Source organism: Aquarana catesbeiana, linkage group LG11 (assembly GCF_042186555.1).
Source record: "Aquarana catesbeiana isolate 2022-GZ linkage group LG11, ASM4218655v1, whole genome shotgun sequence".
NCBI lineage: Eukaryota > Metazoa > Chordata > Amphibia > Anura > Ranidae > Aquarana > Aquarana catesbeiana.
In genome coordinates this window covers 255,508,654-255,569,601 of record NC_133334.1, presented here as the reverse complement: position 1 = coordinate 255,569,601, position 60,948 = coordinate 255,508,654, and the positions used below count along the sequence as shown (strand labels likewise).

The 60,948-nt window shown below is 44.3% G+C and overlaps 2 protein-coding genes across 2 annotated transcripts in view; one reads left to right on the top strand and one right to left on the bottom strand.

Annotated features, from left to right (window-relative positions):
* Positions 1–4,330: 4,330 nt before the first annotated feature.
* Positions 4,331–14,000, bottom strand: RRAD (RRAD, Ras related glycolysis inhibitor and calcium channel regulator). The gene is made up of 5 exons (XM_073605700.1): positions 13,758–14,000; positions 10,418–10,774; positions 8,773–8,846; positions 6,909–7,113; positions 4,331–5,263 (listed from the first exon to the last, which is right to left on the bottom strand). The coding sequence occupies exons 2-5, from the start codon at positions 10,770–10,772 to the stop codon at positions 4,986–4,988; spliced, it is 912 nt and encodes a 303-aa protein (XP_073461801.1). The 5' UTR covers positions 10,773–10,774; positions 13,758–14,000; the 3' UTR covers positions 4,331–4,985.
* Positions 14,001–38,928: 24,928 nt separating this feature from the next.
* LOC141112691 (uncharacterized) overlaps positions 38,929–60,948 on the top strand; it is a 36,600-nt gene continuing 14,580 nt past the window's right edge. Inside the window, exons 1-6 of the mRNA XM_073605696.1 lie at positions 38,929–39,213; positions 43,305–44,369; positions 48,379–48,557; positions 51,388–51,606; positions 55,158–55,295; positions 59,048–59,292. Coding sequence (XP_073461797.1) covers positions 43,318–44,369; positions 48,379–48,557; positions 51,388–51,606; positions 55,158–55,295; positions 59,048–59,292 — 1,833 coding nt within the window. The 5' untranslated portion in view covers positions 38,929–39,213; positions 43,305–43,317. The remainder of the gene's footprint in view (positions 39,214–43,304; positions 44,370–48,378; positions 48,558–51,387; positions 51,607–55,157; positions 55,296–59,047; positions 59,293–60,948) is intronic.

Below are 60,948 nucleotides of genomic sequence, written 5' to 3'. Positions count from 1 at the left end.
GCAGGGAATCATAATTTTTTAAAGTGTGCAATACTGAGGTTGAAAAAAACCCCAAACTGTGTGGCGAGGATGAAAAAACAGTGCTACCACCCGCTTTTTTCCCCAAAATTCACAAGTCCATAACAAGATGGTCAGGTCAAATCTTGTCCGTGCAAATCATTCGTAGAAGGTGCCATATTTGACAAAGCACAGTCTAGCTAGGAGAAATGCAGAGGTATCAAAAACCTCCACTAGCTAGGATCTTCAAAGGATCTTTTGACGAGGCCCTGTTGTAAATGGTCTAGAGGTCAATTTAAGGAATACATAGCCTGGGATAGGAACCTATATTAACTTGTTGCTGAACTCTCATACTTCTCAAACTCTCAATTTTTACTGTATTGGAGTTATCTTCTTAAAATGTGATTACAGTAATATAGAAGAAACTGTGAAGTTGGACACCAAGCATGACTATAATCCTAGCTCCCAACTGTCCCTGATTTCGAGGGACTGTCCCTTAATTAGAACAAAGTCCCTCTGTCCCTCTTTCCTCCTCATTTGTCCCTCATTTTGGTCTGATCTGTATAGTCATATATAAAATACACTATTTATTATTCAAAAGGTGTTTTCTACTGCTAAACCTTTCATTCAATTTCTAAATTGTTTAATTTGTAAATTTTTAAAAGCCAGTATAAAGGAATAGTAGTGGTAAAACAAAAGCACTTGTGAGTTTAACTAATCAATTTTTTTTTGTAGAATTCTACTTTAAGGGGCATGGCAGAGGGTGTGTCCTATGCCTACATACTTTTGCTAATGGGTGTCCCTCACTCTCATCTCAAAAAGTTGGGAGGTATGCTATAATACAGGGCCCAGAAGACTCATTACAGGGTCCATAAGATACAAACGTCTCACAAAAGTGAGTACACCCCTCACATTTTTGTAAATATGTTATTCTATCTTTTCATGTGACAACACTGAAGAAATGACACTTTGCTACAATGTAAAGTAGTGAGTGTACAGCTTGTATAACAGTGTAAATTTGCTGTCCCCTCAAAATAACTCAACACACAGCCATTAATGTCTGACACATGAAAAGATATAATAAAATATTCACAAAAATGTGAGGGGTGTACATTAGACCTCCTGAGAGAAAGACAAATGATGGACCTTTCACATTTGGTGTCTACCTAATCATAATGTCTTTCTGTTCAATATTATGCTGGTTTTGAATTGTCATATTAATAGATAGATGTACCCAGGATAGTGTGTTCTCTGCTTATAATAAAATACTCCAGAACACCTACAACACACCCTTCATACCTTTCGATTGGGTGGAGTTAGCTCTGCAACTCTCCTGCATGGCTGGATCTAGGGGCTTGCTGAGGTGGGCTGCGACACCCCAGATTCAGTTGTGCCCCCCAGGCTTCCCCCCTATGGACAGTGTACCTCCCCTGCTGAGATCGTCCCCTTCATCCCCGCACTCAGGGCCATGACAAGGGCGGACAGCCTGGCTCAGTGAACTAAAGTGAACAGTAAAGCCCAAACAGAAGTGGCAGCGGTAGAGAGGAGAGAACCGAGAGGAGGTGCAGGCTGTGCTGTGCTCTCCCCCCTACAGTCAAAACAGCGCTCCTCCATACAGCAGGGGACACAGGATAACTCTCAGATCAGACTGTAGAGGCTTTAACTATCCCCATATCGCCTCCAAGGACTGCTCATCTTCCGGCAGCAGGAAATGTTGATAGAGGGTGGATAATCAAACTATGTACAGTGTGATCTGAGAGTGATCCTGTGTTATCTGCTGTATGGAGGAGAGCTGTTCTGCCAGTATGGGGGAGAGCACAGCACAGCCCGCACCTCCTCCTGCTGTCACTACTGCAGTAAAGTTTGGGATAAGAGGTTTGTGGAGGATGGAGGGTGACAGGGTATCTTTTCTAGGAAGGGTAATTTGGGGGAAGGGGGATTTGTGCTAGGAGGAATGGGGGGATTTGTGCTAGAAGTGGGTGGGGATGGGGCTAAGAGCAGGATTGGAGGGTATTTGTGCTGGGGCGGGGGGGGGGGAGGGTTGAGGGGAGAGGATTTGTGCTAAAAGGGGGGATTTGGGTGGGGGGGGCGAGAATTTGTGCTGGGGGGGTTTGGGGGAGACTTGAGGGGAGAGGATTTGTGCTAGAAGGGGGGATTTGGGTGGGGGGCGAGAATTTGTGCTGGGGGGGTTTGGGGGAGACTTGAGGGGAGAGGATTTGTGCTAGAAGGGGGGATTGGGGGGGTTGAGAATTTGTGCTGGGAGGAGAGTTTGGGGGAAGAAGATTTGTGCTAGAAGGGGTGATGGGGGGATTTGTGCTAGGAGAGGGGATTTGGGGGTAGATGATTTGTGCTAGTAGGGGGGGGCTTTGCTAGGGAGGATGTGTGCTGGGCGGGCTGTGCTAGGAGGAAGGAATTATACTAGGAGGGGGGACTGGGGGGATTTATGTTAGGAGGTGGGCTTTGGGGGGAGGATTTGTATTGGAAGGGGTTTTTTTGGGGGGGGGGATTTGTACTAGGATGGGAAAGAGGATGGGTGATTATTTTGGGTGGGACAGATTTTTTGCGAGGAGGGGGGAATTGAGCTGGGAGGCAGGATTGAGCGGCAAAGAGTTGTGAGGGGTGATTTGAACTGGGAGGAAAGGGAATTTTTGCATCTTTGTTTGGGGAGAATTTAGGCTTAAATAGGGAAATAATGCTTAGGGGGCGAGTGTGCTGATAAATGTTGATGTCTCAGTTTGCCATCTCACCCTCGGCATTAGATCATCTTGTCCCGGCACTGCCCATACTGAACACAGGGCACTCAACAGTTCTCCTCCTCTCCACACATCACATAGCTGAGATCAGATTCCCTTACAGATACAGCCTCAATCTGCACAGTGTGTAGCTGGCTGCTATGTTGCAGTTCTGACCTGTGAAATTTCCAGATCGGAATGGCAGCTACAGTAGCCAACTACACGCTGTGCAGATCGAGGCTGTGTCTGTAAGGGAATCCGATCTCAGCTATGTGGTGTGACACTGCCCTGCTGCTCCCTGTGCTCCTCCCTGCTATCCCCCCATATCCTGCCCTGATAACAAACTAGACACTGCCCTACAAACGAATGGCCGCTGTACACTGCCCTACTGACTCCTATAGACTGCCCTACTGACTCCTATAGACTGCCCTACTGACTCCTATAGACTGCCCTATTGACTCCTATAGACTGCCCTACTGACCTCGCATCCTCTGCCCCACAGACAGTTATTACGGCACCCCCACATGGCTAGATCTGGCTCTGCTCTCCAGGGACAAAAAAAGATGGTTGCAAACACAACTGCAAGCTATTGTTTTACCATCAGAACAATTAAAAATGACTCAGAATCACTCAATGAGGACCAGGGACTCCTGCAACATCACAATGGACTACAACCCTCTGGGCTGAACAAAAAAAGAACTACTAATGTGTACCAGGCTTTAAAGGAGAGGTACACCCAAAGCTCGTTTCGTTCTGCACTCCTGCGACCCATTTTCAACAGACAGCGGGTTGAAGTTCACTGTCGGTTGACGTCACAGAGCCAGTCCAGGTCCGGGAAAGATTGCGTCCATATGGTCGGGGTCCATCCACATGCCTGGACCGGTCTCCGGCTCAAGTTCTCAGCGAGGTTGCTGAGAGCCTGAGCTGCCCACTCCTGCCCCCCCACAGCCTAGCGGCTCCATTGAGTGCGGGGGGCAGAGCAGAGAGCTGGCGGCAGCGGTGTTTGAGCGCTTGGTACTCAGTGTTAGAGCTGGGGGACAGATGCAGCATCGGACTGCTAGGTAAGTATGATTCTAAGAAAATACCGATTTCCATACTTCTTTTTTAATGGTTAACTTATGTCTTTATAACAATACATACAATGTAAAAATTCTATAGAATGCTAGAGGGAATTAACAAATAAACATAAATATTGGTTACATTTGTTTGCTAATTCCCTCTAGCGTCCTCTATAATTCTTACATGGCATCTCATGTGACAAAGGTATATGTGTTGGCTGTGCTCCTCATCTTCATCTAGTGGCCATATGGTGGTAGGGTATGCCTGTATTTTACTACTGCCTACAATTAAGGAACATTTGTTCAGAAGAGAAAATATCCTTAAGAATTTTAGACCCCTTAATGTTAGAGCCACAAAATGAACTGACTTCATATTACTGGCCTTAGTTTTGGGGTGTACACATGTGATGGTCAGGTGTCCACATTTTTGGCCATTTATGTTCTTTTAAATGTCAACATATTGTTTCATTTTCATGGTTTTGAGATACGTTGGTGATAATCAATTTGTGCACCTGTAATTAATTGCTCCTCCAACCTGAACCTGCTACAGACTGATGAAGCAGTTTTTGTTTTCTCTCATCCCATGTAATGGCTCATTCCTGGGCTGCACTCTCCACTTTTGACAAATCTCATCTCTCAATGCATCATTCCTCTTTTCAGCGCAATTAAAATATAAGAAACTTTTTTTTTTTTTTTAATTACAGCAAATAGTTTATTACAAAATCTGCCTGTAAACAAATAGTAAAACCGTCTGAAAACAATCAATGGAAGTGCAATACAGTTCATAAATTACAGTTGCCTACATGTCCGTCCCTAGGCGTCGGCGCCCACGTGATTCCTGTAATGGCGAACTGTAAGAAACCAAAAAATAAAAAAAGAGAAAAAGGAAAAAAAAAAGTCTGTACGGACCTGCGTACAAAAATGTTCAAGTTTTAAAACAAACGTAGATAATGGGCGTCTTCCTCCGAGCCCAAAGCAACCGGTCAGACACAAAGCATGTCAGGAGGCACAAAGTTGCTCGTGGGCGTGATCGTCCGACCGCCACAGAACTCGTAATGCAACGTTGTCAAGTCTTTTCTTATTAAGGCATAAGTTAGAAACAAGTATCTGAGTTCTAATTTGGGTTCATCTATCGCCTTCTACGTCTCCTGCTCACAGAAGAACAAGTCCAGTATTGGGTTGGGTTGGGGGGGGGCGCTCAGAGCACGGACAGGTCGTGGCAGGATTTGGACTTCTGTTTGAAAGCCATTTTCTTGTTGTTTTTGGCCACAATCTTCCCGAGGAACCTCTTGGCTTTCTTGCCTATGCTCTCCCGCCTCTTGCTGCTCGCCATTCGTCGGGCGTTGTCCTCCTTGCTGTCCTTGCGCAGTCTGATTTGGCGCACGATGCCCTCGAACAGGTCCTTGACGTTGTGGTGCAGGGCGGCCGAGGTCTCAATGAATTTGCAGTCGAACACGACAGCGCAGGCCCGGCCCTCTGCGGGAGGAGGAGGAAAGACGTTACTCAATGTAATAAAATGTATAGTTTCAAACATGTTCCATATTGATACCTCAAATATTCTGACTTCCTTATCCTAGACAGTAAATCCCATTCAGTTATATAGACAAAGACAGATTTATTTTGTGTTGGATGGGTTGGAGCCCCTGTCATGTTTTTATTGCTTGGGTGCTTTTTTAAATTTATTTTATATATTTATATAGTTTACTATATTATTTTTTATTATTATTATTATTATTATTATTCATTATTATTATTATTACTATTATTATTTATTATTATTATTGTTATTATTATTCATAATTATTATTATTATTTTTTTTTTTTTTAATAATTTTTTAATTTAGGCTTCATGCACACTGGAGGATTTTAACCCTGCTCTTGGGGGCATCCAGCCTTTTTAATTTTTTTTCTTGCTCTAAACGCCCCTGCATGTGTCCATGTACAGAGGAGTTTGGAGGCAGAAAAAAAACCCTCTGTCAATGCATCTAGGAGCAGCTGTGTTTTGGCAGAAAAAACGCTTGACGCGCCTAAATGTGTCTAAATGCGCGTTCATTTCAATAGACAAAATAAATTCTTATTCTAGTCAATGAAATGAGTTAACGCCAAACGCTTGTCTTGCCTAAACAAGTTACATGCATCAAGTGTTTTTTTCTGTCAAAGTGTTTTGCCTGGAGCAAAGCAATCTAGGAGTTTTGGACAAAGCATCCAATGTGCATCAGGCTTTCATTTTTTATTATTATTTTTTAATATTTTAGATTCTTGTATTGTTTTTTATTATTATTTTTTGTAATCGTTATTATTATTACTTTTATTATTAGTAGTAGTAGTAGTAGTAGTATTGCTTTTTATTATTCTGTTTTATTATTATTGTTGCTTTTTTATGTATTTCAGATTCTTGTATGGTTTGGCAGTGGTGTAAATTGAAAGAATCTGAATATTGGCCTGGCAGCTTCTACACACCACAGGAGTCCAAATTATGTCCAAGTGTCCCCCTTAGAAGATTTTTCCTGTTCTGGTGACAACCCAACTACGTCTTTCACTTAAGCCACTTACACACGGGCAGAATGTCGGGAGACATTATATATATATATATATATATATATATATATATATATATATATATATATATATATATATATATATATTTTTTTTTTTTTTTTTTTAATGAAATGTATTTTAAATACCAGTCCTTTATACTGGACATTTTTATTTCTAATGAAGTGTTTCCCACACAAAATATAGTTTTATATATATTTATGTATTGTTTATGTATCATTATTTATATACTTTTTTTTAATATGTTCTATTTATGAATTTGAATCTAATTGTATTATTTTAATATAACATATGACTAGATCTACAATTTCTTAAATGTTTTAATGCAGAACCCTGATCTTTTATCATTTTATTGATGAATGTCATTAAAGCAAAGGCTAGATCTTCATTATATTACATATATTTGATTCAAGCAATATTTTATTATTTTAGCTGTACTGACATAAGTCCTACATTTGATATTTTAGCCCTGGTGAAAGGGGTTCAGAAAGCCCCTGAAATGTATCGGATGTTGACTTTTTGGCAATTTCTACTATAAAGGATATAAGAATGAAATCCCGCTCACCATCCACAGACACTTCCCGCGATCTGACGAGGTCACTTTTATTCCCAACCAGGATAATCGGGATGTCCTCGGACTGGCGAGCTCGTCGCAGTTGGATTCGGAGTTCGGAGGCTTTTTCGAAGCTGGTTTTGTCGGTCACGGAGTACACAATGACATAGGCGTCCCCCATCTTCATACATTGGTTGTGGAGCCAGTGATTGTCATCCTGGAGAAATAAAGACATGACAATAATCAATTACGGATCACATACCGGATGTATCACATATACTGCATGGTATTGATTCTAATATCACATATATGTTAATAATTCTATCATAACAGCCTATATATAAAGATCATTCATTCATCCTTCTTAGGGGTAACATCCCTTATAAGTCATCATAAGGCTTTAGGAGTCTTGGGGAGACCAACCATATAAAAGCTGAACTCCAAATGAATGCAGCTCTGTATTTATTATTATATCATTTATTGCAACTGTTTTATTAAAACAGTGTCAGTACCTGAATCTGATCTGTACAGCAGAGGTCAGACTGGGTAGGAAGAAGCCGCACAAGGAGCCAATGAGCCGTGCTTGAGTGCTTATGCGCTACCAAGGGACGCATTGATTGGAGTAGAGTGACAGGGGGATGAGCTTGTCAGTCTGCTGCCTCTCCTGGAAGTGTTAATGAACTACAGCAGAGAAAAAGCAGATCTCCTCCAGTCAGACAGGGCTGTGCTGTGAGCAGAGGCGTGTGTACAGGGTGTGCCGGATGTGCCTGGGCACACCCTATTCTTCATGCTACTGACACCATCCACTGTCCTACTGACACCATCTATGTTTTAATACATTTTTAAATATTTGTTTACATTTATTGATAAGAATGTGTAATATATCTATATCTATATATAGATAGATATAGATATATATCTATATCTATCTATATATAGATATAGAAATATATACTATATATACACACACGCATGTGTGTTTGAGCTTTGGGGTGCACACTCTAATGCAATAGGCTGCACACACCTATGGCTGTGAGGCAGAGCTGTGTAAATCTTAGGACTGGATGGACAGAGGCGGGGAAGTCATCTCTCACCTATGTATTTTATCTGTGTGTTTTCCTTTATGTCCGGAGTTCCGTTCAAACTTATCATTCAACAAATGTGGAAATCTGGATAGTGCTTTGCTTATAGAGCCTCTTTAATTAAAGTAGAACTCTGGGATAAGCACTATCATCTAAATACATTTGTCATGTGTATTCATCTTGAAACTCAGTGTGCATGCAGGGTGACTGGTCTTGTCTCCGCCCCCCCCCCCCCCCCTGTAGGTTTCTGTAGTGGGTGGATCCTGCCGGGGCCCCTCCCACAGCTCTATTCTCTGCACATGTACAGCACAGTCATAGGCGTGCGCTCGGGGTGTGCCGGTTGTGCCTGGGCACACCCTAATCACCCCCCTGCCAGCCAGCACTCTTTTCTGGTGAAACTTCCCACTCCACCAATGGACACTCACTGGCGGTGACAGAGCTACGCGTGAGACTATTTTGGTAATTAAATTACTATTTTATATTCTATAGATTGACCTATGAGAAGCACAGTGATGATGTCACGGCTACTTTAACAAGGTAATATCTGGGTTTGCAAAGACACACAAAGTGGATTTATTGAGGAATATATTGAAATGAACATTTTTGCACCCAGAGTTCAGCTTAATGGTTGAGATAATGAATCATGCAATGTAAAAAAAAAACAGCTATACAGAATGAATGTCACTTCAGCCTAATAAACTAAAGACTGCAGAAAACTACAATATACATAAAATCCATTAAAAAAAATTCCTTTGGTAACAAATGAAATAAAGTGAATAATGATAATAAAGTACCTGCTCCCAAATATCGAAGACCAGTAGGCTTGCTTCCTCCCCATCCACCGTTATCGATCTGTCATAGGTGTTTCCTAAAAAAAAAATATATATATATATATATATATATAAAATTTTTGACAAAAAAAGATTTTTATCAGAGAAAAGTTGTGACAATGTTACAAAGTTGGTTTTGGCGATTAATACAGACATGAGGGGAGCGCCGGGCGGTCAGCTAGGGAGACCCAATACCTAATGGGTGGAGTCTAAACCCTGATCATGGATGATGAACCAATGACAGAGGGGCTCCGGGATGCAGATTTGCACAGTCATTCTCCAACTGTCATTGTACAATTCGGGATCGAATCTATCTGCTGTGACCGTTCTTATGAAGGGACCTTCTTCTATTTTCACACCTTATGCTATGGGCACCACAGACAGTTCATCTTTCAGGCACCTTTGCCTGTTTACATTACATATGGGGAATAAACGAGGGAACTCAGTTATCAGAGGTGAGTCAGAGCTCAATATAGACCGGAATCAGGTCAGACAACAGATGTATGTTAGTCATGGAGAAGGTAGCCATATCTTCAGCTATGACAGCCGGGTCACCAGCTCCAATGTCATACCCGGCTGGAGCTATTTACCTTTATACTATTACCTGTGTTTCTAAATGAGTTCAGTCCAGGGTGACCTAGGACAGGCTCACCTTAAAAGGCACCTTTCAGGACAGACACAATGGGGTTTACTTTACTAAAAATGGAGAATGCAAAATCTGGTGCAGCCGTGCATGGCAGCCAATCAGCTTCTAACTTCAGCTTGCTCAAATAAGCTTTGAGAACAAAACCTGGAAGCTGATTGGTTTCTATGCAGAGCTGAACCAGATTATCCACTCTCCAGTTTTAGTAAATCAACCCCAATCTGTCACAGCTAATATGCAAAAGCCATTTCATGATAAACCTAATTCCCAGTAGGGTAACACAAAAAATCTGACACGTTTCGAGGGCCAAGCAAACTTCTTCAGGGCTCAGGTGTTGTTAAGTGGTTGGACCCCTAAGATGAACAATCACCAAGGCATAATATCATTATATTATTTTACATAATTATGATGTCTCCTTAGTGATTTGGCACCTTAAGAATACCTGAACCCGGAATGCATTTATTGTGCAAGTGAAACGCGTTGGCTGTTTTGTGTTATTCTGATGAGAACTGATTTTTTAATGAAAGGATTTGAATGCTTGTTTGGCTTTCTCCTTAGACTTATAAACTAATAAAATCAGTTTTAAAGGGCTGGCCCCCATTACTTTTTTACTGTTACTACTTTTTTTATTATTTAGTGGGAGTGTTTTTTGTATATTTGGGGTAATTTAGTTTTTGTGGCATTCTAGTCTTTCAATTTGTGCTTTTTCCTTATGTGATTATTTGTACACTGTTTGGTTGAAAATAGTTTCTGTAACCCTCAGGAGAAAATTAAAGCCCACTGACCAAAAAAGGCCATTACACCCCAGAAAACGACCAAAAAACACCCTGATGTCACCTACAACGCATTTCATCGAAATTAAGAAATTGATCTGAAATCTCTTGAAATTTTGGGGAAATCCGAACTCTCAGTTTTGCTGATCCCTAGTCACCTTTAAGCATGCAGTACTGTGTAGTGTGACCTTACCTGCTTCTTCTACATCCTGAAGATCCTCCACACCCCCGAAAATCCTGGCCAGGCTGGACTTGCCCACTCCATGCTCACCGAGCATGATGACCTTGAAGAGGTGGTCTTCGGAGTCACTTCCCGAGGATATGACAGAGTCTGAGGAATCGGAGGCCCAGCTCTCGCGCTGCTCGTCGGCCGGGTTGTAGGAGGGGTAGCGGACTAGTTTGGCGAGGTCCCCGGCAGGAGATTTTCCTCGGAGCTCCTTGTCGTCAGCTGGCATGCTCCTCCGGTGGAGCTGCTGGTGCATGGCGAGTGGCATGCTGCCCCTTCTCTTCTCCAGGCTTTTGATCCGGTCGCTGCGGTTCAGGGTCATTGCTGAAAGAGGAACATAACCGACATTAATTCCTGGAGACCCACAACTAGGTGAAAGGATTTGGAATTTGGAAGAGTGAACATTGCATCACACGGGAACAAGGGTTGTCTTCCTAATTATTAACATCATCTGCCAGAGACTGAACTAGAGGTGCTGAGGAAAGCTCCATAACAAGCGTAAAAATGAAATCTACTTTTAATGAGAATCTTGTATCACAGAAAGCCAACATGTTTCAGGAGTTCAAATGGTCCCGATTCATCAAGGCTACAAATAATGGAAGCCCCGATTGAGGGGGACCTCTTAAACTCCTGAAACTGGATTTTATGATACAAAATTTCATAATAAATTTAGTGTGGACTAGCCCTTATCTGAGTTAGAAACCAACCTTTGGCCACCACTCCTGGGAAAGCCTCCTAAGGGTAACCATTCCCTCTACACTACTTGAGACCTGACCAAGGATATCCCTTGTAATTTGAGATCCAGCCCCCCCACCTTCATTCTACCTTCTAGATTGGATGGTTTCCCAGATATTTATCTTTTTTTTATATTACAGTGCCGTCTCTTGGTGGGGTTGGAGATTTCGGCATGCTGAGCCGAGAGGAATGGCTTTCTGCAAACAACTGACAAAGAACATCGGCCATGTGTCAGGTCTGTTCTCATCATGAAGCCTCATTGCTGCCTCAAAGTGGAAACGCCTGAGCCGTCTCCGTGGCACTGTCATTGTCCCCTCGTAGATCAAGTTCACCTTCATGAATGAATCATTGAGATCGGAGCCCAGTCCTTTAAATTATTCCCCTGTGAAATACAAACCTCGAGGCACAGACACCACAATGACTATGAGGAGGTGGCCAATCCTCTGGAGGGGTGAATGTCTCAGCAGCTCTTTTTTCCCCTCATCTTCATAACCTAATAAATACATTACTTCATGGAACTTTTCTTACTATGTCTGGCCCTTCCCCCCGCCTCACCCTCCATTATGTCCACCTTCACGTTACAGCCTCTGCGGCATTTAAAGGGAAGCCATGGAAACTTAGCAGTCGGTGTCGAACTACAAGTCTCAGCCATCAGGCACAGGCAAAGAAACATTCATCAATAGAAAGAGCGACAGACCAAACGATAAAAGAACCCAACTCATAGCTTTGGTTTACACCAAACAAAATAAATCAGCCATCAGGCACTAGGGTCGCTTCACGGTCAGCCACCCCTTCCATTGCTGGGGAACTACAAGTCTGAGCAAGCCCCGTCCTGGGAATTCCATCCCCTGGATGGCGGTCAGCTTTCCACAACTCGGATTGGGAAATCGTTTAACCCCTTCCATGCTGCTCCATTCGTTTAAACATTTTAATACCTTCCCTTACTGCTTAAGGATTCTACGTAAGTATCGCACAAGAAGTCCATGAATTTAGACAACTGAACTCATATAAAATATTTCTGTACAGTAGACACATGGAGGGTGTATTTGGGCTGGTCGGGGGGGAGGGGCGGGGGGGGGGGCATCAGCTTTGCGGTTTTGTAGGAGACCCTCTAACATAGATGATGAGTTTATAGTGAAATAATCAATATTATTAAGCATTTAATTTCATTCAATGCCTTTAAATGCCAACACTGGGCTTGAAAAAGTGAAATCATGTGATGGCGTTGAATTGGCAGGCAGCCCATACACTGACGTATTCTCCATGTCCTGGGGTTCCTATAGATCAGTGACTATAGAATCATTTACTGTAGTCTAATAATGATTCAACTAATTACATTGCAACCCGGAATTATATTTTTTTAAGTGCAATGTGTCACCATCAAACAATATTGATGGACTTCAGATGATACATTGTATGAATATACAGTAATTAATGAATTGCAGGTATATGAAATGATAGATTGTATCAGTGCAATCTATCACCACCATGTGCAGACAATACTTGATGGACTTGTTGCGATACATTGTATTCATATACTGAAATGAGCACATTGTACAATCATGGAATGTTATACTATATCACTATCAGACAATCCTGATACTGTACATTCATCGAATGATATATTCAATACTGATACTGTACATTCATCGAATGATATATTCAATACTGATACTGTACATACATCGAATAATATATTCAATACTGATACTGTACATACATCGAATGATATATTGTAGCACCATCAACCGATACTTTATGGACTTTAGATGATACACTGTATGAATACACTGTAATAAAGGATTGTACATACACTGAATACTTTATTGAATGACCATCAGACAATATACTGTATGAATATACCGGAACACATACATTGTATGACCATCAGACAATACATTGTATGAATATACCGGAACACATACATTGTATGACCATCAGACGTTACATTGTACAAATATATACCAGAATACATACATTGTATGACCATCAGATGATACATTGTATGAATATACCGGAATACATATATTGTATGACTGTCAGGTTATACATTGTACGAATATACTGAAATACATACATTGTATGACCATCACACGATACATTGTATGCATATACCAGAATACATACATTGTATGACCGTCAGACAATACATTGTATGCATATACCGGAATATATTATATTGTACGAATATATACCAGAATACATACATTGTATGACCGTCAGACGATACATTGTATGCATATACCGGAATACATACATTGAATGACAATCTCTTAAAGTGCTCCCCAACTAATAAAAGGCAAGCATGCTATACGTTGGTAATCTATGGGGATCCCCTAGAAATGATCCAGACACCCCGAGGTCCTCAGGTTCTGCATGCAATGTACAGCTGAATGCATTCCTGTGCAGCGCTTCAGTCTTTGTTGGTGACATAGTTAAAGGTCTCCTGCAAAACTAATTAAGAGCTGTGCAGAATGAGAATTGTTGCCAAGTTTGGAGCGATGATAGGAGGAAGGGGCCAGGACGGGTGACTGCAAGCTTTAATGACATGGAACACAGAACGCCCACTTACTTGTGGCTGGCAGTGTGTCTGGTATAATCCCAGGGGTGGCAGGGAGAAGTCCTAGGCAGTAATGTCCCTGTGACAGGCTGTGTGCGGATCCTGCTGCAGGCTGGAGTCTTATGTATGCCTGGAGGGGCTGACGTCACAGGGAGCCCAGCATATGGGAGCCCAGGATCCTCCCCACTTCCATATCAGTCCAGGTGTGATGTCACACAGCACTCTGCTTACTCAGACCCCCCCATCCCCCCATCTGGTGCCATAGGAGCTCTGCCATCCACATGTGCCACCCTTCCAGAATATTCTGAATGGACAGGAATGGCTGTCCCCAGACAACACTGCACCACTTAACCCCTTCAAGGGTGTTACTGGATGTGCTGAGCTTTTATCTGTAAACCCACAATTGCAGCAAAATGTATTTTTTACCCTCTCTATTTGTCCCGTTCTTGCTGAGAAAACAAAAGTGATGGGGAATCCAAAATGTTACAGTTGTCACCAGAACAGGAAGTGAGGGGAAATGTTCCAGTGGGGACACCTGCCTATCAGTGTATTTCCCTCACTTTGTAGAGATATCCTCATTTCTTATTGTGCCTCCAGGACAGGAAATGAAGGAAAATCTCCCCTGTGTGAAACAGAACAGTGCAAACTAACCTGTATTTGTAAAATAAACAAACAAATACATTGTGGCTTTCGTTACACTTTAATGCCGCGTACACACGGTCGGATTTTACCTAAACAAATGTTCGATGGGAGCTTGTTGTCAGAAATTCCGACCGTGTGTAGGCTCTCATTTTCCGTCAGAATTTCCGACAAACAAAATTTGAGATCTGGATCTCAAATTTTCCAACAACAAAATCCATTGTCGTAAATTCCGACCTTGTGTACACAATTCCGACGCACAAAAGTTCCACGCATGCTCGGAATCAAGCAGAAGAGCCGCACTGGCTATTGAACTTCATTTTTCTCGGATCGTCGTACTTGTTGCACGCCACCACGTTCTTGACGTTTGGAATTTCCGACAACATTTGTGTTACCGTGTGTATGCAAGACAAATTTGAGCCAACGTCCGTCAGAAAAAAAACCTGAATTTTGTTGTCGGAATGTGCGATCGTGTGTACGCGGCATGAGACTGCATTCACACTTCAGCGTTTTGAATCGCGGGCAGATTTGCCGCAGTTTTGGCCCCTAATATCGCGGTGCAGTTCTGCCGCGATTCTTGCATGATAAATCACTCTGCAATCACAGCAACCCACATCGCGTGAAGCTTGTTTCCCAAATAAAGTTCAGGAGCTACTTTTGGGGGACGTGCTTGAATGGAATCTCAAATGTGCGTCCCGAGATTTATCATTCACACGTCTGCGGCAAATCTGCCCGCAATTCAAAGCGCTGAAGTTTGAATGCAGTCTAAATTTTAACTCCAGAATAATAGAGCCATTCCTCATGTGTATTCTTCTTGAATCTCGGTGCGCTTTGTGTATTTCTTCCAGATCTGTGCAGTAAACCAGTGTGAGACTTCCTGTAATAAAGACCACTCACTGCTGCTCTCTCTTCTTGTGCGGTGTGACTGGTCTTGTCTCCGCCCCCTCATGTAGTGGGTGGGGCCTGTTGAGTCCCTCCCACAGCTCCGCTCCCTGCAGAGGCTATGTACAGCACAGTGATGATGTCACTTCTACTTTTACAAGATAATATCTGGGTTTACAAAGACATTTCGTGCAGATTTATAGTCTTTGTAGCTAAAAATGTAAATATTTATTTTTTATAGCAAACTCTTTGCACCTTTTAAAGAAATATTAAAGTAGAACTGAACACCAATATAGGAATATTACATTTCTGGAAGTAAAATAGGATTTAAAAAAAAAAAAAAATATATATATATATATATCTCTATATATATATATATATATATATATATATATATATATATCGGCTCCGGCCTCGCGTCGCAGGCGCGCGAGCCCCCTATCGCTCTTACAGTGGCCAACGTACACCTACGGCGATTCCCGCAGGGAAGCCAGGAGCCAACCTGCCGCAGTATACTGATGGCGGCTGGTCGGCAATCGGTTAATGTGCGTTACTTCAGCACAAAGGTTTTGATGTTTAGGATTGGATGCCCTTTAAATGTAAAACCTGGAGAACTTTATTCTACAGCCACAGACCAATCTATAAAGACCATATAGTGAGCCACAGGGACATTGCAGGGACATTTCCAGGGACATTTCCAGGGACATTACAGAGACATTTCCGGGACATTTCCGGGACATTGCAGAGACATTGCAGAGACATTTCCGGGACATTTCCGGGACATTGCAGAGACATTGCAGGGACATTTCCAGGGACATTGCAGGGACATTTCCAGGGACATTGCAGGGACATTTCCAGGGACATTGCAGGGACATTTCCAGGGACATTTCCGGGACATTTCCAGGGACATTTCTGGGACATTGCAGAGACATTGCAGGGACATTTCCAGGGACATTTCCGGGACATTGCAGGGACATTTCCAGGGACGTTTCCGGGGACATTTCCGGGACATTGCAGGGACATTGCAGAGACATTGCAGGGACATTTCCAGGGACATTTCCGGGACATTTCCGGGACATTGCAGAGACATTTCCAGGGACATTGCAGGGACATTCCCAGGGACATTGCAGGGACATTTCCAGGGACATTTCCGGGACATTGCAGAGACATTTCCAGGGACATTGCAGGGACATTCCCAGGGACATTGCAGGGACATTTCCAGGGACATTTCCGGGACATTGCAGGGACATTTCCAGGGACATTGCAGGGACATTCCCAGGGACATTGCAGGGACATTTCCAGGGACATTGCAGGGACATTCCCAGGGACATTGCAGGGACATTTCCAGGGACATTTCCGGGACATTTCCGGGACATTGCAGAGACATTGCAGGGACATTTCCAGGGACATTTCCGGGACATTTCCAGGGACATTGCAGGGACATTTCCAGGGACATTGCAGGGACATTCCCAGGGACATTGCAGGGACATTTCCAGGGACATTTCCGGGACATTGCAGAGACATTTCCAGGGACATTGCAGGGACATTCCCAGGGACATTGCAGGGACATTTCCAGGGACATTTCCGGGACATTGCAGGGACATTTCCAGGGACATTGCAGGGACATTCCCAGGGACATTGCAGGGACATTTCCAGGGACATTGCAGGGACATTCCCAGGGACATTGCAGGGACATTTCCAGGGACATTTCCGGGACATTTCCGGGACATTGCAGAGACATTGCAGGGACATTTCCAGGGACATTTCCGGGACATTTCCAGGGACATTTCCGGGACATTGCAGAGACATTGCAGGGACATTTCCAGGGACATTTCCAGGACATTGCAGGGACATTTCCGGGACATTTCCAGGGACATTGCAGGGACATTTCCAGGGACATTTCCGGGACATTTCCAGGGACATTGCAGGGACATTTCCAGGGACATTTCCGGGACATTGCAGGGACATTTCCAGGACATTTCCGGGACATTTCCAGGGACATTTCCGGGACATTTCCAGGGACATTGCAGGGACATTTCCAGGGACATTCCTCTTCGTTGGGGCCTGTCCCTGGAAATCCAGGAGCGTATGCAGGGGACCGGCTGTGACGCTGACCCCGGAGAAGGGTGGAGGGGACACCTGGCCCGGTTACAGGCGGTGACGTGTGATCAGATCTGGTTACATCTGTGCCCAAAGTAGCATCTGGAAGTCATGGAAATAGCCGGTGAGCAGGCTTCCCCTCCTGTCTGGGGGTTCATTTGGCATTCCCGGTGATTTCACCACCGACAGGTGCAGCTATATATATGACACATCTGCCCCCCCCACCCACCCATTCCTGTCCTGGGCTGATCCCCGTCTCCACAACAAACTGAAACAAAGTCATTATCACATGCCGGATACAAGTCACTGACTCAGACAGCATCTGATGTATCCAACTATGGCTCCAACACTGGCCGTGGAGCTGTACGTCAACCTGCTGGCTTATTGGGGGGGGGCCCCTTGCAGCCCAAAGATCACGGAGTTGCTTGTGCAAAATTTGCCTGGAAAAAAAAAAAAATTTTACGTTTATTACCGTAATTAATATTATTTCTTTTATTTTTAGGATGTGGGAGTATTTCATTGTATGTTTTTTACAATTACAATGAAGATCTCTTCTTCATCGTAATATAGTACAGACTATATACAGACAGGGGAACAACCTAAAAATTTAAAAAAAGAAATCCGCAGTAACTTTAATTTTTCCATTCTTGTTGAGTCCAATGTATTTCATCATAGTGATAAAATTTTGCTAAAACGACTTAATTTTTGCACAAATTTCCAGGAAGTGAAAACTCTCAGTCTTGTTACTTCCACAACCATGTAAATCCTGGTGTCTGTACTGTTCTTGGCTTGACACAGATCAGCCCCTGCTGCCTCTTACTTTGTGACTTGTTACAATGTACAGGGGGAGAGGAGAATGAGGAAATGCTTCCTTCTGCCTGCAGCAGACTGATGACATCATCTCAGCCAAAGCAAAGTCACTGACTAGAGCTCAAGTGTTGGTTGTTAAAGTGGTTCTAAAGCTTCAAAGTTTTTTTTTACCTTATTGCATTCTCACCCCCCCCCCCCTTATACTTTCCTGAACCCCGGCATTGCGATCCAGCACTGTAAATGAGAGCTGCAGGTCTCCTGGCTTTGTCCCTCCTACCTGGGCAGATCGATAGCCATTGGCTCCTGTTAATTAACTCCAGGGACAAGGGAGCGGGGGGGGCGGGGCCGAGTCACGCTGTCTGTGTCAATGGAAGTGGCAGCGGGAAGAGGAGCCAGGAGCGCCGGCGGGGGACCCTAGAAGAGGAGGATCGGGGCTGCTCTGTGTAATTCTATTGCACCGAGCAGGTAAGTATTGACATGTTTGTTATTAAAAAATAAATAAATAAATACTAACTTCACAACCACTTTAAGGATGTATATATTGTTTTTCTGAAATATGATCCTGTTGGTGTATATTGTGACATCTCCCAAAAATCCCCTATAATGGAGGCTTCTACAGCTGATGACAGGTGCACTTTACTCTCACTCCTCCATCTTTGTGAATGGAGTTCTGAAGACTGCTGAGGGCTGAGGTCCCTCTTATTATAGACTGAGGTCCCTCTTATTATAGATTGAGGTCCCTCCTATTATAGACTGAGGTCCCCCCTATTATAGATTGAGGTCCCTCCTATTATAGATTGAGGTCCCTCCTATTATAGACTGAGGTCCCTCCTATAGACTGAGGTCCCTCCTATTATAGACAGAGGTCCCTCTTATTATAGATTGAGGTCCCTACTATTATAGACTGAGGTCCCTCCTATTATAGATTGAGGTCCCTCCTATTATAGATTGAGGTCCCTCCTATTATAGATTGAGGTCCCTCCTATTATAGACAGAGGTCCTTTCTATTATAGACTGAGGTCCCTATATAGACTTAGGTCCCTCCTATTATAGACTGAGGTCCCTCCTATTATAGATTGATGTCCCTTCTATTATAGATTGAGGTCCCTCCTATAATAGATTGAGGTCCCTTCTATTATAGATTGAGGTCCCTCCTATTATAGATTGATGTCCCTCCTATTATAGATTGAGGTCCCTCCTATTATAGATATAGATGATGTATATATTGTTTTTCTGAAATATGATCCTGTTGGTGTATATTGTGACATCTCAAAAAAATCCCCTATAATGGAGGCTTCTACAGCTGATGACAGGTGCACTTTACTCTCACTCCTCCATCTTTGTGAATGGAGTCTGAAGACTGCTGAGGGCTGAGGTCCCTCTTATTATAGATTGAGGTCCCTCCTATTATAGACTGAGGTCCCCCCTATTATAGATTGAGGTCCCTCTTATTATAGATTGAGGTCCCTCCTATTATAGACTGAGGTCCCTCCTATTATAGATTGAGGTCCCTCCTATTATAGACTGAGGTCCCTCCTATTATAGATTGAGGTCCCTCCTATTATAGATTGAGGTCCCTCCTATTATAGACTGAGGTCCCTCCTATAGACTGAGGTCCCTCCTATTATAGACAGAGGTCCCTCCTATTATAGACAGAGGTCCCTCTTATTATAGATTGAGGTCCCTACTATTATAGACTGAGGTCCCTCTTATTATAGATTGAGGTCCCTCCTATTATAGATTGAGGTCCCTCCTATTATAGACTGAGGTCCCTCCTATAGACTGAGGTCCCTCCTATTATAGACAGAGGTCCTTTCTATTATAGATTGAGGTCCCTATATAGACTTAGGTCCCTCCTATTATAGACTGAGTTCCCTCCTATTATAGATTGAGGTCCCTCCTATAATAGATTGAGGTCCCTTCTATTATAGATTGAGGTCCCTCCTATTATAGATTGATGTCCCTTCTATTATAGACTTAGGTCCCTCCTATAGACTGAGGTCCCTCCTATTATAGATTAAGGTCCCTCCTATTATAGATTGAGGTCCCTCCTATAATAGATTGAGGTCCCTTCTATTATAGATTGAGGTCCCTCCTATTATAGATTGATGTCCCTTCTATTATAGACTGAGGTCCCTTCTATTATAGATTGAGGTCCCTCCTATTATAGATTGATGTCCCTTCTATTATAGACTTAGGTCCCTCCTATAGACTGAGGTCCCTCCTATTATAGATTGAGGTCCCTCCTATTATAGATTGAGGTCCCTCCTATTATAGACTTAGGTCCCTCTTATTATAGACTGAGGTCCCTCCTATTATAGATTGAGGTCCCTCTTATTATAGATTCTGATTCAGTGACTTCTCTGGGTGATCTCTCATTCATGACTTATTTATAGTCGGTATGTACATAGCTCTGTCTGTCATCATTCACCAAAGCCAAAGGAGCTGATCGTTAGTATATCATCCGTCTGTACATCACATCCATCGCTCCTCCAGATTATCTCCGATCCCCAACATATATCAGTCTAGGAGCTCCAAAGTCTTCCACAACAATTCTTCCAATGAGGGAACTTTCAGACCCCTTTCACACTCAGGCGCTTTGCAGGCACTATAGCGTTAAAAATAGCGCCTGCAAAGCGCCCTGAAACGGCGGCTCCATTCACTCCCTTGTGAAAGTCCGAAGGGCGTTCACACTGGAGCGGTGCGCTGGCAGGACGTCATAAAAAGTCCTGCCAGCAGCTTCTTTGGAGCGCATTAGGAGCGGTGAACTCACCGCTCCTAAAGTGCCCCTGCCCATTGAAAACAATTGGGCAGCGCTGCTATACCGCCGGCTGCAGTGGCGCTTTGCAGGCAGATTTAGCCCCTTTTCGGCTGCTAGCGGGGGATAAAACCGCCCCGCTAGCGGCCGAATAGTGGCACTAAAACGATGTTAAAGCGGCGCTAAAAATAGTGCCGCTTTACCTCTGGCGCCCGAGGCGGCTCAGTGTGAAAGGGGTCTAACTCACCTACCTCTATGTACACCATCTGTACCTACCTCTATGTATTCTGTCTGCACCTACCTCTATGTATTTTGCCTGTACTTACCTCTATTTACTCTGCCTGTACCTACCTCTATGTACACCACCTGTACCTACCTCTCTATATTCTCTCTGTACCTACCTCTATGTACACTGCCTGTACATACCTCTATGTACTCTAGCTGTACCTACCTCTATGTACACTGCCTGTACCTATCTCTATGTACACCTCCTGTACCTTTCTCTAGGTACTCCGCCTATACCTACCTCTATGTATTCTCCTTGTACCTACCTCTATGTATACCTCCTATACCTACCTCTATGTACACTGTCTGTACCTACCTTTATGTACACCATCTGTACCTACCTCTATGTAATCTGCCTGTCCCTCTTTCTATATACTCAATTTGTACCTACTTCTATCTACCCCACCTGTATCTACCTCTATGTACTCTGCTTGCACCTACCTCTATGTACGCCTCCTGTACCTACCTCTATATACTCTGTTTGTACCTACCTCTAGCTATGCTGCCTGTACCTACCTCTATGTAACCATCTGTACCTACCTCTGTACCTACCTAGAGGTACTCCATTTGTACCTATCTCTATGTACACCACCTGTACCTACCTTTATGTACACCACCTGTACCTACCTTTATATACACCACCTGTACCTACCTCTACATATTCCACTTGTACCTACCAATATGAACACTAGCTACCTACCTCAATGTACTCTTCCTGTACCTACCTCTATGTACACCACATGTACCTACACCTGTACCTACCAAGATGTACACCATTTGTACGCCATAACTAAAAAATATGTACTCTGCCTGTACCTACCTCTATGTATTCCACCTGTACCTACCTAGATGGAAATCATTTGTACGTACCTCTGTGAAAACTTTGTACTCCCCCCCCCCCCCCCGTGTCCCTTCTTCCTGAACTCCTTTTATTTTCCTGCCAGGGATTCTTCTGGAGTTCCCGACCCTGCTACGAATTGCCACATCTTCCGAGAAGAGCGGCCTATGACAGGACAGGACAGGCAATAACATCTATTTTTACTCTTTGTGATTGGAAGATGTTGGCGGCTCCGCTGCCAGGACAGTGCCAGCCATCCCCTGCAGGCTAATTCTATAAAGCTGCCTGTAAATGGCTGAGCAACAGCCAAAGATATAGAGAGATGTGGAGGCCGACACAGCTGACCTCCTTCTGAAACTCTACACAGTACAGATGGTATTTGTTCCCAGAAACCTCACCTGGCTGTCATGCTGATCCTCTGGATTCACCGCCTTCTGAGTACCTGACCTGAAAGAAGCATGCAGCCAGTGAAGGCAGGACTCTGCATCTGCAGTAACAGGAGAAGGTGGACAGTGATGGCAGCCACATATCTCTGCCATGACGGGAGCGTTGTACATTTAAAGTCAAGTTTATGGCTGATGGGGGTGTCAGTCTGTAGCGGCCTGTGTGTCTATGTGCTGCTGGAAGCTGACTCCCCTGTACAGCAGTGACTGAATGTTGGACTGTTGCAGGTGAGTATTTGGTTTCATGTATCTTGAGGTCATCAGAAGATGAAAAGGTTCCAAGGTGGAGGTAAGATGATCCACAGAGCTCCACCGCCTGTCCTCTCCGCGCTATACGGAGCACCCAGCAGGGAATTCCCCATCTCACTGGCCGGCCATGACACAGGATCTGAGATACGCTCATTATATATATATTATATACTGCGTACAAACACGGCGCTGAATAAAACTACATTCCACTCAAAATCCAAAACTAACCTGAAACACACTTTTGTGATAACATTCCTCACAATGCATATCAGTGCATGTTATCTGCGTTAGCAACTCCGCTCAGACGCACAGCCATTGCAGCACCCCACAACACATGGCAACGCACTTCACAAAAAAAACCTTCCACAACCGTTCTTTGGTTGGTTGCTGTGTGCTGGCAGATGAATGGGCAGTCCTAACGCAGCGCACCTTACCATGTGATACAACTAACATTAGGGGGCACGTGTGACCAACAATGGGGAATTGTAAAGGGGTTCATGCCTTTTACATCTTTGCATTGTTGTGACATACAGTATGTTGTTGGATGCAATGTGGTAAAACTCACTTTGAGTGCACTAAAGGCCCGTACACACGATACAAAAATCGGAAGTATAATTTTGTCCGACGAATGCTCTGATGATTTTACGATCTTTCGACAACCGATTCCGACTTTTCGTCAGACAAAAGCTGGATGTGCAGACTATACAATTTTTGTCAAGTGTGAACACAACGTCCGATTTTTGTTTTAATTAGTACGGTTTTCGTCCGAAAAAAAAAATCGTAAGAGCAAGTCTAGGCATGCTCAGAATTGAAAGAATACATACAAAACGATTCAACACATTACGTCACTTCTGAAGTTGAATTCTGACGTAAGACAATTTTCGTATTGTGGGTAACCTCTTCACTTTCGATATGAGACTAGCATGCAACAAAAAAACGGACGAACGTTAAAATCTGATCGTGTGTACGAGGCTTAAGGCTGGGTTCACACTGCTGCGGTGGCAGACATCGCATGTGATTCGCAGCGCACTGCTGTTCACATCACATGCGATGTCTGTGCTGTGCGATATCAGCCATACAGATAGTATGGCTGATATCGCACCGCATTCGGTCCAAACTCGCACAGGACCCTTTTTTTTGTTCGGACCAAAATCGGATCGCATGGGTGTTCACACCTATGCGATCCGAAAATGTCCGAATTGTCAGTTCGCATTGCGATATGCAGGCTGAACTGGGGGTGTCATTAACATTGTATGACACTCCCCAGCAGTTCGCATATGGCAGTGTGAACTGCCGTGCGAGTTGGTGCGATGCGGGAACCCGCAGTAAATTCGCTGCGTTCCCGCACCGCAGCAGTGTGAACCCAGCCTTAGGCAACAAACCTCCATTGCAGTACTCTACAATGCATGGATTGACAAATTTTGGGTTGCCTTAAAGCAACGCAACATAAAGTGCGTCATGTGCACTAACACACCACAGCAATGTAAATGGGCCCAATGTATGCAGGGGCCCACAGAATACTCACCCTCCAACAGTACATGCACCACCAGGCTTCGGATCCCCTGGGAACACCATCTCAAAATGTTGGTAAGGTGTTCCCAGCTGCACCCACTGAGGAATTTTCTGCTTGGTGGCACATAGACTTGACCATCATGATGTCCCTGTCCCACCTCCTTCTCCTTACTCTTCTGTGGTCCCCATGCCTAATATCAGCAGCAGTCTACCCGGCTCCCTTCAGTGCATCCCTCTCCCCACCAACCCAAACTGCCATCTGGTGCCATTAGGATTCTCCTCTGGTGCAGCAGCTTGTAAAAATTAATCAATTCCTCCATCTGTACATCATTCAATCCATCCATCCATGAATCACTCAATCCATCCATTCATCCATCCATCATTCAAACTGTCCCTCAATCTATCCATCAATCATTGAATCCCTCCATTATATAATCCATCCATCATTTAATCCATCCATCAATAAATCAATCAATCCATCAATGATTTATTTATTTTATTTATTTTATTTCAGGTACTTATATAGCGCTGTCAATTTACGCAGCGCTTCACATATACATTGTACATTCACATCAGTCCCTACCCTCAAGGAGCTTACAATCTAAGGTCCCTAACTCACATTCATACATACTAGGGACAATTTTAGACAGGATCCAATTAACCTACCAGCATGTCTTTGGAGTGTGGGAGGAAACCGGAGTACCCGGAGGAAACCCACGCAGGCACAGGGAGAACATGCAAACTCCAGGCAGGTAGTGTCCTGGTTGGGATATGATTCACTCAATCCATCAATCAACCCATCACTCATCCATCAGTCAATCCATCCATCTATCCATCCATCATTCAATCCATCTATTCACCCATCCGTTATTGAATCCATCCATCATTTTATCAATCCATCCATCAATAAATCAATCAATCCATCAATCAACCCATCCATCATTCAGGAAATCCATCCATCAACCCATCTATCCATCCATCCATCCATCCATCAGTCAATCCATCCATCCACCCATCCTTTATTGAATCCATCCATCATTTTATCAATCCATCCATCAATAAATCAATCAAGCCATCAATGATTCACTCAATCCATCAATCAACCCATCCATCATTCAGAAAATCCATCCATCAACCCATCTATCCATCATCATTGAATCCATCTATCCACCCATCCATCCATTATTGAATCCATCCATCATTCAATCCATCCACCCATCCTCCAATCCATCGATCCACCCATCCTCCAATCCATCGATCCACCCATCCTCCAATCCATCCATCCATCCATCCATCCATCATTCAATCCATCCATCCTTCATTCAGTCCATCCATCCATCATTCAATCCATCCACCCATCCTCCAATCCATCCATCCATCATTCAATCCATCCACCCATCCTCCAATCCATCCATCCATCCTCCAATCCATCCATCCATCATTCAATCCATCCACCCATCCTCCAATCCATCCATCATTCAATCCATCCACCCATCCTCCAATCCATCCATCCATCCTCCAATCCATCCATCCATCATTCAATCCATCCACCCATCCTCCAATCCATCGATACACCCATCCTCCAATCCATCCATCATTCAATCCATCCACCCATCCTCCAATCCATCGATCCACCCATCCTCCAATCCATCCATCCATCATTCAATCCATCCACCCATCCTCCAATCCATCGATCCACCCATCCTCCAATCCATCCATCATTCAATCCATCCTCCAATCCATCCATCCATCATTCAATCCATCCACCCATCCTCCAATCCATCGATCCACCCATCCTCCAATCCATCCATCATTCAATCCATCCTCCAATCCATCCACCCATCCTCCAATCCATCCATCATTCAATCCATCCACCCATCCTCCAATCCATCCATCATTCAATCCATCCATCCATCATTCAATCCATCCACCCATACTTCAATCCATCCATCCATCCTCCAATCCATCCATCCATCATTCAATCCATCCACCCATCCTCCAATCCATCGATCCACCCATCCTCCAATCCATCCACCCATCCTCCAATCCATCGATCCACCCATCCTCCAATCCATCCATCCATCCTCCAATCCATCCATCATTCAATCCATCCACCCATCCTCCAATCCATCGATCCACCCATCCTCCAATCCATCCATCCATCCTCCAATCCATCCATCCATCATTCAATCCATCCACCCATCCATCATTCAATTCATCCATCCATCCATCCATCATTCAATCCATCCACCCATCCTCCAATCCATCCATCCATCATTCAATCCATCCTCCAATCCATCCACCCATCCTCCAATCCATCCATCATTCAGTCCATCCACCCATCCATCATTCAATCCATCCACCCATCCTCAAATCCATCCACCCATCCTCCAATCCATCCATCATTCAATCCACCCATCCATCATTCGATCCATCCACCCATCCATCCATCCATCCATCCATCCATCCATCCATCCATCATTTAATTCTATCTATCTATCTATCTATCTATCTATCTATCTATCTATCTATCTATCTATCTATCTATCTATCTATCTAAACTCCACCTACAATTAAAACACCATCTTTGATTGAACTGTTCCTTTAAACGCTCCCCTCCATTCCCTATGTCAGCGTTTTTTTGCAGCGTCCTCCACTCCGGTGATGATTCACCGATTCGGCCTCGGTGCGCAGACAACCGAGGTCATCTCTTCTCCTCAGCGTCCGCGTTGATCTGAGTTATCGGCGTTAAAGTGGTGATTTCTGTTAAACGTCTGGCGTTTAGATTCCATTTCTCAGCACAATATTCCCATCACAGCACCAGCTTGACGCGGTCAAGGTGAAGACAGGCGATGAAAAATATCATCAAACCAAAAATCAGCTGAAACGATGGATGAAAAATGGTCGCTATTTCACGCTTGGTGTGCGGTGGAGACCGAGAGGCGAAAGAAATTATGAGCGCAATTTGCTGAGCTTCCTTATAAATGAAGTTTAGGGGATGAAACACCCTTTTTGGCCGCACAATAATGCATTTATTTTGAATGGTGCCCCAAGGCAATGCAGCTCCAATGTGCATACATTACATCACCCCACAACGCATGGTGTGCATTGCCAAAAATGGGTCATGTACTTTTTTTGGGCGTTTTGGTGCATTGCCTAATTATTCATTGGAATGGCCTGTCTGAAGGAAAGGCATGAATAAAAGGGGCTTTAGCGCATGTGCATTAATGCAATACAACCTGCCAGGACGCCAAAATATAAGGCTAGGTCTCTGTGTGTGCTAAAACATGGAGCCCTGCAGCAGGTGCATGACAGTGCCATTAATTGTTAAAGGAGTCTCCAGGGCCAGCCCTACCATGGGTCCCAGTGGGTCCATTGGACCCAGGCGGCACTTTGAGAGGGGCAGCAAATTGAACCACGGCTGCCTGGCCTTCTCTTCTATTTAACTAGCAAATTGATGATCAAAATTTTTTCCCAGCATTTTTGTGTGTCATGATGATGACAACTGCCTCCCGGGCCGTTCCGCCTGCCCCATACTACCCTAGCCCACCCCTATACTGCCCTAGCCTGTCTATATACTACACTAGCCTGTCTCTATACTACCCTAGCCCACCCCTATACTGCCTTAGCCTGTCCATATACTACCCTAGCCTGTCAATATACTACCCTATCCTGTCTATATACTGCCTTAGCCTGCCCCTAGGGTTGCCACCTTTTCTTCAAATCAAACCCGAACACTTTAGCAGCGCACAGCATTTTTTTAAAAAATAATATAAACTATACATATATTTTGCTATTAAATAACATTTCTAATCATATGGCATTAATAACAAGAGTACCCCTTTACATCAGAGTCCACAGAGTTCCCCTTTTACATCTGAACTCGCAGAGTTCCCTTTCACTGCTAGGGGGGACTCTGCAGACTCTGATGTAAGGGAGAACTCTGGAGACTCTAAGGGATGCTCTGAGATCCCTGATTTAAGGGGGAACACTGAGAACTCTGATGTACGGAGAGGACTCTGATGTAAGGGAGAACACTGTGGCCTCTGGTGTAAAGGGGAACTCTGATGTAAGGGGTGCTCTGAGAACCCTGATTTGCCTTAGTGTACTCACTCAGAGGCAGGAGAGAGAAGGGGGGAAACTGCAGTCACAGATAGGGATGGATGGTGAGCTCACCTACCCCTTGGCAGTCAACACCCCTCATTCAGATGTATCTTAGGCTGCTAGACTTCCAATTTCCGACCCCCACCTATCCTTTTCTGGGACACAGAGCCGGGGATTGGAGTGTGGGCAGACACAGAGGGGTAGGGGTGGGAGAAAAAGGTACAGATCGAGCCCTCTCTCTTCTCCTGTCAGTGTGGGGGGTGGGGAAATTGTTAGTATTGTTAGTGCTGGCTTTGCGCAGTGTGAAAAACAGTGTGAAAAACAGACACTCTCAGCGTAGCCAACTGCAGCCAGCAACCCTGCTGGGGGGCCATAGTCCAGTCTGAATAATGTGTCCGGGTTTCAGGCAGTCTGAAATCCGGACGCATGATTCCGAACCCGAACTGTCCGCGTGAATCCTGGACAGGTGGCAACCCTATATACCGCCCTAGCCCGCCCCTATACTGCTCTAGCCCACCACTATACTGCCCTAGCCTGCCCCAATACTGCCCTAGCTTGCCCCTATACTGCCCTAGCCCACCCCTATACTGCCCTAGCCCACCCCTATACTGCCCTAGCCCGCCCCTATACTGCCCCAGCCCACCCCTATACTTCCCTAGCCCACCCCAATACTGCCCTAGCCTGCCTCTATACTGCCCCTATACTGCCCTAGCCCACCCCTATACTTCCCTAGCCCACCCCAATACTGCCCTAGCCTGCCTCTATACTGCCCCTATACTGCCCTAGCTCCCCCCTATACTGCCCTAGCCCGCCTCTATACTGCCCTAGCCCGCCCCTATACTGCCCTAGCCCACCCCTATACTGTCTTAGCCCACCCCTATACTGCCCTAGCCCGCCCCTATACTGCCCTAGCCCGCCCCTATACTGCCCTAGCCCACCCCTATACTTCCCTAGCCCACCCCTATACTGCCCTAGCCCACCCCTATACTTCCCTAGCCCACCCCTATACTGCCCTAGCCTGCCTCTATACTGCCCTAGCCCACCTCTATACTGCCCTATCCTGCCCTTATACTGCCCTAGCCCACCCCTATATATATATTATATATATATATATATACATAATGGTATGTCATATAATTTTGCATATAGAAGGTGCTGTTGCATGTAAATGTGGCTTCCTGATAAATGTAATCTTAGTTTTAATTATCATGATATACAATAATGAATGTGGGGGCCTTTTGGTGGGTGTGATTTTTTTTGGGGGGGCAGCATTTTATTCTTGGACCCAAGCAGCACAATGTCTTGGCCCAGCCCTGGTCGTCTCTATGCACCTTGCTAACGCATTTGCTCTGGTGAATGTTCACATGCACCAAAATAAATGGTAACATTCCATCTTTAAAAAGGGCTGTGCACTTATTTTGTACATTTTTCAGACAACCCACTGAAAGGAACGAGCGACCCTAAACACGATGCGCAAAACCGCATGCGCTCCGCTGCACCTACATATGTGAAATACAGGAAATATTCCTAACGTATGATGTCATGTGTTATACTGCATGGACAGAATCTTTTTAATGAGATGCCCCCCCTCCCCCCAGGATGCGTTGGTGGCAGTGAAAGGGTTAATCGGTCTGCGCTCTGCGATGGAAGGAAGGTGTGTTGTGAACGTTGGATTATAACAATGAGAGTGATGTCATTCCCCCCACATTGCCGTATAAGGCAGGATTCTCTGTATCCGGGGAAGCCCCCGATATGAATTATTCCGGAGGTGGAGGATTCTCTATGCTGCCCACGCCTGCCATCTCACATCTACATTAACAATGGCAGCACAGATTGTCAATTACATTGCTGCAGAGGAACATACAGTACATGGAAGACACATATTGTGTGTGAGGGCTGAGCGCCACCTAGTGCTGTGATAGTGCACTGCAGCACACAGGAGATGAGGATAAGCAAATGGATGGGACTGCATAGCTCCCAACTGTCCTTGATTTGGAGGGACTGTCCTTGATTTGAAGCAATGTCCCTCTGTCCCTCTTTCCTCCTCATTTGTCCCTCATTTTGGTCTGATCTATATAGATGTATATAAAATGCACTTTTTATCTTTCAAAAAGTGTTTCCCAGTGCTAAACCTTTCATCCAAAATCTAAATTGCTGCATCTGTAAATTTCAAAAGCCAATATAAAGGAATAGTAGTGGTAAAAAAAAGCCCTTGTGGATTTAATTAACCTTTTTTTTAGGTTAATTCTCCTTTAAGGGGGCATGGCAGGGGGCGTGTCCTATGCCTACATGCTTTTGCTAGTAGGTGTCCCTCATTTCCATCTCAAAAAGTTGGGAGGTATGGGATTGGTTATCATTGAGGGTCTGTTAATTATAATGACAGTGAGAACAGCAGAACACAGAACAATTTGGGCCTCAATTGTGGCCCTGACATCTCACGGGGATCTATGTAATACAGGCATACCCCACTTTTAAGTACACAATGGGGTTTATCTACTAAAGCTGGAAAGTGCAAAATAAGGTTCACTTCTGCATAAAAACCAATGAGCTTCCAGGTTTTAGTACCGAAGCTTAATTGAACAAGCTGGGGTTAGAAGCTCATTGGTTTTTATGCAGAAGTGAACCTTATTTTGCACTTTCCAGCTTTAGTAAATAAACCCCATTGCAGGCATGTACTGGCCATTGGGACTACAGGGAGTTTCCCGGTGGGCCGATGGCTCAGTGGGCCGATTTCAGTGACAGTGGACCGCTGCCTCCCTCCAGTCCTCTGTCCCCCCCCCGCAGTGCTCACCTCCTCTCCCTGGCTAGTTATGCAGCGCGCCTGAATACAGACATGATGCTCAGGAGTCAACACTTAGAAGCTCATCATATGATCTGGAAGGAGGGCGGCCTCACTTTCCTGCCTAATCTTGTTCTATTGGGGGGGGGGGGGGGGGGGCGCCAAACTGATTCTTTGCCCCAGGTGAAATAATGTCTAGCTTCCCCACTGGTACTGCCTATAAGAGAAATAATGCAGAACGGCTAATAGCTAGTGGGGGGGGGGGGCTTGGGTGGCAAGCCGGCATGGGAGAGACCTGTCAAAATGGGCCAGTCTGGGTGAAGTCCAGGGCCAAATTTTTGTCCCAGTCCAGCCCTGCCCCATTGTGTACTTAAAAGTGGGGTATGCCTGTAATCAGTATATGTCAGTGGCAGCTGCTCCATTAGGGGTGCAGGGGTGCCGCCCCCCCTAATCTACATGCCCAGGTCCCAATCTACATGCAGGGCACCAGAAGCATGGATTTCAATGGATTTTATTTTATTTTTTTAAGCCTGAGGCTCTAATTGGCTTAAAAAAGGGTGAAAGGTCTCAGTCTTTCTAGCAGCAGATAGTAATCCCCACAGTGGCAGCTCCCCAGTGCCAGCAATATTGCAGCTCACCATCCAGTCACACACAGCGATTAATGCACTCTCTGCTCTTCACAAAGGTGACTCTTACTGTCGGCACTTCTGGGCTCCCCAATTCGGATCCCGCTACGGCTACCGTTATGCAGCAGTGGTGATGCACATTGGACAGCAATACGCACTCTTCAGACTACCTCATGGCAAAAGGAAGCTGTGTCCTATACAGCCTTGGAAAGTGCAGCTCATTCCCCTCCTCCTGGCAATCTATCTCTGGGAAATGCAGTTCAAAAGTTCTTGATTACAGCAGTCTCTCTCTCCTCTGGACTACAGTTCCCACAGTGCAGTGCTGCCTGACTCAGTCTATTGCACACTTTCTACTCAGCAGCTCCCTCCTCTGGCTGATAAAGCTGTTAACCAGTTCACCACTGCAGGGCAGCAGCTACAGTCAGTGTTTCTCTCACTCTCCATTCTTAGCCAAGCACTTGGCTACAAAGGATTGTCAGAGACTGTTCATACACGGCTGGAGATGGTCAGAGACTGGGGACATGTAACATGAGCATAGGTGTCTCCAGGGGGTGGCTATTGAGGCTGTAGCCCCGAATCTGGAGCCCATAGCCCCGAGTCTCTTGCTGCAGGGTCCCTGCCTAACCAGTAGGTCGCGGCTGCGGCGGGCGGGCTGCATTCGAGGTGGATGAGAGGAGAGAGACGAGTGGGCGGACGAGCAGAGATGACATCATCTCTCTCCGCCCGCTCCACATCACCACTCTTCTGCCCTCACAGCCGGGCCACTTCAATGTCGGAGGTATGGTGGGGAGCAGAAAGATTACATCTCCGCTCTCTATTGCAGCCACTAGCAATAACGGCAAGAAAAGCCAGCAGGCTAGTTGTACCCAAGTTGATCAATTGATCAAATTAGTACATTCAGCCTGCCCATTAACTGTTTGAATCTCGGCCGGTTCCTGCTGAACTGGGCGAGATTCACACTGTATGACCGGCCTTCGGTCCCTTTCACATCGGCTGCGATACACTTGATCAGTAGGGGATCTGTCCGCTGATCTCAGCAGGCGGATGACAGGTCCGTGTCTGCTCTGCTTATGCAGAGAGGACACAGACACAGCCCGCTCTCCTCTATAGGCGGTCGGATGTAAACGGATCTCCTGTCTGTTTAGCAGAACGGATTGGATGTGACTCGTCACGTACACCCGCCGCTCCATAGGAGAATGGAGGTTTCCGATCGGGTCTGCCTGTCCGTTTTTCAGGTCCGTGTGAAAGCGGCCTAAGGTTTTTCGTCACTAGGGGTAATGTTCCAAAATCTTAAATGCCAGTGGTTACTGCGAATCCTAATGCCGCGTACACACGACCGGACTTTACGGCATACTTGGTCCGGCAGACCGGAGTTCGTCGGACAATTCGATCGTGTGTGGGCTCCAGCAGACTTTTTTTTCCCCAAAAGTTGGACGGAGCTAGAAATGAAACATGTTTCAAACCTTTCCGACGGACTCGAGTCTGGTCGAAAAGTCTGCTCGTCTGTATGCTAGTCCGGTGGACAAAAACCAACGCTATTGCAGCTATTGGCTACTGGCTATCAACTTCCTTGTTTTAGTCCAGTCGTACGTCATCACGTACGAACCAGTCGGACTTTGGTTGATCGTGTGTAGGCAAGTCCGTTCCTTCAGAAAGTCCGTCGAAAAGTCCGCCAGACAAAGTCTGCCATAAAGTCCGCTCCTGTGTACGCGGCATAACTCTCCACAACCTAACCTCCTAGGGCAGCCTAGCACTGAGGCACTCAGGACTACAGTTACTGTATATCTCATTATACAATGCATTTGTTTATTACATACAGTGCCTTCCAAAAAGTATTCAAACCCCTTGAAATGTTCCATGTTTTGTCATCTTACAACCAAAAACGTAAATGTATTTTATTGGGATTTTATGTGATAGACCAACACAAAGTGGCACATAATTGTGAAGTGGAAGGAAAAAGATAAATGGTTTTCAATTTTTTTTTTTTACAAATAAATATGTGAAAAGTGTGGTGTACATTTGTATTCAGCCCCCCCAGAGTCAATACTTTGTAGAACCACCTTTTACTGCAATTACAGCTGCAAGTCTTTTTGGGGATGTCTCTACCAGCTTTGTACATCTAGAGAGGGACATTTTTGTCCATTCTTCTTTGCAAAACAGCTCAAGTTCTGTCAGATTGGATGGAGAGCGTCTGTGAACAGCAATTTTCAAGTCTTGCCACAGATTCTCAATTGGATTTAGGTCTGGACCTTGACTGGGCCATTCTAACACATGAATATGCTTTGATCAAAACCATCCCATTGTAGCTCTGGCTGTATGTTTTGGGTCGTTGTCCTGCTGGAAGGTGAACCTCCGCCCCAGTCTCAAGTCTTTTGCAGACTCTTACAGGTTTTCTTTTAAGATTGCCCTGTATTTGGTTCCATCCATCTTCCCATCAACTCTGACCAGCTTCCTGGCCCTGTTGAAAAAAAAGCATCCCCACGACATGATGCTGCCACCACCATGTTTCACGGTGGGGATGGTGTGTTCAGGGTGATGTGCAGTGTTAGTTTTCCGCCACACATAGCGTTTTGCTTTTAGGCCAAAAAGTTCAATTTTAGTCTCATCTGACCAGAGCACCTTCTTCCACATGTTTGCTGTGTCTCCCACATGGCTTCTCACAAACTGCAAACAGGACTTCTTATGACTTTCTTTCAACAATGACTTTCTTCTTGCCACTCTTCCATAAAGTCCAGATTTGTGGAGTGCACAACTAATAGTTGTCCTGTGGACAGATTCTCCCACCTGAGCTGTGGATCTCTGCAGCTCCTCCAGAGTTACCATGGACCTCTTGGCTGCTTCTCTGATAAATGTTCTCCTTGCCCGGCCTGTCAGTTTAGGTGGACGGCCATGTCTTGGTAGGTTTGCAGTTGTGCCATACTCTTTCCATTTTCGGATGATGGATTGAACAGAGCTCCATGAGATGTTCAAAGCTTGGGATATTTTTTTATAACCTAACACTGCTTCAAACTTCTCCACAACTTTATTCCTAAACTATCTGGTGTGTTCCTTGGCCTTCATGATGCTCTTTGTTCACTAAGGTTCTCTAACAAACCTCTGAGGGCTTAATAGATTAGCTGTATTTATACTGAGATTAAATTACACACAGGTGGACTCTATTTACTAATTAGTTGACTTGTGAAGGCAATTGGTTCCACTAGATTTTAATTAGGGGTATCAGAGTAAAGGGAGCTGAATACAAATGCACACCACACATTTCAGATATTTATTTGTAAAAAAAAACATTTATCATTTTCCTTCCAGTTCACAATTATGTGCCACTTTGTGTTGGTCTAGCACATAAAATCCCAATAAAATACATTTATGCTTTTGGCTGTAACATGCCAAATGTGGAAAATTTCAAGGGGTATGAATACTTTTTCAAGGCACTGTATATATTGTATATATATTTACATGTGCTATAATAAAGGGTCCCAGTACGGGATTTGGGGGTTCTGGGTACCATGGGAGAGTGTCTGAGGGAGTCCAGGGGGGTCAAACATTGGACTAAGTTAGCATTGCGCGGTTACCCATAATCCCCCTGTGTAGCGGCGTCCCTCACCCAGAGACCTCCCCTGGTGTACAGTGTTACATGGAGTCGCCCTCTTCAAAGCCGCACAATAATCTGTCTACTAAAAGACATTAATCCCCGAGCAATTAGCAGACAATGCTGGATACATTCACAGGGCTTTCTCCAGCCAGCCACCAAAGGGGGAGGAGGATCGTGAGAGACGTCCGTAGCACCACCATTATCAATGTCTTCTGTTCTGAGCGGAGCCTGAAAATTCTACATATCAATGAATAGAATTTAAAGTCATCGGGACAAGAAGTCATGGATAATCTGACATGGGGACATCACAGGCAGTAATGAAAACTGACTGTAGTTTTAAAGTTTTATATCTCCAGGCAGATATAAAAGACACAGAATATACCAATAAATGTGACCTAGTATCCACCCCTTGCAATCCCTGTATAGCAGAGCTCAGACTGGGAGAGTGAGAAGCGGAACTACAAGCCAATCAATTGTGCTACAGTGTTCATTTGCTAACAAGGGACATGTTGATGGGAGAAGAGAGCAGAGTGACAGAGAGATTAGCTCATCAGCCTCCTTTTTCGCTATTTACTGTCCACTGACAAGTTGGTATACAGCCTGAGTTTGGAGAAGTGAGTTGAACGATACTGGCCATTAATCGGCCTGGAAGATTGAGGACATCCTCTGGCAGAAAACAAGTACTGTCCTTGATTGATTATAGGTTGGGGGCAGGTCCACATTGACCTGGGCTCAGAGGAAGTGTGTTAAATGATATTGGCTAGCAGACTGAAGCTATCTTGAGGCAGAAGTACTGTCCAATCATAAGCTGGGGCAGTGGCGGCCACTTCATTAGGGGTGCAGGAGCACCGCCCCCCTAATCCATGCGCCCAGCCCCTAATCTACAATGAGGGTGCCGGACGCATGGATTACAATTTTTTTTGTTTTTTTGAGGCACATGATTAGAGCCTGAGGCTATAATTGGCTTTAAAAAAGGGTGGGCTTGGGGCGCAGAGTTGTGTGACATTAGCAAATTAATATTCGCTATTGTCTTCCTGATTCTCCTCCCGGCCAATCAGGAAGCGGGTCCTGAGAAACGATTGGCCAGGAAGTCTTAGGACTCTCAGCCAATCTGGTCTCAGGACCCACTTCCTGTTCGGCCGGGAGGAGAAGCAACGCCTGTTTGGTCAGGAGCCTGGAGCAAGGAGCAGCCTCCTAAGGTAAGGCCGGACTGATCCCTACCTTCCCATCCGATCGCCGCCTTCCCGTCCATCTATTGGAAGAAATAAAGTACTGCAGGGGAAATCTCTGGCTTAAAGATGAATATTGCAAAATGACCTGGGCTCAGAGTAAGTGTGTTGTATGATGCTGGCTAACAGACTGAGGACATCTTGTGGCAGAAAAGAAGCACTGTCCAGTCATAGGCTGGCATAGTTGCCAACAGTCTCGATTTTCCCGGGACAATCCCGATTTTGGGACCCTTGTTCTGATCGGAGGCCGTCCCGATTCAGGATTTTGCCTTTTGTCCAGGGAAATTGGGAATGTTTGGCTCTGCAGCAGTTCTGGCTCCAACAAAATGGCTGCTGGCGCCGCCACGATATCTCTTTCTCCTTGTGTTCAGTGGAAAGGGGAGGGGGCTCGATCCGTGCAGCCAATGAATCGGCTTCTCTATTCACAAGTCTGAAGCCGGGGTTAGCTCCATGGATCGGCCCCTCCCCTCTCCACTGAACACACGATGCTGGCCGCTTGTGGAGTTTGCTCTGCTCTGCCGTTGTCCCTCTCGGTGTACAGCCTGGGCCAGCGATGTAACCATGTACAGGGGGGTTACTATGTACAGGGGGGGTTACTATGTACAGGGGGGTAACTATGTACAGGGGGGGTTACTATGTACAGGGGGGTAACTATGCACAGGGGGGGTAACTATGCACGGGGGGTAACTATGCACAGGGAGGTAACTATGTACAGGGGGGGTATCTATGTACAGGGGGGTAACTATGTATGGGGGGTAACTAGGGGGAGAGGGGTAACTATGTACAGGGGGAGGGGGGTAACTATGTACAGGGGGGTAACTATGGCTCTGCTTGGGACACCGATGTAAGGACTGAGGCTGGGAACACTGATGTAAGGACTGAGGCTCCGCTGGGGATACCAGATGTAAGGACGGACTCTACTGGGGGCACCTGATGCAAGGACGGACTCCGCTGGGGACACTGATGTAAGGATGGACTCTGCTGGGGGCACCTGATGTAAGGATGGACTCTGCTGGGGGCACCTGATGGCATTTGGTGGCAGGCGACCTGGCAGGTGACACGCTCAGGGGTCCCACTGATTCTGGATTATAGTGAGTTGAATGATTTCATTCTATATTACAATGTAATAATAGTAATAATGCGCTTCAATCATCCTGACACCGTAACAACCATGGTGCTAGGATGATTGAAGCACTAACACCAGGTGTTTGGAGTATTTTTAGCTGCTGATTTGTTAAACTCTGGAATACACATTTCTATTGTAGTGTAGGATCTGGGCCTGCTGTCCCTCCATCCCTCTTTCCTTCCTTCTCTCTCTTTCTCTCCTTCTTTCTCCCTCCCTCTTTTCCCCTTTTTTTCTCCATCTCTGCTTCATCTCAGACTCTAACCACACCCCATTTGAACCACGCCCATATAAGCCAGGCCCTCTATTTCGCGTAAACCACGCCCATTTTTCGGTGCGGAGCACATTTCTCTTTTTTTCTATGCCACTCCTACAAACCCATGCCCCACCCCCCAATTACAAGACTTCGCCTACAGCCAAAAAAGCGTCCCTATACATTTTTTTAGAATGTTGGCAACTATGGGCTGGGGCAGGTCCAGAATAACCTGGGCTCAGAAGAAGTGTGTTGAACGATGCTGGCTCTTGTGCATACCTCACAACTTTTTGAGAAGGGAATGAGAGACACTTATCAGCAAAAGTATGCAGGCATAGGGCACACCCCCTACCACGCCCCCTTAAAGGAGAATTGTACAAAAAAAACAAGATTGGTTAAACCCACAAGTGCTTTTTTACTACTACTATTCCTTTATATTGGCTTTTGGAATTTACAAAAGCAGCAATTTAGAAATTGGATGAAGGGTTTAGCACTGGGAAACACTTTTTAATAGATAAAAAGTGCATTTTATATACCTCTATATAGATCAGACCAAAATGAGGGACAAATGAGGAACAATGAAGGACAGAGGGACATTGCTCCAAATCAGGGACAGTCCCTCAAAATCAGGGACAGTTGGGAGCTATGCTTGTGGCAGAAAAAAAGTACTGTCTAATCGTAAGCTGGGGACAGGTCCAGAGTGACCTGGGCTCAGAGGAAGTATGTTGAATGATGTCGACCATGAGACTGAGGGCATCTAGTGGCAGAAATAAAGTACTGCAGGGGAAATCTCTGGCTTGAAGGTGAATATTGCAATTAAAACTCGCTTTAATGTTTTGTTTTTTTAAAGGGCTTTTTACTTTTTATCTCATATGTATGGGGTGAAGCTTTGCTTTACCTCTTCACTCTTCTACCTAACACTTAAAATAATGTTTAGCTGGAATTGGACCACAAAGAGGGGGGCTAATAATCTCACAGTCATTAGCTCTATATGTTCATTTTTTATATCTCCAGCACCATTCACATACAGCTCTGATTGGCTATCTCAGCAGAAATCTTTGTGAAAAGTCTCCATCGCTGGGAATGTTATTGGAGTCGCTGTTGTGGGAGGAGCCTGCACATATGAAGTTGCCAAGAGTCGTATCATTAATCAGATTGTGTGGACACAGCGGAGGAGACACTCCTAGTCCTGAGCAGAGCCGGTCCTCCTTCACTGAATGCAGAGCCAGGGAGGCTGAGAGCTCAGCAGGTGAGAGATCACAGAGTGTGTAGATGCAGCTGCTTCCTATCTCTGAGCTGTCAGGTGCAATGACACTTCTGTTTCCTATTGGACAACAGAAAACCTTCTGGATCCCTGCCAGCATTTAACCCTTGCAATTCAGTGCTGTGGTGTGTCAGACCTCTGCAGAGGGACCACTGCTTCCACACAGAGAGCAAGGGCCTCTCTCTAAAACATGCTGGCAGGGGATGAGCTTTTCTGCTAATATACACATCCTCTACTGACACCCTCATATTTCATTGCAGATCAGATGAGCACACATCAATAAGGTGAGTACACCCTAGTCAAATTTATTCTGTCATTTTTTTTGTAAGAATATTTGTTCAGTATTCTTATTCTTATTAGTGGGGTCAAATCGACAAACATTTTCACTCGCAGTGACTAGAAAATTAGAAGGAGCAGAATGGAAAGCTTTTCTTGAATGTACAAATTTCTAATAGTGAATAAGGTTTTTGTTTGGGAAAGTCCATTTATTCCAAAATCGAATGGTAAAAGCACACACAGGCTTGAACTACACTATATTACCAAAAGTATTGGGACCCCTGCCTTTACACGCACATGAACTTTAATGACATCCCAGTCTTAGTCCGTAGGGTTCAATATTGAGTTGGCCCACCCTTTGCAGCTATAACAGCTTCAATTCTTCTGGGAAGGCTGCCCACAAGGTTTAGGAGTGTGTCTATGGGAATGTTTGACCATTCTTCCAGAAGAGCATTTGTGAGGTCAGGCACTGGTGTTGGTCGTTTTTCAGGGGTCGGACTTGGCCCCTTAGTTCCAGTGAAGGGAACTCTTAAGGAGTCAGCATACCAAGACATTTTGGACAATTTCATGCTCCCAACTTTGTGGGAACAATTTGGGGTTGGCCCCTTCCTGTCCAACATGACTGAACACCAGTGCACAAAGCAAGGTCCATAAAGACACGGATGAGCGAGTTTGGAGTGGAGGAACTTGACTGGCCTGCAGGGAGTCCTGACCTCAACCCGATAGAACACCTTTGGGATAAATTAGAGACTGTGAGCCAGGTCTTCTCGTCCATCATCAGTGCCTGACCTCACACATGTGCTTCTGGAAGAATGGTCAAACATTCCCATAGACTCACTTCTAAACCTTGTGAACAGCCTTTCCAGAAGAGTTGAGGCTGTTATAGCTGCAAATGGTGGGCCAACTCTATACTGAACCCTACGGACTAAGACTGGGATGCCATTAAAGTTCATGTGTGTGTAAAGGCAGGCGTCCTAATACTTTTTGGTAATATAGTGTACTTTCTAATGACATTCAAATATACTGGGAATTTTCATATGAATTTTTATTCTAAATTCTACTGACTTATACTCAGCTTTAGGTGTTGCCAAACCTATCAATACATTATTACATGGTCACTATTCACGGCACCTACTGTACGTACAACTGCAAATGCTTAGCACTTTTCTGGATAAGTGTAGGAATGAATAGCCCATTTACTATAATCTAATGTTCTTTCTTCAGTTTGTAACCATCTGCCTGGCTACACCTAATGAGGTCAGAGCTTTTAGAATTCCCTCTGAATTCCTTTCCAGTTTTATGAACTTCATTGTATTGTTTACTATGGCCCTTGGAAATTCTTTGATCAAGTCATATTGCACTTCAACTGAAACCTGCTGAGAAGAGAACTGTTGGCTCTCCTTGACTCATTGGGGTAATTTACTAAAAGAGCAGATGATGCTTACTTAGCAATCACATGAAGGAACTTTTTTAGCTACACTCCAGGAATTAGGCTCCATTCACACTTGTACGACTCCAAAATTGCGCTGACCTTGGAGTGCAACTTTGACGCAACTTTGGATGAGTGCAACTTGGAAACGACTTTGCCTTTGCCCAGTGATAATGGACAACTGATGCACTACTTTGGTCCGACTTTCATGCAACTTGAGGGCCTTAGACTTCAATGTTAACCCTCAGAAGTAGCATGAAAAATAACTGTCTGTGAACACAATTCGCCATGCCATCCAAAGTAGTGCATGAACTACTAAGGGGTCACTGCAACTTTAAGTCTCGTATATATGAATGGTTATCATTAGAAAATGTGGGGAACGACTTGTCATGTAACTTTGATGTCCAAAGTTCCATGATGTCCAAAGTTCCATGACAAGTCCCACAAGTGTGAATGGAGCCTTAAACTCTACCCTTGCAGTAGGGCCCCTACGTAAATGCTTGTTTAGTCAAGGGTGCATGAATAAGGTGTAATACTTAGATACCTTATTGTTTGCTCCAGCAGGGTCCCACCAATGTTGGGACTGGCCCAAGAAAGCCTTCTCTACAAGGTGCTATGGACCCAAATCAAAAAACCGCTTCCTTAGATACAATGCAGGGCTATCAGACCTGCACTGAAAGTGGCTGCCAACAGAGCCAGAACAAGGAATAGGGTAAGTCATACAGCCTATCCCTGCACCCCTAGATTAAATAAACATTTAACCCTTGCAGCGGGGGGGGGGGGGGGGGGGTTCAACTGAAAGGGTAGATTTTATCTAATTCTCGGAGTTCAACTTCAAATAAACAGGATTTTTACTTGCACATGATTGGATAATTAATTGAAGTAAACACAATGTTAATTTGCAAAGTAATTATTCTTCTTCATACTTCAGAATTTACCCCTCGTTCACCTTGAGGACGATTCTGACCATTCCCTAGGAACAAAATAACCAATGTCCTTAAATATTGTTCTGCTCATGTATCCTACAACCCCAGTTCCAAATTCTACATAAAAATAGAATGCAATGATTTGCAAATCTAATAAACCCATATTTTATTCACAATAGAAAATAGAAAACATATCAAATGTTAAAACTGAGAAAATGTACCCTTTTAAGAAAAAAATAAGGTCATGTCGAAAATTTATGGCAGCAACACATCTCAAAAAAGCTGGCAAGGTAAGTGATACTAACAAGGATGAGCTGGAACTAATTAGGTTAATTGGCAACAAGTCAGTAACATAATTGGGTAAAAAGGAGCATCTTAGAGAGTCAGAGTGTCTCAGAAGTAAAGCTAGGCAGAGGTTCACCAATCTGTGAAAAGCTGTGTTTCAAAAACTGATTCAGAGAATCTGTGTGAAAGGAACAAGGCAGAAACACAATATTGGATGCCTGTGATTGTTGGGCTCTCAGGCGGCACTGTAATAAAAACAGGCATGATTATGTGATGGACATCACTGCATGGGCTCAGAAATACTTCCAAAAATCACTGTCTGTGAACACAGTTCTCCGTGCCATACAAAAATGCAAGGTAAAGCTCCATCATACAAAGAAGAAGCCATATCTGAACATTATCCAGAAAAGCTGCAGTCTTTTCTGTGGCAAAGCTCATTTAAAATGATCTGTTGCAACCTGGAAAACTGTTCTGTGGTCAGATGAATCCAAATTTGACATTCTTTTTGGCAACCATGGGTGCCGCATCCTCTGGACTAAAGAGGAGAGGGGCCTTCCCATCCACACAACGTCTTTTTCAGGGAAGGCTTTGCATATTTCAGCTGGACAATGCTAACCGCATACTGCATCTATGACAACAGCATGGCTTTGTAGTAGAAGAGTCCGGGTGCTTAACTGGCCTGCCTGCCGTCAAGACCTTTCGCCAATTAAAAATATTTGGAGCAACTTGAAATGAAAAATTTGACAAAGAAGACCCAGAACTGTTGTGAAGTTAGAATTATATATTAGGCAAGAATGGGACAACATTCCTCTCCCAAAACTCCAGCAACTGGTCTCCTCAGTTCCCAGATGTTTACAGAGTGTTGTTAAAACAAGAGGGGATGTTACACCGTGCTAAACATGGCTCTGTGCCAACTTTGCTGTCTTTGTGTTGCTGCCATCAAATTCAAAATTACCTTATTTTTTTATTTAAATGGTACATTTTCTCAGTTTAAACATCTGATATGTTTTCTATTGTTAATAAAATATGGGTTTATGAGATTTGCAAATCATTGCATTTTGTTCTTATGTATATTTTACACAGTGTCCCAATATGTTTGGAATTAGGGTTGTTGTTGTACTTTTCACCATTATTTCTATTCAGTTCCAACTCTGTTGCAGATCAGGAGAGAGCATGGAGGCTTTAGAACACAGTGGGTGGTCTGAGCTGCATCACGCGGCTTACAAGAATCACGTCTCACTGGTAGAACGTCTCAATGAGTCCTCTGGACTGGCAAACTTGGACACCACAACGGATGACTCCATTCAGAACACACCGCTGCTGCTGGCCGTCTCCAGCGGGAGCCATCAGATGGTGGACTTGCTGGTCAAACTTGGAGCAGCTGTTACTTATGTAAACAGACAACGGCAGGGAGTTGTTGAAATCTGTGCTCTTCAGGGCCATCTTCACCTTCTCCAATACTTCATTGGTCTTCACAACAAGAATCTGAATGTGTATAAGAAACTTATTGCACTACTGGACTCTGATGAAGAAGAAGACAACGTCATTGGGTTATGTTCTATGATTTCTCAATTGACCAGCCCATCGGTGGATGGGTCAGATGGCCATCTAAAAAGTTTTATAGATGAAGGCCTGGTTTCTGGGTTGGTTGACGTCTTACGGAGAAGTTTTGGTGATAAGGTCAAGGCTACAACATTATATCTGCTGAAAAATATCTTGAGGTGTAAAAATGGAAGAAGGAAGTTACTGGAGATTGATGGAATCCAAGTCCTTGTGTCTCTCATCGACAGTAAGTTGAGGAATTTATTTCCCACTATAATGGACTCAGTATGTGAACTGAGTGCTGAGAAAGACTCCGCTGAAGAGCTTTCAAAAACCTTCATTCCAACCCTCACAAAAGTACTGTCCATTCTGGAAGAGGAGGCTCCAGAGGAGGTCCTACAGCCAATTTTACAAGACACAGGCCTCTTGGCTGCCTCCTCTCCTCCATGTAAGGATGCAATGGGGAAGCAAAGTGGTCTTCTTACCCTCATAGCGAAACTATTTCAGGTCTGCCAGTCAAAACCCCTTATAATTTCATGGAGTGATGCTGTGGGGCGTATCGCTGAAGGCAACCAAAATAACCAAAGTATTCTCATCAATGAGAACGCAGGCTTGTGCCTTCACCACATGCTGAAATCCAAAAATAGAGATGTCCAGATGTCGGCCGTGGAAACGTTATACAGGTATATGATTCTGAAAATGTGTGTTTGTAAATGCTCTGAATTAGTTGTCTCAATCAACCATGTGAGCACGCAACTCTTGAATAAAGGGGGGGGGGGGGGGGGGGGCACTTACATTTAGGCCCCCTGATCTCATATGTCTAGGCAAGGTTGTACCCAATGCAGTCAGTGCTCCAGAGGCAGCTCTAAACAATAGAAGACACAGATAAAGGGCAGAAAGGAACCATTTTACTTGCCAGAAGATCTGTAAAGTAACCACTTTAAGACCACAATAAGTATATACAGTACACTATATTATCAAAAGTAATGGGACGCCTGCCTTTACACGCACATGGATTTTAATGACATCCCAGTCTTAGGCCAAAGGGTTCAATATTGAGTTGGCCCACCTTTTGCAGCTATAACAGCTTCAACTCTTCTGGGAAGGCTGTCCACAAGGTTTAGGAGTGTGTCTATGGGAATGTTTGACCATTCTTCCAGAAGTGCAATTGTGAGGTTAGGTACTGATGTTGGATGAGAAGGACTCTGTGCAGGCCAGTCAACTTCATCCACCCCAAACTTGCTAATCCATGCCTTTTTGGACCTTGCTTTGTGCACTGGTGCGCAGTCATGTTGGAAAAGGAAGGTGCCATCCCCAAACTGTTCCCACAAAGTTGGGAGCATGAAATTGTCCAAAATGTCTTGGTATGCTGACGCCTTAAGAGTTCCCTTCACTGGAACTAAGGGTCCAAGCCCACCCGTGAAAAACAACCCCACACCATAATCCCTCCTCCACTAAATGATTAGAACACCTTTGGGATTAATTAGAGCAGAGACTGCGAGCCAGGCCTTCCCGTCCAACATCAGTGCCTGACCTCACAAATGCACTTCTGGAAGAATGGTCAAACATTCCCATAGACACACTCCCAAAACCTTGTGGACAGCCTTCCCAGAAGAGTTGAAGCTGTTATAGCTGCAAAGGGTAGGCCAACTCAATACTGAACCTTACGGACTAAGCCTAGATTTCCACTATTGCATCCTGAAAGTCGCACAATTTTGCCACGATTTTGATGTGACTTGAAACAATTCCTGTGTATTCTTGAGGTCTCAAGTTACATCAAAGTGGGACCAAAGTTGTGCAGGGACTACTTTGAAGTCGCTGCGGCTTTAAGTCGTACAGATATGAACGGTACTCATTGGAATTCATGGGGTATGACTTGTCATGCTTTGCAGTCCCAAGTCGCATGACAAGTTGCACTAGTGGAAATGTAGCCTAAGACTGGGATGACATTAAAGTTCATGTGCGTGTACAGGCAAGCGTCCCAATACTTTTGGTAATATAGTGTATATATGTTGCTGTATTGAATCGGTTTACCGGGGCTATGGCTGCAGCTGTGAGCCATAACCTCGGTCGGTATTAAAATTTTAAGCCTGCGATTCTCTTTTCACTAAAAGCAATCCAGTGGCTGATTAGCCTGTTTGATCACTTTTAGAAGCAGTGAGAGGGGTTCCCCCCATCTCACTGGGAAGTCATCCCCCCCTTCTCACCGGGAAGCCCAGGATCCGATCAGGCAGCTTGCATTGCTGGCCATAGAGGTGAAGAGAGACCAGATTGTCTCTTCTCACCTCTATGATTTAGGAGTCCAGCCTCATGATGTCACGTCCAATTCAGGGCAGATGCAAATATATATATATATTTTTATTTTTTAGAAAGCATCAGATCAATGTGGTGTTTTTTTTTTGAGCTGATGCTTTTGAGGGTAGAGGAGAGATCTGGGGACTTACAGATCCCAAATGGCTCCAAAAAAGAGGACCTGTCATGCTTTATTGTTATCACAAGGGATGTTTACATTTCTTGTGATAGCAATAAAAGAGATAAAAAAAAAAGTTAAAGGGACATTGTAAAAACAAAAATTTTAAATAAAATAAAATGATTTAAAAAAATGTTTTTAAAGTTCCCCTGTCCCCCCAAGCTCGCGCACATAGGCGAACGCATATGAAGATCGTGCACACATATGAAAAAAGTGTTTGTATTACACATAATATGTATCACCGCAAACATTATAGGGAGAGCAATAATTCTAGCACTAGACGTCCTCTGTAACTCTAAACAGGTATCCTGTAAAAAAATGTAAAGCGTTGCCTATGGAGATTTTTAAGTATCATAGTTTGTCGCCATTCCGCCATTGAGAGTACGCAATTTTAAAGTGTGACATGTTAGGTATCTATTTACTCGACATAACATCATCTTTTATATTTTACCAAAAAAACTGTGTTATATAGCACTTGTGGGTTTAACCAATCTTGTTTTTTTTTTGCACAATTCTCCTTTAAGGGGGCGTGGCAAGGGGTGTGTCCTATACCTCTATACTTTTGTTGATAGGTGTCCCTCATTTCCATCTCAAAAAGTTGGGAGGTATGATCTCAGCCTAGGCAAAGTCACTGGACTGGAGCTCAAGGATGCCTTTTTTAATGATAAAGGGTGCAGCTGTATAATGGGACATATCAGGAATTTATCCACACAGACTTGTAAAGTTACTGACAGGTCCACTTTAGGCTAGGTTCACACTGCTGCGAATTCTATTGCGAATTTGAGCCGTTGCGATCGCTCAAATTCGCAAGTCATTTAAATTACATAGATTAACATTAGTGCCGTTCACATCGACGCGTTGCGAATATAACCTGCGTGAAAAAAAGGTCCTGTGCGAGTTTACTGCGTTGCGTTGCGAATTTAGTCTCCATAGACATCAATGTAAATCGTTCTTGAATCGCATTGATTGGTTCACATATGTGCGAATTCCACCACACTACTCTCCACAAAAACCAGGAAGTACACAGGAAGTTAAGACCCTTTTTTTTTTTACATTATGATTCCATTGGCTAGACTATCAATCGCAGCTATATCCAACTCCTGAAATTCGCGGTAAAATCGCGGTAAATTCGCGGTAAACTCGCGGTAAATTCGCGGTTAAATCGCGGTAAATTCGCACTGCAGCAGTGTGAACCCAGCCTTAGATAGAAAACAAAACTGAATTAAGGCTGGGTTCACACTGCTGCAGTGCGAATTTACCGCGATTTAACCGCGAATTTACCGCGATTTTACCGCGAATTTACCGCGATTTTACCGCGAATTTCAGGAGTTGGATATAGCTGCGATTGATAGTCTAGCCAATGGAATCATAATGTAAAAAAAAAAAGGGTCTTAACTTCCTGTGTACTTCCTGGTTTTTGTGGAGAGTAGTGTGGTGGAATTCGCACATATGTGAACCAATCAATGCGATTCAAGAACGATTTACATTGATGTCTATGGAGACTAAATTCGCAACGCAACGCAGTAAACTCGCACAGGACCTTTTTTTCACGCAGGTTATATTCGCAACGCGTCGATGTGAACGGCACTAATGTTAATCTATGTAATTTAAATGACTTGCGAATTTGAGCGATCGCAACAGCTCAAATTCGCAATAGAATTCGCAGCAGTGTGAACCTAGCCTAAAGGGTCCCTCTCTCTCTAGTTGCCTGGATATTTTTCCTTACAGTGGTTGTAAAGCCTTACATATAACCAGTGAAGTGACTGGCCTCAGGTTATACACAGAGATGAAACACATCCTCCTATATAAGTTGTATGTGTTTATCTGCAGTCTTCTCATCTCTACATCCCTTCAAAGTTGCTGAATTTACAAGCTTGTCGGAGAGTTCAGAAAAAAGGGGGCGGAAAGCTGAAATTACACTCTGCAGAGCTCAGTGAGGGAGCTCTGAGAGCTGATTGGAGGGAAGGGAAACACCCCCCTCCCCATTTACACAGGAACAGAGCTGAGGCTGTCAATCATGCTGGAGGTCCCTCCCCTTTTTCTCATGGTGTCAATAAAAATTGTCAGAGGTGATTCATGAGCAGAGGAACAAAGCATTGGATAAAAATAACACTTAGTGCTCTTAATTGAGACAAGTACACACTATAGAGGGATATGCTTTGTTCATATTTCTTGTTTGAAGTTTACAAGCACTTTAACCCGGTCTCATGTATTTGTCTCAGGTTGGTGGAGGGGAATCCTCACACTAGAAGGCGGGTCATGGAGTCAGGCAATCTATCCAGCCTCATCCACCTGCTGCGGAGGAGCAAATCTCAGCGTACACAGGAGGCGGTGGCCCGTGCAGTGTGGACCTTGGCAGGGGACGAGATGGAGGCTCAGAGGATGGTGGCTGGCAGGATAGGTGCGGATCAGATGACCAGTCAGCGGTACAATTCTCCGATGTGTAATTTTCTGACGCCAGACAGCGCCAAACCTGCTCTGTATACAATACAGAACCATAATTATTATTAGCTGCACCTGTACGGTGTCACCTGTCTTGTAATTTCAGGGTATAGAATTCCTCTTACTGGCAACTCCAGGTCAATGAAAAGTTCCTCCAATATACAGAAGGGGGCGCTAACCCTAGAAGGAAACCATAGTGTGTTTCCAGTAAGAACCCAGTCTGAATTTTATCTCATCTGAGAATTTAAAGCCAAATCCAGACAAAATCATTTATTTGTTTTGGACAAAATGGGGAAAGGTAAGAGACTCAAGTTTTTTGTTGCTGAATGTGTCCACGATTGGGACATTTTCTCTCACTTCCTGTCAATACAGGAAATAATAGAAAATCTCTCCAACAGGGATACATACAGAAATAAAAACAGATTGGGGAAGGGAGACAACTTCTGGAGATACTTTTATTACGGTCTCAGTTATTCTGTCCTTGTGACAAAGGCATTGGGAAAATCGTGCAAGTGGGGTGATAGAGATTATATATATATAGATATAGATAGATATAGATATAGAGAGAGAGAGAGAGAGAGAGAGAGAGAGAGAGACATCCCGTCTGATTAGAGTTGCCATCTTGTCCGTTTAGGCTAGGTTCACACTGCTGCGAATTCTATTGCGAATTTGAGCCGTTGCGATCGCTCAAATTCGCAAGTCATTTAAATTACATAGATTAACATTAGTGCCGTTCACATCGACGCGTTGCGAATATAACCTGCGTGAAAAAAAGGTCCTGTGCGAGTTTACTGCGTTGCGTTGCGAATTTAGTCTCCATAGACATCAATGTAAATCGTTCTTGAATCGCATTGATTGGTTCACATATGTGCGAATTCCACCACACTACTCTCCACAAAAACCAGGAAGTACACAGGAAGTTAAGACCCTTTTTTTTTTTACATTATGATTCCATTGGCTAGACTATCAATCGCAGCTATATCCAACTCCTGAAATTCGCGGTAAAATCGCGGTAAATTCGCGGTAAAATCGCGGTAAATTCGCGGTAAAATCGCGGTAAATTCGCACTGCAGCAGTGTGAACCTAGCCTAAAAGCTGAACACATAGGAATTAGGCTAGGTTCACACTGCTGCAGTGCGAATTTACCGCGATTTTACCGCGAATTTACCGCGATTTTACCGCGAATTTACCGCGATTTTACCGCGAATTTCAGGAGTTGGATATAGCTGCGATTGATAGTCTAGCCAATGGAATCATAATGTAAAAAAAAAAAAGGGTCTTAACTTCCTGTGTACTTCCTGGTTTTTGTGGAGAGTAGTGTGGTGGAATTCGCACATATGTGAACCAATCAATGCGATTCAAGAACGATTTACATTGATGTCTATGGAGACTAAATTCGCAACGCAACGCAGTAAACTCGCACAGGACCTTTTTTTCACGCAGGTTATATTCGCAACGCGTCGATGTGAACGGCACTAATGTTAATCTATGTAATTTAAATGACTTGCGAATTTGAGTGATCGCAACGGCTCAAATTCGCAATAGAATTCGCAGCAGTGTGAACCCAGCCTTAGGCTAGGTTCACACTGCTGCAGTGCGAATTTACCGCGATTTTACCGCGAATTTACCGCGATTTTACCGCGAATTTACCGCGATTTTACCGCGAATTTCAGGAGTTGGATATAGCTGCGATTGATAGTCTAGCCAATGGAATCATAATGTAAAAAAAAAAAGGGTCTTAACTTCCTGTGTACTTCCTGGTTTTTGTGGAGAGTAGTGTGGTGGAATTCGCACATATGTGAACCATCAATGCGATTCAAGAACGATTTACATTGATGTCTATGGAGACTAAATTCGCAACGCAACGCAGTAAACTCGCACAGGACCTTTTTTTCACGCAGGTTATATTCGCAACGCGTCGATGTGAACGGCACTAATGTTAATCTATGTAATTTAAATGACTTGCGAATTTGAGCGATCGCAACGGCTCAAATTCGCAATAGAATTCGCAGCAGTGTGAACCCAGCCTTACACAGGTTCTTCGGCTCATTAAGATTGTAATTAAACTCACTTGGTGCCTTATCTTCATTAAATTAGCCTCAGAACCTGTGTAATGTGTATGTGTTCGGGTTTATAGGGATGACATTTCTTTATCTCTCATCAGATCAATGTTTATAAACAATGTTACTTTGTATCCTTCTATATCCTGTATTATCAATGTTGTTAAACAATATTACTTTGTATCTTTCTATCTCCAGTCTGAGCAATGTTTATAAACATTGTTACTTTATATCTCTCTATCTCGAATGTCAGTCGTTTTTTTTTTTTTTTTTTTTTTTTTACAGCAGCAGCTTCTATAATTGCAATGTTTACATAGCAACTCTCATACATAACAGTACAGGGGGAGAGTGGCAGAGGGTGGAAGGACAGGATATACCACACATTCCCTGTATACTGTATTTGCAGTTTTTTTTTAGGCAAGTATAGCACACAGAGGGTCCTCAACTGGAATAAAGCCTATCTGTTATGATAAAAATAGGAATCTGCCATTGTTTTATTTTTCCAAAATGCTAGTTGACTGGCGCAGCATGCAGTGTATCAGAGATGTGTTGCTGGCAGGATCAGCGGGTGAAAATAAAGAAAAAAAAAAAAAATAATTTGAGAAAAGGAAATGAATGCAGCCATCACATCTAAGGACTAGTTAGCTGAAATATATTACTATTATATTATTTTATTGACTGCTGTCTTTTTTTTCTTAAATGACAGATGTTTTTGGGTTGTTTTTCCAGGTGTACCTCTGCTGGTTGAATTCCTCTCCCTTCCGTCTTGTACACTGAACTTGATTGGGACCGGCGGTCTCAGCGCTCTAGCCCAAGGACCCTACGACGTGAGAAACGCAGTGATGTCTGCTGATGGAGCCCGCCATCTTGTCCGCCTTCTGAGATCGCAAGAGGAGGATGTGGTGCTGAGCGCCATCCGAGCCCTCCAGCACATCTGCCTCGGAGTCGGTATGTGGCGAAGCTTAAGGAAAGGGTGCGAGGAAATGACATACGTAATAATGTGTGTATATAGATCTATCTATCTATCTATCTATCTATCTATCTATCTATCTATCTATCTATCTATCTATACATACATACATCAGACTATAAAGATTGTTTAACCTCTTAACAACTTCAGCCCCGGAACATTTGGCTGCCCAAAGACCAGAGCGTTTTTTGCGATTCGGCACTGCGTCGCTTTAACTGACAATGGCGCGGTCGTGCGACGCTGTACCCAAACAAAATTGACATCCTTTTTTCGCCACAAATAGAGATTTTTTTTTGGTGGTATTTGATCGCCTCTGCGGTTTTTATTTTTTGCGCTATAAACAAAAAAAGAGCGACAATTTTGAAAAAAAACGCATTATTTTTTACTTTTTGCTATAATAAATATCCCCCAAAAATATTTAAAAAAATATTTTTTTCCCTCAGTTTAGGCCGATATGTTTTCCTTCTACATATTTTTGGTAAAAAAAAAAAAATCGCAATAAGCGTATATTGATTGGTTTGCACAAAATTTATAGTGTCTACAAAATGGGTGATAGTTTTATGGCATTTTTCTTTTTCATTTTTTTTTATTAGTAATGGCGGCGATCTAAGATTTTTATCGGGACTGCGACATTATGGCGGACACATCGGACATTTTTGACACATTTTTGGGACCACTGTCATTTATACAGTGATCAGTGCGATTAAAAATGCACTGATTACTGTATAAATGACACTGGCAGTGAAGGGGTTAAACACTAGGGGGCAGTGAAGGTGTTAAGTGGGTCCTAGGGAGTGATTCTAACTGTGAGGGGGCTGGGCTTGAACACACAGGACAGTGATCACTGTCCTGTCACTAGGCAGAACGGGGAATGCTTTGTTTACATTAGCATCTCTCCGTTCTTCCTCTCCGTGACACGATCGCGGGACCAGCAGTCACGGTGACCATGGCGGCGCACACGCTTGCGACACTGCTACTTAAAGGGGACGTACGGGTACGCCCTTTTGCCTGCCAGTGCCATTCTGCCAACGTACATCGGCGTGCGCTGGTCGGCAAGTGGTTAAGGACCACCCCACGCAGATATACTGCGGCATGGCAGCCCTCCTGTGCGAAATCACATACCTGTACGTGATTTTGTGCATGGGGTCTGGGGCGTGTGCCGCTGGCAACCCGCTACCGCTGTGATTGGATACAGGGGGAGCCAATCACCAACCCGCCGATCGTTCTGAGGAAAGGCAGAACGGCGGTCTGCCTATGTAAACACAGCAGACCACCATTCTGCCAGAGGGGAAAATGAAAGCAGAAACATGGATCTCTGTCCCCCCCCCCACCCCCCGATCAAAGCACCTCCCCCTACAGTTAGCAAGCACCCCCTAGGAACACACTTAACCCTTTGATTGCCCCTGATGTTAACCCCTTCCCTGCCAGTGTCATTAGTACAGTGACAGTGCTTTTTTTTTTTTTTTAGCACTGATCACCGTAATTGATGTACCTGGTCCCCAAAAAGTATCAAAAGTGTCAGTTCGTGTCCAATTTGTCCGCCGCAATATCCCAGTCCCTCTAAAAATCGCTGATCGCCACCATTGCTAGTAATAAATAATTAAATAAATAAAAATTACACAAAAATATCCCATAGTTTGTAGATGCCGTAACTTTCAAGCAAACCAATCAATATACGCTTATTAGGATTTTTTTTATCAAAAATACTGTATGTAGCAGAATACACATTGGCCTAAATAGATGAAGAAATTAGATTTTTTTTTTTTATTATTGGATATGTTTTATAGCAGAAAGTAAAAAATATAGTTTTTTTTTTTTTTTCTTTTTCAAAATTGTTGGTCTTCTTTTGTTTTTACTGCAAAAAACAAAAAAACAAAACTGCAGAGGTGATCCCTCTCTCCTAGCAAAGAAGAGGCCATATAGTTTAGTCAGTTGTAAACATACTACCAGCAACCATACAGTCATTGTGCTTTGCAAACTGAGTGCCATGCATGCACCGCAAATTACATTTTTTGATTTAGTACAAATAATTTAAAGTAGAACTATGGGCAAGTCTTCTTTTTTTTTTTTTTAAGTAAGGGAGGGTTATAACCCCTGTCCCCTTTTTTTTTTTTTTTTTTGGCATCCGTGTCCCATGGATATTTCCCCTTCACTTCCTGTCCCATAGCTGAACAGGCACTCTTCAAGGACCACCAGGTCACCAGAACTAGTGTCCTCATAGAAACATTTCACCTCTATTATTTTTCACTTTTAATGATAATGGTAAACAGGACAGATAGAGAGGGTGCATATCCCTAATAGGGGCACAGACCGCAATAAAAACTGGCAAGTATTCTAACCCTTCTCCACTCCTCAATGCCTTTTGTTATACCTTAAGGATATAAAGCATCAGTTTATAAATCTATAGAGGAATTGATATTTTGCTGTGTTTTGTTGATGGCAGGTCCACTTTAACCGCTTCCCGACCGCCTCACACAGATATACTGCGGCAGAAGGGCACGTACAGGCAGAATCACATACCTGTACGTTGCCCTTTAAGAGGCACGCCCGCCGGGAGCTCTGTGAGCAGGATCGCGGGTCCCGCGGACTCTATGTCCGCGGGGATACCCGCGATTGTCTCACGGAGAGGAAGAACGGGAAATGCTAATGTAAACAAGCATATCCCCGTTCTACCTAATGACAGGACACTGATCGCAGCTCCCTGTAATCGGGAGCAGTGATCAGTGTCGTGTCAAACACAGAGTCCCTCCCCTCCACAGTTAGAATCACTCCCTAGGACACACTTAACCCCTACAGCGCCACCTAGTGGTTAACCCCTTCACTGCCAGTCACATTTACACAGTAATCAATGCATTCTTAATTGCACTGATCGCTGTATAAATGTGAATGGTCCCAAAATCACGCCAAAAGTGTCCGATCTGTCTGCCATAATGTCAGTCACAATAATAATCGCTGATCGCCGCCATTACTAGTAATAAAAATGCCATTAAACTATCCCCTATTTTGTAAACGCTATAACTTTTGCACAAACCTATCAATATACGCTTGTTGCGTTTTTTTGTTCACCAAAAATATGTAGAAGACTACGTATTGGCCTAAACTGAGGGGAAAAAAATGTTTTTTTATATATTTTTTGGGGATATTTATTATAGCAAAAATTCAAAAATAATGCGTTTTTTTTTCAAAATTGTCATTTTTTTGTTTATAGCGCAAAAAATAAAAACCGCAGAGGTGATCAAATATCACCAAAAGAAAGCTCAGTTAAAGCGATGCAGTGCTGAATCGCAAAAAGTGCTCTGGTCTTTGGCCAGCCAAATGGTCCGGGGCTGAAGTGGTTCAGGATATAAAGCATCAGTTTATAAATCGATAGAGGAATTGATATTTTGCTGTGTTTTGTTGATGACAGGTCCATTTTAAGGAAAGCAGAGTCAGATTTCTTCTTTAGACACAGTTGCAGTCTTTTAACTGACATTCACTGATTTTATCTCCGGCAGTTCCTCTCCATCACCTACTATCTTGTGTTGTTCAGGTTTTGTTCCACATGTCAAGAACCAATGTGCCGTGGCCGGCTCCAGCGGACTGAAATTTCTCATCGCATTAATGCGGCACTGCGACTCCGAGCGGGTTCAGGTGGAAGCTTCTCTCGCTATAGCGGCCTCTGTTCTAGGTGGGTCGGCAAAATAAGCCTCTTTGTCTTTAAAGTTATTTTTCATGTATTTTGTTATTTGACTTTTTTGAAAGAAAGAAGAGAGAAAAAACAGAAAATTAAACATTTCAAAGTGGAACTTCAACTCTGAGCTCCAACCCTACATAGATACCTTTTTACCTGCAGTCTACAGGCTGGTCTGATGACATCACAGGTCCTTCCTCTTGTGTCATGGCGGTGGTGGCCCATCCTATCTATCTAGAGCCCAGGTTGAACATACCAAATTGCATTACGTGTCAGCAAAAATCCCCCCCCCCCCAAAAAAAATTGTGGGCGCTAATCTGCATGCTTAGCTCAAATCCTCTCATTTCACATATGCTCCCAGCACAATCCCCCCCCCCCCCACTCCAAAAAAAAAATCCTATTTCCTAGCACAAATCCTCTACCCCTCAAATTTCCCCTCCAAGCACAACCCCCCCCCCCCCCACTCCAAATCCCCCCTTCCAGCACAAATTCCCCTCCTCCAAATGTCCCCTTCTAGCACAAATGCCCCTCAATCATCCCTACTAGCACAGGTCCCTCTCCTAAAAAAAATTCCTCTCCTAGCACAAATCCCCCCCCCCCACCATATTACCTTTTGTAGCACATCCCCCACCCTAGCACAAATCCTCTTCCCCCATCTCTCCTCCCAACACAAATTACCTCAAATAACCCACCACTCCTAGCACACACCCCCAAATTTCCTCTCCTCCGCCCCCCCAAATTTCCCCTCCCAACACAAATCCCCTCCCCCTAATCTCCTTGTGATGCCCCTGAACCTCACATGATACCACAGTGCCCAGGGCAGCCGCCCCTCTTGCCCACCCCTTGTCCCGGCCCCCCGACCTGTGAGCACCACTCAGTCCAGATGTACTCTAAAGCCAGGCTATGGGATATTGCAGAGCCAGGTGGCGGGTCCATGACACTTTGGGTTCAGAGGAAGTGGGTCACATGATGCTGGCCGCCATTCAATTTAGAAGACTGGGTGCATCTGGTGTCACTGCGAGGAGAGCTCCAGATTACAGCATCATTTTAACTGGTACAAGGGAGCAAAAAAAATAAAGCAAAAAAAAAAACACAAATAAACCTCAAGAGCCATTCGGATCCCATTGCAACTTTTACCCACTTGCTGCCCAGTGTATATATAAATATATAGGTTGGGCAGCCAGGGGTTATACCAAATACCAAATAACAATAATTTTTACTTTCTGCTATAAAACATATCCAATAAAAAAAATCCCAATAAGCGTATATTAATTGGTTTTCATGAAAGTCATAACGTCTTCAAACTATGGTTTAAACAGTATACCGGCATTTTTATTTATTTATTATTATACAACTAATGGTGGTGATCAGGGACTTATAATGGGACTGTGATACTGCAGCGGACAATCTGACACTAACCGAGGATGGGGGGACCTGACTAACTGCCACTGACATCACCAGTGACACTAATACAGTACTAATACTGGCTGGGAAGGGGTTAACATCTAGAGCGATCAAGGTGTTAAATGTGTGCATAACTATGTTTTGATGTGTGTAATGTGTGCTAATTTTTAGTAAAGATCTCTTTGTTTAAAAAAAAATATATATTTTTTTTGTTTGTTATCCCTGCTTAGCAGGGATAAGAAACAGAAAGATTGTTCCCTCTGTGTTGATTGTACATAGCCGATCAGCAGGTCCTGGCCATGAATCATTGGCTGGGACCTGCTGACAGACTCCCACTGTGTACAATCACAGTGAGTGCCATGCGGAAGCAGGCAATGATGTACCAGTATGGTGCTTTGCCTGCATGTCCGGCCATCCGCAGTACATTGTGGGCGGGGCAGTCCTTAAGTGGTTAATCAAATGCTTTGAAGGGCAAGGGAGGCATCAGGGGTCTAATAGACCGCAATGTCTCCATAAGGAGCATCTGTCACTGCCCAAAACTATCACAAAGTTAAATTAAAAAAAGTGAAAATAAAGTCAAATTAATTAAATAAAAATAGTTAAAGAAATGCTATAACCCTTCCTATTCAAAATGAAAAAAAAAAATTTGCCTACAGTTCTGCTGTAAAGACCAAAAACACCTCTATCTCCCTTATTGACTCTAATGCATTGAAATTTTTGAAAAGGGTGGGCCAACTCAAAATTGAACCCTACGGACTAAAGCCCCGTACACACTATTTGATTTTCTGCAGACTTTTGTCTTCAGATTTACCAAAATCATGTAGTGCAAGGGCCTGCCTGACTGCATAAAAATTGAAACTCTTAAGGTTTGACCTCATATTATATGGTTTTGGTAAATCTGAAGAAAATCTAATAATGTGTATGGGGGCCTAAGACTGGGATGCCATGAAAGTTCATGTGCGTGTAAAGGCAGGCGTCCCAATACTTTTGGTAATATAGTGTATCTCTGATATCTTTGATTTGTAGACCTTTTATGTGTATTGTAAATGTTGGCCGCTATCTCAGATGTTTGTTGTACGGACTGACCCGAGTGTATTTGATCTTTTCACGTCTCAGTGCCTGGCTATAAATGTTGGGGAAATATTTACCTTCATGTCATCGGTTGTCGCAGTGACGGGCACTGTGTATCAAAGCGTGAATTGCTGGTTATAGATCTGCCATAGAGTTTGATTGATATCCGCCGGGATGGACAAGTGCTCACATGCCTGCCGGACGGTGCGAGACGGGCGGAGTGTTTATTCAACATAAAATAAATGTATAGATGACAGAACGTATACCTTATCCTTCTAGGAGAGTATAGAGAGGTGGAAAATCTCTGCAATCAATCACAACAAATCTTTTATTTCTGGGATTATTTATTCTAGCTATACTGTATATGGGAATTAGTGTTGTGTCAGTCTTTGTTATATATTGTTCTGTCGTTGTATACAGTTACTTCTATACATTGTGACATGCTGCATGTATCCTCTTATATCTTATATTGTACAGGTATGGGGGGGGGGGGATTATTTGCTTACTACATATCCATACCAGAATAATGTTTGTACTTTACCGATTGTCCTCATGCACGCCGGGCTTACAGTCGTATTAAACCCAAAACCAAAAATGTAATATATTGCAGCTTACCAGTCATTAGATGTGGTGGCTGCATTTGTTTTTTTTTTCTTTGGCTCCCTCCCCTTCTGTTTTCACCTGGTGATCCGGCCAGTAACACGCCTCCTGTATTAGTGAGACACAACTCTGGAAGAATGAGCACAGGAGGTAGAGCAGAGAGCAGCATTGTCAGTATGGGGGGGAGGGGGTTAATGTATTAGCAGATTTAAATGCACTAAGAAAAAGAAGCCAAACTTCAGCGTACAATTTATAAGCAATTATAGCAAATGGTTTTGTTCCTTTTTAGGATAAAGTTTTTGCATTAGACATGTGCAATTCTTTTCGGTCCGAATTACAATTTTTGGTTATTTGGAGATTCGGATGTATCGAATGACAATAGTAATGAATTTAGTTAAAATTTGTTTTGTTTATTTGTTTTTCTAACAAATTCCAAATTTTCAGAACGCTTTGAATTAGAATTGGTCGAAAATGTATCGACTGATCCGAATTCTGTGTGAAAAATGGCTAATGGTTAAAGGAGCGGGAAGCCGGCCGCCGCATCCTTAACCATAGTGAATATTTCACCCTCTGTGGTTAGTCTTGGTAAATGTTTCACCCCTCTGTAGTCAACCTTATTAAATGCTCCGCCATCTTCAGTCTTTATTATAGTAAATCCTTTTTGCAATGACCAGGAAATCCGGAAAACCTGGAACTCATCAGTAAGTCCTCGGGGTTCAGTTACAGCCATATTCTCCGTCTTCTGCACTCACCCAATGATGAGGTTCGCTTAACTGCCGGAGCGGCCATCGCCACCTTCGCCTTCAACAGCCCCGGCCAGCAGAAGGAGATTGTCCAGAGTGGAGGGGTGACCTGGGATGACTTCAGCCCCTTCCTGGAAACAGACGATGAGAATCGAGGAGCCAGCACAGCCTTCCAGGTATGAAGTGTATGAATAATTCCGTTTATATTAGATAGATTGGTGTAAACTGTATATTGGATGGTGTATAACCAAGTAATTCTGATCCTTGTAATACCGGACACAATATAGCAGAGATCATATACATCACAATTCCATCCCTCATTTGCTGTCATTTGTTGCCTTTTCCGCTGGCTATTCCTTGGAATTCTTATATTGTTCTGTTCTGGTGGCCAGAGAAATTCCTAGAATATCCAGAGAAGACCATGAAGAGAGAGAGATGCAACGCCCAGATAATTTTTCCCACGGAGGCGGACTGACGGTGCTCCTACTCAAAGTGTCTTTCCACCCCAAAATGCAAAAATGTAGAATATAGAGCCGGAAACTCGTACTTCCGAATAAGTTACTTTATTTCATCGGGTGGAGTATACAAATAGCAGTGGCTTATGCGTTTTGGCAACAAGGTCTAATCTTAGCCAGTGGCGGCTGGTGAAGTTTTAGGATGGGGGGGGGCGCCAGACCCCGCCCTTCCTTTTTGACCCCTCCCACTTGATGGAAATGGGCGTGGTTTCAGTGAAATAGTGGGCGTGGCTCTAAGGTGGTGTGGTCAGCGTCTGAGATGAACGAGGGATGGAGGGAGAGGGCGAGGGAGAGAGGGACAGCAGGCCTAGAGCCTACACAACAAAAGAAATGTGTATTCTACAAAGTTTAACAATCAGCAGATAAAGATACTCCAAACACCTGGTGTTAGCGCTTCAATCATCCCGGCACCATGGTTGTTATGGTGTCAGGATGATTGAAGCTCATTATTACTATTATTACATTGTAATATAAAATGAAATCGTTCAACTCACCATAATGCAGAATCAGTGGGAGCCCCGAGTGTGTCACTAGCCACGTCGCCTGTCACCAGATGCCATCAGGTGTCCCCAGCAGTCCCTTCTTACATGCAGCCTGTGTCACATCAAATGCAGCCTCTGTCCCCTTACATCAGAGTTGCCATCAGTGTCCCCCCACAGCATGTGTCCCCATCAGAGCCCCCCCACCGCAGGTGTTCCCATCAGAGTCCCCCCACAGCAGGTGTCCCCATCAGAGTCCCCCCACAGCAGGTGTCCCCATCAGAGTCCCCCCACAGCAGGTGTCCCCATCAGAGTCCCCCCACAGCAGGTGTCCCCATCAGAGTCCCCCCACAGCAGGTGTCTCCATCAGAGCTCCCCACCAGAGCCCCCCACAGCAGGTGTCCCCCATCAAAGCCCCCCACAGCAGGTGTCCCCCATCAGAGCCCCCCACAGCAGGTGTCCCCTATCAAAGCCCCCCACAGCAGGTGTCCCCCATCAGAGTCCCCCCACAGCAGGTGTCCCCCATCAGAGCCCCCCACAGCAGGTGTCTCAGAGTCCCCCCACAGCAGGTGTCCCCATCAGAGTCCCCCCAAAACAGGATTCGCCCATCAGAGCCCCCCACAGCAGGTGTCCCCCATCAGAGCCCCCCACCAGAGCCCCCCACAGCAGGTGTCCCCCATCAGAGCCCCCCACAGCAGGTGTCCCCCATTAGAGTCCCCCCACAGCAGGTGTCCCCCATCAGAGTCCCCCCACAGCAGGTGTCCCCCATCAGAGCCCCCCACAGCAGGAGCCCCCCACAGCAGGTGTCCCCATCAGAGTCCCCCCAAAACAGGAGTCA

Excerpts from the sequence above, each read along its gene's own strand:
- RRAD (XM_073605700.1), bottom strand. The coding sequence starts at position 10,772 with ATGACCCTGAACCGCAGCGACCGGATCAAAAGCCTGGAGAAGAGAAGG. Across the intron at positions 7,114-8,772 it reads TCTTCGATATTTGGGAGCAG|GATGACAATCACTGGCTCCA; the intron begins GTACTTTATTAT and ends TTATTTCTCCAG. Across the intron at positions 5,264-6,908 it reads GCGGGAAGTGTCTGTGGATG|AGGGCCGGGCCTGCGCTGTC; the intron begins GTGAGCGGGATT and ends CTCCTCCCGCAG.